The 72,089-nt window shown below is 43.6% G+C and overlaps 1 protein-coding gene across 2 annotated transcripts; it reads left to right on the forward strand.

Annotated features, from left to right (window-relative positions):
* The first annotated feature begins 10,410 nt into the window (after positions 1-10,410).
* Positions 10,411-42,384, forward strand: RGS10 (regulator of G protein signaling 10). 2 transcript variants are annotated; one of them, XM_032775589.2, is made up of 5 exons: positions 10,411-11,129; positions 19,226-19,344; positions 20,866-20,952; positions 31,600-31,743; positions 36,309-42,384. In XM_032775589.2, exons 1-5 carry the CDS (start codon positions 11,081-11,083, stop codon positions 36,453-36,455), a joined length of 546 nt encoding a protein of 181 aa, XP_032631480.1. In that variant the 5' UTR covers positions 10,411-11,080; the 3' UTR covers positions 36,456-42,384. The 2 variants fall into 2 exon arrangements, with proteins under 2 accessions (XP_032631480.1, XP_032631483.1); XM_032775592.2 differs by lacking the exon at positions 10,411-11,129 and adding an exon at positions 13,399-13,446 and having other exon boundaries at positions 36,309-36,546.
* Positions 42,385-72,089: the final 29,705 nt, after the last annotated feature.

Here is a 72,089-nt window from a genome sequence, read left to right on the forward strand (position 1 = left end):
TAGGCACTACATTAAGACAAGTAATAAATATGATTGTATTCAGTTTATGGAGACATGTATTAACCCCTCTTCACTCTTAGGGCTTGTCTTCACTATGGGGCTAAATTGGCACCGTTGTGATTGATGCAGCTGTGTTGATTTAGTGGGTCTGGTGAAGATGCGATAAGTCAGTGGGAGAGCGCTTTCCCATTGACTTCAGTACGCCACCTCAATGAGAGGCAGAAGCTATGTCGATAGGAGAACGTCTCCCACGGATAGAGCACAGTGTAGACGCTGTGTTAAATCAATGTAAGTTACATCGCTCAGGGGGGTGGGTTTTTTAACACCCCAGAGTGACGTCACTTATATTGACTTAAGTAGTAGTGTAGACAAGGCATTCATCTATAAAGCCAGTAGAAACCCTTGTTAAAACTACTGACCTTTCATACTGTTTGATGTAGTTAATGCTATGCATGCACAATTAACATGTACAACCCTCAAAATTAAACCTTCTTACGGTCCTGTTTGTCACATCGATTATAAGAATAATCCCTGGCTCTTATTCAGTTCTTCTCAAAAGTAGGTCTCAAAGTGCTTTACCAAGGAGGTCAGTATGATTATCAATAAAATGGGGAAACTGAGGCACAGAGGTGAAGTGATGAGATTCAATGTTACCAAAATGACATTTCTAATGATCCTCTTTCAACAGTCACAGATGCTATCCTTAGCTCTCTCATTTTTAATTATACTGCAATGTGGCAGAAGTATGTCTTCAAAACCATGTAGACGAAATCCTTTGTTCAAAATTAAAGCTATGTGAAAATTAGGCCCTCAAATCTGTGTTTAGGCACCTATATGGAAGGCCTGGTTTTCAAAAAGCTCCCACTGATTTCAGTGGGAACTGCAGATGCACTCTGCATTTAGAGTTGCAGAGGCACAAGTTCCAATCTTGCAAGATCAGCATATGGATTGTGAACATGTGCTAGAACCTGTGGAAGGTCTAAATTATCATTGTTTCCTTTGTTAAAAACTATAAATGTTAAAAATATTTTAAAATGAGCTTTATCTTTTTAACTACTCTTTTTTTATTACTGAAGCTTTAAAAAATTTCTGGACTATGTCTATTTCTGTACTGGCTCTTGCTCAATCACAAAAGATTGCACAATAACTAGTTGTGACATGGTACACCACTGACCTAGGGAAATAAAACACAAAAGGAGATTTCTCTAAACCATAAGATTTCTCTAAACCCATAAAGGGAAGATCTTGGAGGCAAGGTGGTCAACAAACGTGTTAGTACACAAGGCTTTCCGTTCCATAGACTTTAGTTCAATTTTGACATTAGACCATATCTAAAATATGTTTTACAGCCTCAAACTAGTTTCTAATGCATGCAGCACCAGTTCCATGCCATTGCCAGTCTCTATTTAGGAAAGATGTAGGGCTGGAAATTACAAGAGTTGCATGCTCAGTTTACAAGAAAACGATTTTTCCTAACTGCCCATCCTGCAAAACCCATCCGTGCTCTGGAAATCAAGCTATGTTCATTCTTAATCATCACAAAAAGAAAGTTTCTGCTGGCATAAAACTGCCATCAGTTACATCGGTGCAACCTGGTGCACCTCAGAGGGTTTGCAGAGTTGTCAAGGATGATGGAATTTGGACCTGCATTCTGATCAGAGGACCTAAGACTTCTTGACTATTGACTACAAAAGGAATGAGATTGTGTTCTTAGTTGATATTTCTGCTGAATCCAATGCCCAAATATCTCCATTGATTACAATGGACTTTGGATCTGGCCCTTGAGCAGGAACATAATCAAGCTTGCTCTTTGATAACTGTGTTGGCTCTGAATGCTCACAGGAGTAAAAAGTAGTAAGATACTCCCGCACCCTTGTGTGATGTGATGAGTAAGAAAGTGCTATTGATATATGGTCACTTTTCTAAGTAGAGTTTCACTTTATGGCTATGAATATCTTACAAGAGGAAAGGTTTTAGCTGATGCAAAGAGTGCTTCATTGTTGAGATGATGTGCCAGGCACGTCATTTGGGTTTTGCCATCTGAATTGTTTAGAAAGGTACCATCAGAGCTGATAGGTAGAAAGCAAGGCACTTGGTGTTTTGGACCATAGCTTATCAGGGTTAGAAGGGACCTCAGAAGTCATCTAGTCCAACCCCGTACTTAAAGCAGGATCAATCCCCAGATAGATTTTTATCCCAGTTCCCTAAATGGCCCCTTCTAGGATTGAACTCACAACCCCAGGTTTAGTAGGCCAATGCTCAAACCACTAAGCTGTCCTTCCCTCCATCTGGTACACTTTTAGGGATAGCTATAACTGGAAAATGCCCCAGGCTATGTCTCCAAATGGTGGGCTCCTAAACATTGGTACGATGCACATTTGCTCTTCCTTTTTTCTCTTCTGGATGTAACTCTACTCTGGGCCTCCAGGCACTGTTTGTACCTTATTGTTCTGGGTAAGTACCCATCTCATACATTAGGCTGACAGTTGCACAGAAGCTGCAATTATATTCTAATTATATGTGCCAGGGTCAATCTTACATCTGCTTGGAAATGCCACTGTGTAGCTCTTCTGCAGTTGTCCATAGCTGTTTGTTCATATTCCCCTCCCCTCCACAATTTGTTTTCAGTCCATGTTGAGGAGCTAAGAAATCACCAGTACTGCTGTTGGCCCTGGTACTCAAGGCAAAAGTCCAGTATTGTACAGGCAAATCACTGCAGATAACAGGCAAAGTGCTATGATTTGTGTGGCCAAAGAGAGACATAAAATATAATCTACTTACGGAGTCAGCATTCTGGTATTTCCAAACTCTCAGGGTGACATTGCTGCCCCAATCAAGTCGATGGAAAAACTGTCATTGATTTCAGTGGGACCAGGATTTCACCTCCAATGCTCATGCTGAATGGAAACTGTCCATTAATTATTACATTTTGGAGGTAGGGCTTGAAATTTGGCCGGGAGGCTGCCCTGGTACCAGCTTTTTGCCATTCCCATGAAAAATTGCTGAAATTTGGCCAAATCATAGTCCTCCAAAAAGTCTCAGCTTATACATGCTTAGTAGATACTTTAAGTAGAGTCTGGCAGGTGAATTCTCTGAAGAGTCTGGCCATGCTGAGCATGCTCCAGCCATGCACTCAGTGCTCCTCCTGCTCGTGCAGAGCGATGTCAAGGAGGAAGTTACCTGACTCAAATGCAGAGGGAACAAGAGCTGGACAGGGCTGGGGCTGGGGAGTAGAGTAGGACAAGGAGCCTAATGGACTGAGTCCAGTGAGAGGGAGATGGGGTCGGAGATAAATTGGATGAGGAGCCTGGGGGTGAGAGACTGGGACCTCTTGGGCAAGAAGACTGGGATGGAAGAGCAAGGGGGGAGACTGGGCAGAGACAGGCTGTAGAGGACAGGGGCAGAAGGGTTAGGTGTGGGAGGGAACAGGGACAGAAGGGGGATGACTAGATAAACTCTTCCAGAGCCTGACATGGAACCCAAGATTTTGGTGTCTTATCCATTTCTGTGCTGTCAGCAAATATCTGTAAAATCTGTGGGCAAACTGTGTGTCTCATTCCACTCTCTAGCTCCTGGTCTGCATAAAGGATGGCAAGATACTACTGCTATCAGTTACTCCATTAGCTAAAATGGCAGAGGTCTGTGCAGTGGATTTAAAGGTTCCAACTGTTGTGCCGATGCCCCTTGTAGGTATCCATATGGTTCCACATGTTGAATATGTTTTTTTCAGTTTGCTTTTTTAAAAACATAGGAAATTAAATGAATTTTAAACGTGCAAAGTCAAGCACTCAGAAGTTAGCCAATGCCAGAATTAAGGCTGCCTGTGCAACCTTAATTGGGCCCCTTTGCGTGTCTGCATTATGATAGTTTAATTACATGCTATTTTTCCCACAGAACCCTGCCTCATTCAGTGCCCAGGCTGGATGGTGCTCTGGGGTGAATCAGTGTATGAGGGAGGCTATTGGCTGTAGGACTCCGTCTATTTGTTGCTGAAGTTGGAATGTGTGTAGTGAATGAGGCGGGGGAAGGCAGGAAGACAAAGGAGGGTGTCACAGTTAAGGCAGTTAAATGCTATCCTGGGAAACTGGATTCTATCCTTGCTGCTGCCACATAGTCTCTGTGAGAGGTTTGGCAAAGTCATTTAAACCAAACCTTTCATAGGTGGACATTAGTTTCCCTATTTTCTGGGTACCTGATCTAAGACCCTAGCATCTGAGCTGCAGAAGTGCAGAGAACTCACAACTACGGTCAATGGGAACTGTGCTTTGAACATGTAAAGTGATCATAAGCTAAGTCCTCTGAAAAACCAGGTCCCGAGTGTCTCAAATTTGGCTCCCAAAATTAGTGGACACTTGTGACCTTAATGTCTCCGTGCCTCAATTTCCCACGTGTAAAATGGGGATAAAAATATCAACCGATTTCACAGGGCTGTTGTGTAAATAAAATCATTAATGTTTGTGAACCACTCAGGCATGATAGTGATGAACACCACAGAAAGGCCCATGAGAAAATTAATCATTCCAGCTTGGGGATAGCATGCTGTAACGAAGGCATGGGGCTGCACACTGAACAACAGGGACAACACAGAATACTGGAGCTGCTTGCTCAGTGAGCACCATCCAGTCTGTGCACTGAATGAGGGTGAGGTCCAGTGGAAAAAACAGTATGTGAGCATGTATTTAAAGACTGTCATCGTGCATACACAGAAGGGAGCTGGATTAAGGCTTCACAGGCAACCTTAATTATGGCATTTCCTAATTGACACATGCAAAACTTTGCAACCTGAACATTCTTTGAACATAGTTTTTGTGTGCAATTATAGTTAAGCCACTGGAGACTTTTTGTTCTTTTCTGCCCTATATCACACACAGAGGTAGTGAAGACTGAGTGCAGGCAGGGTGAAATCTGTCCTGAAAGTACTGCTGGTTAGCATGGGCTACAAAATGAATTTGTCTTGACTGTTTCTGCAACAGCAGCATGCACCATCAAGGAGGGTTTTCAGACTCCCCCCCTGCAGCCTGAGCCCAGACAACATACGAGTCAAGTCCAAACTGCCACAGACTGTGATCTAAAATGTGCGAGGGTGAAACAGCTTAGCAGTTCCAAAGTTTGCAGGGACAAGGAGACAACAAGAGAGAGGGGGAAAAAAGAGGAAGTGTGAGAGAGATGTGCAGAATGATTCAGTAACACGCGGTAAGCATCCCCGGCAGGCCTGGCGCTCAGAGAGCTGATGGGGGCAGGGGACGGTGGTTATAGCTTGGGATAGCGCTGTGATAAATGAAATGCTGTGACACAGGCATGTTTTCTGTGGGTTGTAAGTAATCGTGGCTGCAACTGTGCTGGATCCATCAGGGCTGAACATAGACGAGCTTTTCTCAGCCTCTTGCAGAATCGAGCCCATTTTATTAGATTTAACTCATGTTTTTAAATCATCACAAAATTAAAGTTGGCTACACAAGCCTACTATGAAGCACTATATCTACATTCTTCTTGGTTTCTTGTTGTAATTTTGCACAACTCTGTTAATGAACTTCTTGAATGCAGTATATAATTAATTTTTGGTGGTTTCTCATGTGTCTGGTACCTCCAGTCCTTCATGATATGCTCATGGTCACGCAGAAGACAACTTCCTTCAGAACTCAAAATTCTATTAAATGAGAAAAAAGAATGCTCAACTGTAGCTGTTGTGACTGGGACTAGAAAGAGATGAATTGCTACTTCTTTCATCCCAGGAAACATAGCACAAAAATTGGGTCGAACCTCCAGTAATGATAAAGAAGAATTTGAAGTTAAATCTTCATTTGTTCATAGTATGATATTCCACTCTGTGTTCTACTTCTCTATTCTGTCCTGACCACAAGGCAGCTCCATTGCAGGTAGTGCCTCACTCACTTTATAAGACAGCTATCTGTAAAAGCTATGTAGAGGTTGATAGAATCCAGAAGTTGGTGGTGTAGAGATGTAAATATCAAGGCCTTGTAAAAGCAGCAGAGAATCCTGTGGCACCTTATAGACTAACAGACATTTTGGAGCATGAGCTTTCCAGGGTGAATACCCACTTCGTCAGACATCCGACGAAGTGGGTATTCACCCACAAAAGCTCATGCTCCAAAACGTCTGTTAGGCCACGTCTATACGACGCGCCATTTCGGCGCGTTAAAATCGAATGCTCGGGGTTCGATATATCGCGTCTTGTCTAGACGGGGATATATCGAACCCAGAGCGCGCTTACATCGATTCCGGAACTCCACCAAAACAAACGGAGTTCCGGATTCGACATGGTAAGCCGCGCACATCGATTCCGCGCGGTGAAGACGGGTGAGTAAATCGATTTTAGATATTCGATTTCAGCTACGCTATTCTCGTAGCTGAAATTGCGTATCTAAAATCGATTTTTGCGCGTCGTGTAGACGGGGCCTTAGTCTATAAGGTGCCACAGGATTCGCTGCTACTTTTACAGATCCAGACTAACATGGCTACCCCTCTGATACTATCAAGGCCTTGTACTTTACTTTTTCAGCTGGCTTAACAAACACTTTTTGTCCTCTTAATTTAAAGAGTCAATATAAGTGCCCTGATTAGTCAGCTTCTGGACTGAAATCTTTGCTTCTTCTAGTATGTTTTCAGTTGATATCTCTCTGATTGATCCAAGTGTAGCTTCTCTTGCTGGACAAAGATCTACTACTGTTGTAGCAGATGCCTGGATGGCATTCTTTAATGACCCAAGTGGTTTCAAAGGTAGACTTACAAGAGAGAATGGCTATAGTCTTTTCTGAACTTAGTAATAAAAGTAGTCCACTAGCCTCACTACTTAGATCCATCCCATCTCAGTAGATACTTTCCAAAGCCAGTAATAACGGTTGCAGTAATTTTAAGACAACAGCCAAGGATCGCTCATAAGAAAGCCAGTGGGTTTTCCCAGGTTGGAATAATTTGAACTTCAGTCCCAGTGTATCTTCAATTTGTTGCCAAGACGTTCAGTCCCTTTGGACTCTTGCTGAAAAGAAAAAAGGGTATAATGAAGACATTAAATTTATAGCTTGTTAAATGGCTTTTGGAGATTCTGCAGCTCGTTCTAGTGCTAGTTGGAGTAGATGACATCTGCATTGTGTACAGGAGAGTTTAGAGTTAAACTTTTCTCTGAGAAAAGATTGTACTTCTCTATGTCTCCCAGAGAAGTTTGCAGTGCCATCAAATGCACAAGCAGCCATCCCTTTGGGGTTCAATTTACAAACATTTAATTCTTCTAAGATGCAGCCGATGTGTCTTCCATAAACTGAACATCTAGAAATGCATCTACTGGCCTTCCACTGACATCAAGGTAATGTATGAAGTGACTTAATACTTGACACCCATTTTCATCAGTGCATTCATCAGCCATGTATGCACATTTTCTGAATATGGTGCGAGAATTCTTCACTTTTTCAACTGCTGAGTTCACTGTTGCACTGCATGCTTCTAACCGGTCAGTTGAGTTTCTTGCAGAAAGACAGTGAGCATTTGCTGGTCTTAGTCAGAACCAGTGTCCAACTTTAGGATTAACAAATGACAATGCACTTAACACTGGCCTCCAGTTTGTAGTGTTGTAATGGTATCTCTTGCTTAAAGAGAAAGTATGATGTGACAGTCATGGTTGTTCGAATAAACTGTCTCCAGCATTTTTAACAGCCTTGGTTAGTACTTCTAAAATTGGCTTTGACAATGACTGGCTTATAAAGCTTTCTGCATATCGATGCAGTCCAGAGGATTGGTGTTTTGCAGCCTTTTCACATAGTTTGTCAGCTTTGGCTTTGCAGCTCAGTCTGGCAAACCAACCTTCTCCACTTTTATTATATAAATCCATAGTATGCTCACATCTTGTATACTGCATGCAGTTCTGATTGCCCTCTCTCAAAAAAGATATATTGGAACTGGAAAAGGTACAGAGTAGGGAAACTAAAATGTTTAAGGGTATGGAACAGTTTCCATATGAGGAGAGATTAAAAAGACTGGGACTTTTCAGCTTGGAAAAGAAAGGACTAAGGATATGACTCGACTGGTGTGGAGAAAGTAAACAATAGGCAGCAGGTTTAAAACAAACAGAAGGAAGTACTTCTTCACACAACACACAGTCAACCTGTGGAACTCCTTGCCAGAGGATGTTGTGAAGGCCAAACCTATAACATGGTTCAAAAAAGAACTAGAAAAGTTCATGTATACGGGGAAACTTTGGCAAACCAGTAAAGTGCCTGAAACCACTATAGCTTATTGTTAAAGACAGCCTAGTCAGCAAGCTGTTAAAAGCAAGTCTCAGCTTGACCAAGGCAGGAGGGGAGGGGGGGGGGGTTGGGTGCCACCGAAAGAGCAGCTTGACCCCCATCCTTCCTGATAAGAATTGAGTTAAAATTGTTGATACATGCGTTTTCAAAGAATAGGATATGCCCCAGGAATGTCTATTGAGGTCTCAAGGCTGCAAGTTCTGGAAAAACCCACACCTGGTTAATCAATAATCAGAAGGAACCTCTTACTTGAAACTGCTTACTTAACAAGGTTTCTTTAATTACTAATGTATAAATAAGAGGAAAAATCTTGAGATGGGGGGACTCATTTCGAGACTGGTCTCTCCCTCTGGATGCATCTTGTGTTCCCCAGCGGCAGACGGGCTGCCACTGTATCACTCGAGAGCCACACTCAGTTTTGGTAATTATCAAGGGTTGGGGGTGTTTTACTAACTTGTTGTGGATGTGTGTAAGTGCTTGAGGCTAAGTAAAGTTTAGCTTTAGGCAGAGCTCACATCACCAAGCATAACCCCTGTCCCCTCCTCTCCTCCACTGGGATCTGCCATCCAAACCCTTTGCTTAGCAAGTGAAGTTCAGTTGAGGGTGACCAGTGCTTAATTTATAATTAAGAGGTGTCAGGGCTCAAGCAAGTTTTTTACTTTCATAACTGATGTGGCAAGCCCAGGGCTATGAACTGCTAAGCCCTGGCAAAAATTAAGCATTGAGTGTCACCCGCTTAGGCAGGCTAAGCACAGTTCTGCTGCCCTTTACTGAGATAATAGACTCATAGACTCATAGACTCATAGGTCAGAAGGGACCAATATGATCATCTAGTCTGACCTCCTGTACAAGGCAGGCCACAAAACCCTACCCATACACATTTATAACAACCCCTAACCCATGACTGAGTTATTGAAATCCTCAAAATTGTGATTTGAAGACCTCAATCCAGTTTGTACCCATTCGTCCTCGTGCCTACATTAGTACTAAACTTAAATAATTCCTCTCCCTCCCTAACGTTAATCCCCCTGATATATTTATATAGAGCAAGCATATCCCCCCGGAGCCTTCTTTTGGCCAGGCTAAACAAGCCAAGCTCTTTGAGTCTCCTTTCATAAGGCAGATTTTCCATTCCTCGGATCATCCTAGTAGCCCGTCTCTGAACCTGTTCCAGTTTGAATTCATCCTTCTTAAACATGGGACACCAGAACTGCACACAATATTCCAGGTGGGGTCTCACCAGCGCCGTATATATAACGGCACTAACACCTCCTTATCCTTGCTGGAAATACCTCGCCTGATGCATCCTAAAACCGCATTTGCTTTTTTAACAGCCATATCACATTGGCGGCTCATAGTCATCCTGCTATCAACCAATACCCCAAGGTCCTTCTCCTCCTCCGTCGCTTCCAACTGATGCGTCCCCAACGTATATCTAAAATTCTTATTATTAATCCCTAAGTGCAGGTGACCTTGCACTTTTCACTATTAATATTTCATCCTATTTACTAACATTACTCCAGTTTACAAGGTGAGTGGTCCAGATCTTCCATTCCATGACCCCCACATTTTAATTACTAAAGTGATTTGTAACCCAGGACCAGCCAAAAGGAATCACTGGGCAGCACACTCTGGTCGTGCCCCGATACTAGGCAGAGTAGGTGAGTTCACTTGTTAATTACCATCTGGTCTAGCCTCCCCTCCCCTCCCAGGGCTCATTCACTAGCTGGCAGGGAGCGCTTCAATTCCCACCATTGCCTTACCAATCATAACTATAATATTATTCTGCCGGGCCAACTTGTTAGAAAAAACAACAGCTGTGCTGAAGACGTTTGTCTTTGTTTTCACTTTCATGATCAACTTTTCAAGTGTTACAAGTTATTTATCATACTCTGTGTATATGCCTTTTTAAAGTGTGTATTAATGTGGCAGGGGAATTTAAATGTAAAATTACAACGCAAAGTAAAATTGGGAAACCTTCAATGACTACTGTGCCCCTTGGGGGGGGGGGGAAAGGTGTTGGGGAAATTCGGGGGGGGGGTTTACACCCCCACTGGGAGGGGTGTAGCGAAACCCCTGATTGGTCCCCATCACCCAGCTCAGGCTCCTTGGAGGAAGAGGGGGGAGGCGTCTGGAGGGGTGCGTGTTCGCTGCACAGCAGGGGAACCGGGAAGGGGGCCCCGCTTGCAGACGCCCCTGGCGGCTCCTTGGTGCTTTACCTGCCCTTGCTCGCCCCTTTGCTGGGGTCGATTTTTTTTTTTTAAACTGGAGGAGGAAAAGGCGGCAGCCGCGCTTCGCATGCGGCTCCTAACCGCAGGGAGCCCGGCGGCAGCGGCTGTGCGCGGGCGGAGGAAGGAGGATGCGCCCAGCCCCTGAGTCAGCGCCCAAAGTCAGACTGGCAGCTGCAGAGCGCGGGCGCCTGGGCCGCGCGCGCCAGGGCGCCTCCTAGGGCAGCTGGAGGGAGCGCACAGGGGGCGCCTCTTGGGGGGCGCAGGAGCCTGGCAGCCCGAGGCGGAGGGCGCAGAGCTAACGCACCTCAGGCGCTTCCCCGGGATGGCCGCGCACAGGGAGCGCGCCCCGCCAGAGGTCTCCTAGGAGCAGCGGGGAGCGCCCACGTGGGGGCCTCCTAGGGGTGTCCCAGCCAAGGGAGGTCGCTCACGGCAGGCCCGTCTCATTTGGCTGGGGACGTGCCGGGAGCGCCCGGCCCTCGCTGCGGGACCAGAGGGCGCGCAACTGGAGGCGCCTCCTGGGGCGCAGGGAGCTGCCGTCGCGGGTACCTCCTCCTGCTCCTGGCCGGCCGGAGCTGGGCAGCTCCCCCGGCGATGTTCACCCGGGCTGTGAGCAGGCTCAGCAGGAAGCGGCCGCCGTCAGGTAAGGGGAGCTTTGCGCGGAGGACTCGGGGTCCGGAGCGGGACCGCGTGCTGGGGGCTCCGGCGCCAGGTTAGAGCGCTCGGGGCGAGCTAATCCCGGGACGTGAACCCACACCCCCAGCCCCCCCGGCCGGCACCAGCCTCCTGCCGCTGGGGCCAGGTTGGAGGTGAAGCTCCCCCGGCACCTTGTCTCGGTCCCGATTATAGGATTTGCCCTCGGGTGTTTTTTTAAACCAATGATTAACCCAAAGCAGGAGCCAGAGGTGCTGCTGCCTCTGCAGACTCTTCTGCTTTGCAGGCGCCTTTCGGCCCAGGAAGCTTTGGCTTTGTGTTGAGAAGATACAACAGCTTCTTGCTTGCGGCCGCAAGCGGGTTCACGACGAAGAGGAAGTTTAGCTGAAAGAGGAAGGATGGAGTTTTCTTTTTAGTATGTCTGAAAAATAAAGCACGCCGAAGTGGAATCCGGAGCCCAGCTTCCAGATGTGCTTTGGTTTGTTAACTGTCTTTTCTTTCTCTGCACATGAGTCATAGCTGCTGTGTGGCAGAGGGGAGGCTACATTAGAAGAAACTGTAACAAACACCAGTGAAAGTAATAATGCCAAATGGCATTAGGTTCAAATCAAGCCTGAGTCTCAGAAGTGCTGAACCCCCACAGCTCCACTGAGTTCAACTGGAGTTGTGGGTGCGCAGCACCTCTACAAATCAAGTAGATAAAGTCTCATTCGGGTGCTTTAAGTAGCTGGGTGATACAGAGGAGTAGAAAGAAGGTATGAATGTATGATTTCATTGTATCAACCTGCATATTTTACTGCTTTTCCTCTCAGTTGTGCATGTACTACAGCTTTTTATGAAGTTTGGTATGACTGTAAAAGTCTACTATAATTTCTCAAAGTATGCAATTGTGCAGGGCTGCCAGGAGGGTGGGGGGGGGGGGTGGAAGTGGGGCAATTTGCCCCAGGCCCCAGGTCCTGCAGGGGCTCTCACAAGAATATAGTATTGCAACTCTTTTTTATGGAAGGGGCCCCCGAAATTGCTTTGCCCCAGGCCCTCTGAATCCTCTGGGCTGCCCTGCAATTGTGCAGTTCTAAAATAGCAAATACATAGCTTTAGCTGTCTAATTCTCATGTAATGGACTTGGTAATACTTATAAAGTAAATCAAAATATGCAGTGGCCGAAAGCAGTGGTGGCAAGTTTCAGATCTGAAATGTCAGTGTATCTGGATTTTTTACAATATTCAGATATAATGATGTTAATTAGACTGAACTAACTGAGTACAGGGCATTATTGATCATTCATATGGCTGTAGAGCTGTCGATTGCTTTTAAGATGCTTAAAGTGAACTTTGGTGGGAGGGGGGCATACATACTTCTGACGTTTGTGTTTGCCCTCACTGTTACAGATGGACACAGTCCATGTAGCATTTTCTGTCTTTATGCACCTTGTTAATGCTTTGTATGCTTCTGGGGCTCTAATATAAAACTTATAGGTTATGTTTTAAGCACAAGATTCAGAAACTATAATTTAGCTGTAGTATAGTCTTTTCCATTGTAGAGGCTCTACAGGAGGGAGTTGGATTCTGTTGTAGCTCATACATCAACCAAAATTTTAATTAAATTCTGATTAGATAATCTGTGTTACTGGTGGTGACTTCCTAACCAGAAAGAACCTAGTTTGACTTTCAGATCCCAAGTTGACTTTGGAGAGCTGTCATCTAGAAAGACCATCTTCTTACATTTGATATGGAAGTCATTAACATGGAACCCCAAAGTGTCATTTTTACAGACACACTTTCAGAATATTACAGCACTTCAATACAGAACATTTTACAACAGAATTTCACTGACCCAGCAGGTTCAGTGGCTCAAGGAAACTAACATAACATATATTATTCTTTGTGAAATAATTTGGATAAAAATAACAAACTAAGAATCCTCGGTAGCAACGTTACTTCTGGAATGTACAATAAGATTACGAACTTGCAAGTTCCTCATTAAAGCCGTCCAAAGAAAAATTGAGTGTGGCTTTTAGTCTAGGTTTTTTTTGTTTTGTTTTGTTTTTAGCTATGTGCTTGGGTGAATGCTTCCAGAGATGCTACAAATGCAGAACATACTTTTAATTTCCTTCCGTATAGTTAAAACTAGAATCCCGTTGCCATCTGTTGTTGGAGACACTCAAAAGAGGATGTTAAGGCTTATGCTTTGAACAAACCAAAATGGCAAAGGACAACTCTTTGTAGCCCATAGGTCCTTTAAATACAGCAGCTACTAGAAAAAGTTGATCTATTGGACTCATCAAGTGGCACTTGGATACATGGAAAGTAAGGGGATTTTCCCTTGTTAAGGGGAACAGTTAAGAACAATTTCTTATTGTTTCATAACCTTGGTTTATTAATTCAGGACTGCTGCTTGTGAGTGGAATGGCATTCTTATGATCACAGAGAAATGCAATGGGCTAAGTGCACTTTTAAAAATAAAAAGCCCATATGTCAGTATTCACAGCTTTCTGAAGGACCCAGGCCTGATTCAGTGTGAAGAAGGAGCAAATGCATGTGGTGCAATCAAAGTTCTCTCAAGATAAGTTTATAGGAGAATGGGAAGGATTTTGTTAACTGTTCTGTGAATTGATGCTATTTGTTTAAACACTGGGAACAAAGGAAAAATGCTATTTATAAGGTGCTATAGCAGTACATATCTGGCTGATTAACTGGTCATGTCTGCTGTCTTTTGTTAATAACTTTGCAGAAAACATATATGGAAAAGGATAAGCAAAGAACAGGCAATAAATGGCTGATGTAACAAAGTTTTGTAAGATGCATGAATTTTTGCTGTGTGAGATGTTGCCGCAAGGCACAGTTTATTAAAAATTTGTTATATGTCTGTAGTTGCAACACTTCAGAATTATGGGCAAGGTTTTCCAAAGTGTCTATTTAACAGGTGCACAAGTTTCCACTGAAATTCAAAGCGGACTTGTGCTGCTAAATCACTTAGGACCGTGTGAACATCTCACCCCAGGTACTGAATTGCCTTATTATTTGAAACAGTAAGCATGTAATGCTAACGTTTGGTGATTTCTTCTGTTTTTTAACACTATCCTTTCAAAGCAAGGTCCGGAGCCCGGAGTTCTGATTTGCTAGTTAATATTAGCATGGAACTTCTTGTTTGTATAATATAGATATTTGCTGTTTCAGATACTGATAGTGTCAAGTGTGGTAGTTAGAACATTTAAAAAAATTACCGTTGCCTTTTCATTTATCACTTATAAAAATATTTATTTACAAGGTGTTTTTGTGTCTCGTGTAATAGTATTTTGTGATGGTCAAAAACAGATAATATAGGATTGCTCCCTAAAATAATGCTGCAACTAGTGTAAGTGCCAAACATTAGCGTTGTTTGTACAAGCAACTGGCCACTGCACATAATGTAAGAAAATGCACTGTGATCCTGTAGTCAGTGGAAGTTTTGTTGAAGTAAAGACTGTATGGTGGGGTCCCGTGTACAACTATGTTGTGAATGTTTATAATAGTATTTTCTCCACTTATTGGTTTCCTTGTCTGTTGAAAAGATAGTGAGTGTTTTTCCACCAAAACAAGAAGGATCTGAGTTATTTTACATCTTTATCTACTACTGTACATTTTTATCTTCTACAAAAGTTCATATAGAAAAGCTCCCTTTTTTTGTAGTTCCTTTGCATTCTTCTTATTGGTGCACATAATTATCTGCTGTGTAAAAAAGAAATGAATTACTCTATCATTTGGATATTAGGTATTGCTGGCACTGGCAAGCATGCAGTTTATATGTAAACTACGTGTCAGCATAATTGCAGGGCTTCTGATGGAATAAGATGATTTTATTAATGGCAAGAAGAGGGATAACTAAGGATCAGAGAGCATATTTCATATACTAAAATAAATTTCACCGTTACATTCTAAAAATAAATTAGTTGTGAAGAATTGTATATAAATTCCATTATAAGTGTGATTTTTCAAGAGAGTTCAGTAGCACTTTAATAGATAGAAATGTAGAGATTAATTCCTTGAGTAAGGTCCAGGCAAACCTTTTGGCTATTTTAGGACATAAAGAGGTATTCTCTGTGTGGAACACATGAACCTGTTGAATCAGACGGATTTAAGCAATTGTGTATAGAGTGGAGAGCTATGATCCTATTGGGGGCAATTCTTATACTAGAAATATGTATGTGAGTGCTCAGTAACTGAGATGAGGGGTGCCTTAGAACTGTATATAGTGAAAATGCAGAGCTACAATGATTCTAATATTATCAGAAGTATTTTGGGCCTGTTTCCCCACGGCTTTGTACCTTGTGTAGACATTTACACTTGTGCAGAAGGGGAAAGGGCCTATTATTTATTATGTGTATTATGGAAGTGACCATCTGAAAATGGGGCCCCATTGTGCTAAACTCTGTGCAGCACAGTATTGGATCGCTCCCGCCCCAAAGAGTTTCTGTGGAAGTAGACAGGAAAGACAAAGAGTCAGGGGAAAGGGAAGTAACATGCAAGCAGAGTGAACAGTGGTGGTCTGCAAACATCCTGTTAGTGCCACAGTATTTTTGGGAGAGGTGGGGGGAATCGAGAAGTGGGTATATCTCATTTACATTTTTAAAATTCTTTGGGTGTGGTTTAAGGAGAAGGAGAATAGCTAAATGAAAAGACAAGAGAGGGGATATTGAAGAGTAGGGCAGGGGAAAAGGAGGAGGGTAGGAAGCAGGTGAACTTAGAGGGTAAATGGAGTAAGACTGAAATGAAGAGACTGTGAAGGTGGGGTTGGAGTGAATGGCCAGTGAACACAGGGGAGAGAGATTGTAGAAAGCAGTCTGATGATATTGCCTGTGCGTGCTGCAGTTGCTCCTTCTGGGTAGAGAATTTCTCTGGCCCGGATGGGCAGGGTCCTTCCTTAAATTTCTTTTTGCCCACGCCCTCTAGGCTTGTTGGGGAAGGTGGCTGCCACATCGGACCATAGCCCCACCACTCCGTGACCACTTGGGGGAAGTTAGCATTGCCAGTGTCACCAGACTGGCATGATCCTTGTGCCCTGTCCTTGCAGAGAGGCATCAGGTGGGGAGGAAGCTCTTTACCTTTCCTCATCCCCAAGACAGGCCACAATATGGTCTGTCATCTAGTGTTCTAGAGATATCATGGAAAAAGAGAAGCACAGGTCTATCTTGGGATTCTAAAGTCAGTCTGCTTCAGAGTTCTCTCAGAAGTAAATATCCATATTGCCACTCATCTCTCAAGCTGTGTGCTTCTGCCATGCTTTTTAAAAAACAACGGATGAGTAACCATTACAGTCCATTTTGCTTGGTAGAGCAAAAGAAGACTAGACATAAAATCCAACTTCCATAAAGGGTATATCTAATAGGTCTGGTTCGCCACTGCTCTGCCCATGGGATAGTTATTTACACTTGTGGGTGGAAAACACCGCCATTCTGATTTGGTCACTGTGTACAGACAGTGGATGTTTGCAGAACATGAGAATCTGACTCTATACAAGAAACAATATTTTGCACATTCTACCCCAGGATCCCAACATGCCTTGTAGACACATTAATTAAACCTCACAACTCCCTTTTGAGGAGGGAAGTATTATTATTTCCATTTCCCAGAAGGGGAAACTGAGGCATGGAGAAGTTAAAGTGTCGTGTTCAAGTTCAACATCAAGTCAGTGGCAGCTGCCAGGAAACAATCTAAATGTTCGATTCCCAGTTCTGTGCTTTCACCATGAGACCACAGTTCATCTCATGGGAAACCTTTTGATCTTTTTATTTATATGTACAACATCATAGATGTTCCCGGTGCTTTACGGAAAAATAAATTACAGTTCTGGTCTGAAGAAGTTACAAGGTCTAGATCCTTCTTATGCATTGACTTCTGCATCTCTATGAAAGAAGTGCAGGATTGGGGGCTTACTTAGAGATGACAAAAAGAGAGATCACAACAGATGAAGGAGGGACATGCTAATGAAATGGCTTGTGTATTATAGTATACTTTTAGTATGTGTCCCACTTGCTTTGTTAATTTAAAATATCCTCCTTTTATTCTCTTTATATTTGATTGATTTGGTGCATGAGGGTGGGTCTCTCCTTCTCCTTACGCAGTGATACGTGAATGGAGTCTATGCAACTTTAGATGCTTTGACCCTCTTGCAGAGTTTTATTCCCTATGGAAAGAGAAACTCATATGAAAGATGTCCATCTGACTGTTATCAGAGAGAGAACTCATCAAAAGACTTCAAAAAAGCCTCCAACAACCAAAAGCCACTTAGCACAATAGGCTTTTCTGGAAGGCCAGTTTTCCATAGGTTTTCAGTCTTGGCATTTATCATTCTAACTATCTGCTGATGTTTGAATCTCTGCTCTGTATAATGCTTTTTCATTTTCTTCTTTTTTTCTTTTTGGTCAATTGCTATAATAGTTTTAGCTCCACACTTGAGGAAGAGCCCTAACCTGGGTCCAAATATGTATTGGGAAAATCCATATTTTTGAACAGTGGCTTTGTTAAGGTGAAATGAAGGACTTATAAAAATAAACATGCCAATAAATAGAAATGAGATACCAAACAGTTAATAGAATAGGTGTCTGATCCTGTTCAAATTCCTTACATGAATAGTCCCATTGACTTCAATGGACTACTTTTGTGAAAAAAGTGAGCAGGATTGGTCGCTACTTGTGTAGCTTTCAATTACAAATGCCCTTTTGTATTTATTATTAATAAGGTGACCTAAGTAAGAACGTTATGGATTACAGTGGGGTTTTGAGTGTGCAAGGAATGTGTAATTAGACTCCCAGTCTTATAATGTCTAGCAATCTTAGATAGGGTTTTAGGCCTGACCCTGAATTGCCAAGACTCCCACTGTCTTTACTGGACGTTTTGGGCATGCAGCGAATGGAAGATCACACTCGCTCTGTGTTTATTATAAAGCTTTTCAATTCAGCAGTAAAATACTCGGAGCCCTTCCAAGAAGAAGGACTGCAGAATGGTAGCCAATGAAGAATTTGTTTCTATCTGGCCTCAGCAGCCTGTGGTTTAATAAACCCATCTCTTGTTAGTCAGTCAGATGTAGATTCAGCAGTTAGACCATCTCTTCCTTCTCCTCAGACTTTGGAACATTTGTGAGAATGCTGTCTGGCATATTAGTCGGATACAACCCTGCACTCTTTATTCAGGCAAAACTCCAGTTGACTTTAGAAAATCAAAAGTAAACTGCCCGACAGTGTGTGTCTTCCAAGACTGTACGAGACCATTCCACTACCTGTCTAGCTGCCCTCCCAGTAAAATGATTTGATCTGTAGGCCTCATCACCTCCTAAACAAAGCATCACTTTTCTTTCTCCATCTGTAGCCCCCACTCTATCATGAGAGTGTTCATTTCTAAAAGAAATCTCATTTAGGCAGCTTACCAAGATTTGTCTCATAACTTCGGTGTGGGTGATCTAAACCAACCAATAGCACTGACAGTGCCAGAAACAAGCTCGCAGCCCTTTTACAGCTGAGGCCCTGGTACTAATGTTACATGTCCATAAGACAAATTAACTCAGATAAGACAATGACATTATCTGCTCTTGAGTTCCCTGATTGTAAAGCAGCTTTTACATTTCTTAGGCTTTGCCTTCACTGCAGGGTTAGCTTGAGGTTTTGCCCCCAGCCCGACCCCCATCCACACACAACAATTTGTATTCTAGCTCATTAACTGGGTTGTCAGGGTGGGCTGAACCTTGAGTGCTGCTGATGCTTGAACTTGTAAAGCTGTGGGGATGCCGCAGCAGGAGTTACAAGAGCGCATCAGCTGCTAATCAAATAGCTCTTTTTAGCCCGAGTGTTGTTTGCAGTGTGGTCGCTCCACTCGAATCAGGTTGGTGTGAGTGGAGTAACTGGATTATGCTAACTCTGAGCAAACTGTAGCAGCGAAGACAAGCTCTTCGAGACGATGCAGAATGGAAAAATACATGTTTCTTTTCAGTGCAATCACATCTCCTTTTAAGAAAGCAGCTATGACTTGAAGGGGTTGACGAAGGTAGTGATGGGATCAGAGAAATGCATGTGAGACTGTTCATTGTTTTAAAGCTGGTGTATTTATTTTTCAGAGATTAATGACAGTGATGGCAAACCAGGCAGCAGCCAACAAACCCTAAAAGGAACCTCAAGATGGACTGCGTCACTAGAGAACCTCCTAGAAGATCCAGAAGGAGTGAAACGATTTAGGGTTGCTATCTTAACTATTAATGTTTGCATAGACTTAAACAGCATTTGAAGCTTAATATGTATCCACATTAAATAATGATGATGTTCCAATGGCATAAGGGTATACATTTGTATATAACTAGATGTGTAAATTAAGCATTCGTGACAGAATAGTTGAGTTGGGGCATTTGCTATGCTTTTCACATGGTATCTTCTGCCAGCAGCCTATCCTTGGGCACAGGGAAAAAGATTGGTTGCACCTTTCTAACCAGAGAACAGATGACAGGCAATGTCATGGGTACAACAGGAGTAAGGGTTAGAAAGCCACAGTGGGCTAAGTAATGGAGCAGAAGAAAACTTGGTCTTTTCCGTACTCTGCTTTCTCTTCAGTTCGTATAAATCTTTCTCCTGTCATGTAATATCCACTACTGGGGCCTGATCCTGTAACCCTTATCCATATAAATTATTCCAATGACTGCAACTGAGCAAGAGTAACTGAGTACGGGCCCGATCCTGCATTGTGACCCGGGCAGGTGAACTGAGCAGAGCTCCTTTAATTTCTGTATGGCTCCATGTGGGAGCAGCAGTCTGCCCACACAGATCACAATGCAGGATTGTGACTCAAGTATGTTGGGGGTGGCCCATCAGCCCTCAGTCTTGCAAGCCTTTTATGACACTAGTAATCAGCGTAACTGTTTGCATAAACAAAAACGATTTGCTTGAGTAATGATTTGCACAATCAAACCCAGAGGCTGCGGTGAAATGATTTTATACAAGACCACTCTGGAAAGTGCTACTAGTATTGCTAGACTGATCCAAATGCTTTTAGAATTCCCGGTACCAGCAAATAATTTAATCTTTCTTTTTTCACATTTGACAGTGAAAATTGAACATCCCAGAACTATAAATATTTCAGTCGTTGTTTTTATACACATGTTAAATATATATATATTTTCCATTTTAAAAAATGCTTCGCTTTAGGAGGAATGTGGTTTGTGTAAACGCTGTCTGGAGAGTGCAAATACATCTTTTGATTTAATTTACTTTAAGGTAATTTATTGTTACTGATGATCATGTTTAGAAGCACTTTCATTTGCAGTTTTTGCCGGTAAAGAATGTCAAATGAAAATAGACTAGAATCACAAGTGATCTATGAAGGTCATTAAAACCGATCTTTATGCTTATCACTACTGAATTTGTGTATTTCCTGTGTTCTTTTTGAATAACAATTTTAAATTGATCAAGTTATTTAATGATGATAGATACATTCCTCTCATTAGCTGGTTGACAGAATTTAAGACTAGAATTTAGCTAGGCTAGTTTTATGGATTGTATTTTTTAAAACATTGAATATGTTATTTATTTATAGTCCAGTAGCACCTGTTGCTCCCTAGGTGGTGGCCTCATTTTGTGCTGTACATAAAATAATAAAAGACAATCCTAGGCCCAAAGAGCATCTAGTTTCTACAGACTAGTAGTAGGAGGGGAAATAAACATCTGAGAAATCAGACCCTAACATTTTACATTTTTTTTCTTTCCCCAGGAATTTTTAAAGAAAGAATTTAGTGAAGAAAATGTTTTATTCTGGTTAGCATGTGAAGAATTTAAGAAAACGCAAGACAAGAAACAGGTATTTCCTTCAAAATTAAACTTTACCTGTTAAAAAAAGATTCCATGGCAGCATTAGGGGTTATAAACTTACGTAGTTAGTTAGCTATATTTCATGTACGTGCAAACAAATATATTGAAGGAATGTATCAGAAATCATCAAAACTAGAGCTCATTGTAGCTAGCTAGTAAAACAAATTTTATTCTGAATCAGAATGAAAAGCCAAAATTGATATTTCCTGTGAAACCAAAATTCCAAAAGAACTCAGTTTGGAACCACTGAAATGTTTTGTTTTGATAATGTCTAATCATTGTTCTTTGATAAAGCTAAACATGTTTTGTTTCAATAATGGTGTAACTTTACAATATAGACTGTATTATAATATATTTAATATTTGATATATAATACATATAATTAATTATTTTACCATATACAAATTTAAATAAAATGAATAAAAACAAGAAAGTTGAAACATATTTTTACTGTATCAAAATGAGATGTTTTGACATTATGGAACCAAAACAGTAGAAATCATTTATTTAGACTTTTCCCCCTCTCAAAAATTTCTTCAAAATTACTATATTCCTGTGATTTATTTAGATTTTGACTGAATTACATTTTCAACAGAAAACTGTTCTGTTGAATATTTTTTGGTCAGCTCTAATCATGACCTCTTTATGCTGCATAAGTGCCAATCCTGCAATTGGATTCACATAAGCACAGGGGTCTAATTGCATTTTCTGATTGTGGGATCAGAAGCATATTATGTGGAATCAGGCCTGAAATGTTTACTGGTTTTCTGTTTGTTTGCTCCTGCAAATACTGGAGAATGTTTCGACAATAAACACATGTAATTTGATTAATGTTTTAGGCTGAGATGTCCAAAGGAAGTTAGATGCCAAAATGCTGTTGAATGTCAGTGGGAGCTGGGTGACTAATTCCCTAGGCCTCTGAGAATCCCAGCTTTAGATTTTCTGTCTTGCCATCAAGGGCTAAATTATGGCCTTTGTTGCTGGACTAGCACTTTGCAGCTGGATAGTCCAAGTGACGGTACTCTGCAGGGAGATAGCGCTAGGGGGTTTGCTGAGCAGAACTCTTTACACCTGATCTAGAAGGGTGCATTGTACACTCCCCAGTGTGCCGGCAACCATCAGAAATAGGAGGGAATGGGGACATAGGTCTCATCCCCATGGTACCCTTAGTACCATGAAATTGTTAGCCTTCAGAGGGAGTCTTGCAGGTGTAAGTCAAGGTTGGATCTAGACAATGATGTTTGCTCCCACAAGACACAAGAATGACTATGGATCAAGGCTGGTTGAAAATTTTCGCGTAGAACTGTTTTTTAGTGGAAAATTGGGTTATCAGCAAAATTAAGTTTTTTGTGCAAAGTTTTTCTGTTTGCCAGAAGCTGTGAATGGGTGACAGGGGATGGATCACTGGATGATTACCTGTTCTGTTAATTCCCTCTGGGGCACTGGCCACTGTTGGAAGACAGGGTACTGCACTAGACGGACCTTTGGTCTGACCCAGTATGGCTGTTCTTATGTCTGCTTTCCACAGGAAATTTTGATTTGTCATAAAAAGAAAAAATTTACAACTGAAAACCAAAATATTTTTCAGTATTCAAATTTCTGCCAAAAGAATTTCTGCAGCAAAGGAAACACATTTTTCAACCAACTCAACAACAGACCTCACTATGCTTAGAACTACACAGAAGTAATGTTTTGGGCTTGGTTTTCCCTCAGTAAGGTCTATGCATACACATATAGATGGACATACTCAAAACGGAAACAACTAATCAGGTTGTTTTTCCTATAGTCTGGAAAGGAGAGAGATTGGGATGAGGGGGGAATGATTTTTGTTTCTATTTTAAACATTTCTGTTCTGCATTTGGGGAAAAACAGAGGATATAGTCTCATCATATAGTGATGATAACACTCTTTCCATTCTGCTAGTATCTCTGCAGGATGTGAAACAAGCTACTAAAGTTTGACGTTGTAAAATCAGAAGGTCCCAAAAACTTGCATCCAAGAGCTTGCTGGATCGTTAATGTTGATCTTCAATAAGTCTTGGAGCACTGGGAAGTTCCAGAAGACTGGGAAAAAACTAATATTGTGCTAAATTTTAAAAAGAGTCAGTGGGATGACCGTGGTAATTATATGCCTGTTAGTCTGACCAAGATAACGGAGTGGTAGATATGGGACTGATTAATAAAGAATTAAAGGAGGGCAATGTAATTAATGCAAATCAACATGGGTTTATGGAAAATATATCCTACCAAACTAACTTGATATCTTTCTTTGATGAGATTATAAGTTTGTTAAAGTAATAGTGTTGATGTTATATTTAGACTTCTGCAAAGGATTTGACCTAATACTGCACGACATTTTGATTAAAAAACTACACTAATATAAAATTAACATGGTACGTGTTAAATGGATTAAAAACTGACTGATAGGACTAAAATTTAACTGTAAAAAGAGACTCGTCATCACGTGGGTGTGTTTCCAGTGGGGTCCACGGGTATTGGTTTTTGGCCCTATGCTATTTAACATTTTTATCAATGACCTGGAAGAAAACATAAAATAATCATTGATAAAGTTTGCAGATGATACAAAAATAGGGGGAGAGGCAAATAATGAAGAGGACAGGTCACTTAGCAAACTAGTTGCAACCAAACAATATGCAGTTTAATATGGCTAAATATATACATCTAGGAACAAAGAATGTATGTCAGACTTACAGGATGGGGGACACTATCCTGGGAAGCAGTGACCCTGAAAAAGATTTGGAGGTGGTGGTGGATAATGAACCAAACGTGAGCTCTCAATGTGACACTGTGATGAAAAGAGCTAATGTTGTCCCAGGAAGGATGCATAAACAGGAAAATCTCAAGAAGAAGTAGAAAGGTTATTTTACCTCTTCATTTGGCACTGGTGCAACTGCTGCTGTTTTACCATGTCCAGTTCCAGGATCCACAATTCAAGAAGGATGTTGATAAATTGGAGAGGGTTCAGAGAAGGGCAATCAGAATGATTAAAGGATAAGAAAACATACCTAGCCATAGACTCAAAGAGCTCCATCTATTTAGCTTAACAAAGAAAAAGTTAAGGAGTGATTTGATTATAGTTTATAAGTACTTACATGGAGAACAAATATTGAATAATGGACTCTTCAGTCTTTCGGAAAGATATACAGGTGAGTCTCATCTTACACCCATTTAACGTGCGCAAATTTAGCTTTGTGCGGTCAGCAAAAGCAAAAAAAAAAAAAAGGAAAAATAACAATTTTAATACTGTACCTGTAGTGCGGGCAATTCCGCCCACCATTATACTCAATGTAATTTTGACTATAAGTGATTTTCGCTTTACGCGCTGACAGCGGAACGTAGCCCCAGTGTAAGATGAGACTCACCTGTAACACCATACAATGGCTGTAAGCTGAAACTAGACAAATTCAGAATGGAAATAAGGTGTACATTTTTGATAGAATAATTAACCATTGGAACAATTTAGCAGGGGTCATGGTGGAGTCTCCATTACTGACAATTTTGAAATAATGATTGGTTGTGTTTCTAACAGATCTGCTCTAGGAATTATTTTGGGGAAGTTCTCTGTGTTATACAGGAGACCAGACTAGATGATCACAATGATCCCTTCAGGGCTTGGAAGCTATGAATATGTGGGAGCTGCTCAGATATTACCATGATGGCAGCTGTTTAAGTTAGATAGACTGGCACTGGGTACATTAATTAGCTCTCACTTCAAGCCCTCCTAACACAAGTGGCAGCATTATGGCTGGCTGTTGTCCACATGGTTGAGAAGCTGTCTGTGCCCTGTCTTCTCCTCAGCATGCTAATTGCAAGACAAGATTCACGGGGCCTAATTTAGCCTTGGCACAAAAGCCATTACACATAGCACCTGTTCAGTCCTTGTTATTACAAATCAGTGCTGAAAGTAACCCACTGTGCACAATATCACCTTGGTATGGTATGTGCAGTATGTAAGGCTTGGTGTCTAGATATGCTGGTTCCCTTCCCTCTTCTTCCAAGAGAACTTACTTTCTTCACCGGTGGATGTGGATCTGGCATTGCAGCTGGTTCACAAATAGGGAATATCTTTTTCTTCACACAGGCTAGATGTTTTCTGTCTGTATGATGCACAGTGGCTCAGGCCCTGCTCAGGAGTTAGGTAGCCTCCACTGTTGCTTAAACAGGTACCAAACTGTATTCTAAGACGGATACTGCATGAAGAGTCCTTCTGTAGGATTTTGCAGTGGGATGATGACACTTTTTTCCTTTATAAAATAATCTGCATAGTTTTTTCATTGTTTCTATTTTAGGACTGTGCACACAGACACAGGAAATGGTAAACCGAGATATAGAGATAATAGTGCAATGAATCCTCAGATCAATTGCCATATTGAATGGACAATGATTAACTAGTTCCCATTTACCTTCAATTATTCAGTACCAGTTTTTATGCAATATATGCAGTCAACAGTCTAACACTAATAAAGCTTCTGGAGGCTAGAAGAATTATAATACATTATGGATTTTCAGTAGGGTTTAAAAGTTATTGCAGATTGATCAATCTATCTATCTATCTGCTTTACAGAATTAAACAGAAACTTTAAAGATAGAAATCATTCTGTACAGTATTTATTATAGCATGAAACACTCATTTGTCTCCTGAAAGTTATTTCTGCAGCAGTCACTGTAATACTACATCAGTGAGGGAGTTAATTTGTATATTATGCTAATGTGATGCTTCCCAGGGATACTCAGAGTTGTGAGGCACTTGCCACAATGTGCCCTTAGTGTGAGGAGGCCTTATCTGTCTCTGCTGGGGCCTTCACTGTCACTCTGCAGGTTAGCAATAGGCCCACTCCAACATTGAGCCCTCCGAATGCCTCTGTGGAGTGTCAAGGCCTTGGTATTCACAGATTTGCTGCTTCCAAGAAGCAGTACACCCAGCTTACCAGTTCCCCTCAGATCACCACTCCGCTTAACACACAACACTTAGGGTATGTGGACACATTCAGTGCTGTAGGGCCACAGCTGTGCCATTACAGCGTGTCTAGTGAAGACGCTCTAAGCTGATCGGAGAGAGGGCAGAAACTATGTTGGTGGGAGAAGCTCTCTCGCCGACATAGCACTGTGCACACAAGTGATTATGTCGGTGTAACATATGTCACTATGAGGTGGTTTATTCACACCCCTGTGTGACATAAGTTACGCCAACATAGGCTGTAGGTTAGCCGTAGGCTGTGGCATGTTTACAGTGAAATCAAACATAGGGTTATTTAACAAGGCATACAGATTCAAGTAATAGTAAGTGGAATTATTGGAAATAAATTGTTACATATGAAATAAAATCATAACATGTATTCTAGAGCTTAGGTTTAATTAACAAGAAACTGTCATGTCTAATAAAATATTGCAGACCAGTGCTTTACTGTTGGGCTGTGAGCCTCTTTTCCTGAGACAGCCACTCCATCAGCTTGCGTCCTCAGTGGAGGATAAAATCTTGTCCCTTCTGCTGTGGTTTTTTTTTTTAACACAGTTGCAGACTATTGTCCCTTACCCAAGGAGGTCTCCTCTTCACAGAATTATTTTGGGTTTCTTTTTAATTTGTAAATCCTTAGGCCAACACCTGGCCCATACAGTAAACACACCCGGTTTCCATGGATGTCCATTATTCTATATGCTGATTGAGGTGGCTCTGAGTCCTAGCCTTTTGGACCTATTTTCTTGTTAAATGAGGCCTGTCCTGCGGTACTAGGGGTCAGAGGCAGGTTTGAGGAGGTATACTGCCTTACTAGCAACAGCTACTGGAGACATTATGCCTGCAGAGACCAGGAGCCAGCACGGTATCTCCAGGCATACTGTGGAAAGTATATTCACAAGCAACAGTTACTACCATCTATAACAAATACTACATATGCTCCTGCATCATAATCTTGCCTATTCTTATCAGTGTGTCTAGTGGGCGAGGACAGTGTGTCTAGCTGGCACCACTGGAGCCTCCTGCCCTCTACCAGAAGGATACCAGCTGCTAAATTAGTGCTCAGCAGTGTCTTTTGCCTTCCTCTTTTAGTAACCTGTCACAGACACTGGAGCAGCCATAATTTGGCCCTATATAATTTGCAGTGTTTTCTCTCACAACAAATACTATTCACAGGCAAAAACGTTTAGGACAGAATGAGAGTGGCAAATAAGTGCCACTGGCTTACAATGTTAAAATTCGAAGAGAACACAACAAGCTGGTGGCAGAACCAGAAACAGGACTCCTGGCACTCAGCCTAGAGCTTTAACTGATAGCCTGATCTGCTCCTTCATGTGGATTGAAACGCCTGATGTGGCATCAGGATTGAATCGCCTGATATGGCATTCTCTACCCCTTGGGCAGTAGTTTTCACTCTAAATTAAGAAGTCCAGTTCACACTCTTATAGGGCCGTATCCAAAGCCCATTAGTGAGAAGGGGAAATACTCCCATGGACTTTGGATCAGTCCCATATCTGTTAAAAAAAAATTCAAAGAATGAGACTTTCCTGCTCTTTCCTTCCTTAGCCACCTAAGTCTTTTGTCCCTATTTTTCTACATCTGTGTATTCAAAATTTATTAAAGTCATCTCCTACCACATTTTACATATTTGTCTTTTCCGACGGCTTCTCTACACACACCTGCACTGATTTAACTTATGGTGTCATTTTTAAACCAGTTTAAACTGTCATGGAAGGCTGTGTGGACACTCTTATTTTGGTTTAAACCAGACTTATTTCGATTTAGATAGACCCATTCTTTGTCAAATTAAGCTAAAGTGGAATAATGGTTGGTTTTTTTGTTTGGTTAAAGAGTTCACACACACAGGCTGGTTAACCAAACTGTTGCAAATTCGTGCACAGACACCCTCCAGGTGAGTTCAGACCCCCTTAGTAGCCTAAATGGCTTAAAAGCATCTCTCTATGACACAATATTATTATGACCTCTTGTGTCAATCTGTAGCATAATTTGGCTTTGCACAAGTCTGAATAACGTCAGGATGATGATTACATAAACGTGCTGGTAAAGTTTTTGAAATACCTTTACTGCTTATATTCATTAATTGAGGGTCATGCTACCTCTCCCTAGCTTGTCACCATCAGTGCCCTCCACAGTTGGACTGATGACTCATGCAGTGTCATTTTCAGTACCTCTTCCACATTAACTCTTTTTTTTTTTTATAGTCACCCCTCTGTTAATTAGTTAATGTCAGTAAAGCTGATCACCAGATGTGCTATGTAAATGCTGATTGGTGTTCTTAAGTAGAAGTATTGTTATGTTCAGTGGCCAGCTTTCAAACAACTCAACAGTTTTAAAAATATGTTAAAAACAATAACAAAAAGCCCCACACTAGTGCCTGGTACACTTCTTCTAGCACCCGGACACTATTATTTTATAGAGCAAAACTGATTCTTGTTTAATTAACAACATGTTTTTTTTTAATTAAAAATAATGGTGAGCATTTCATTAGAATTGGTTGTGTGCAGTTGCTGCGTGTTCATGATTTAAAAGCAAACAAACATCAAGACCTTTTGTATCTGCTCATAATGTTAAAATATTTCTTCCTTTTCAAATGCACTTTAAAACTAAACACAGATAGGGACTAAGAACTATCCAATCATATGGAATCTTTTTTACTTTTCAGTCATGGGAAAAATTTAGCAAAATGCTACGGTGAAGATTCTCCTGTTGCATATAGTAGCAGAAATATATATAGCACCTTTCATTTCAATATAGCACCTTTCATTTCAAAGGGTCTCAAAGCACCTTGCAAACTTCATATGTTCAGGAATCTCTGCTGCCACTTCTAGGCTGGAACGTGCCAATGGTTAAACAGAGCTCAGCAATGCTAAATAACAGTTTAAATACCAGAGTCTAGCTTCTGATGAACTTCTGGGGTTCCCCAGTTATTTCTTCTGGGAACTGTTCATGTGTCTGAGAGCAGAACTTGACTCTGGGAAAGGAAGTAAAGAGGAATATTATGTCCATTTGAAACAGCAAGGGGGATTTCTGTAGACAGAACCTTATTGTCCAAATTGGAATTTGGCCAGGACAGTGGGGCGAGCACATGTATACTAATGAAAAGTTCCAAGCGATCTTTAATGGCCACACATGAGTAAGATCTCAGTTTTAAATCTTATTTATAAGAAAACACAGTTCTTTTTTATCACCCAGCTGACACAGAAGGAAGGAAGAGTGCCATCTACTGAATCACTGACATCGCTTCCTTACTTCCTGCTCAGCAGTGGGTTTTCCTGGAAGGTCTCTGAGGGCATGTCTGCAGCTGGGTGCTGTGATTCTCAGCCTGGATAGACAGACTCACAGTAACTTTACTCAAGTTTGCATGCTAAAAATAGCAGTGTAGGTGTTGCAGTTGGGCTTGCCACCTAAGCTGAGATCCAGGGAGTCAGGTCAGCTTGGACTTGGGTGACTAGCCTGGAATGCTACCTGTGCCACAACATCCACACTGCCATTTTAGTACACTAGCTGAAGTGAAGGTAGCATGAATCTGTCTACTCGCACTGGGAATCATACCTCCCAGCTGCAGCGTAGGTATACCCTGAAGCAGGAGGTCATCAATAGGCGGACCGTGGGTCAAATCCGGATCACCAGACACTTCTCAGTGGACTCTGAAATCTTTTTATTTACTTATTATCACCATTATTGTTATTTTTTATTATTATTTTCTCCGGAGTCTGGACCTTGACTATACCTTGACTAAGAAATTTGGACTTTGATAAAAAATAATTGACTGCCCCTGCCTCAGAGTCTCCTCTACATTAGAAAATGTTGCTGTTTTAACTCTATGGATGTAATTAAAGTTATCTACCTTCGCTGCGCTAGTGTGAATGAGGTTTTACTGATATAAAAGTGTTTATATTGGTATAGCTTATTCTGGTTGAGGAAGTAAAATAAGTTATCCTTGTAAAAGGCACCTTTATACCAGTATAATTGCATTTCCAGTAGGGTTTATATCAACATAATTGTATTGGTTAAAAAACCACATCTAATGGACATAGTTATATCAGTGAAAGCAACAAGGAGTCTGACGGCACCTTAAAACTAACAGATTTATTTGGGCATAAGCTTTCGTGAGTAAAAAACCCACTTCTTCAGATGCATGGAGAGCAGGCCTGAGTGACCCTACCCTCTTTAGTGTGAAATTGACAAAGATCACAGCCCTGGGCAGTATGGCTCCCAAAAATACTCCTTCAGTATGAGCTACTGTATCTGTTACATCCTAATGTTTCATGCTCCTGAATGAATATTCTCTTAAAAAAAAAGCTGCTGCACAATGTGTGCGTGCTATCAGCTGTGAGAGGGTTAATTCTTTAGACCTTAGGAACACGCTAAGATAGTCAGACATGTATAGGTTGTTTTTTTTTAATTATCCCCACATGTCTATTCTGAACTGTAAAACATAAAAGTATTTCTGTGATTTGTTCCTGGCCAAGGGTTTAAGTGCTTTCCTCTTCAGTCTCACTTCTCATCACAGATGCAGTGTTCTGGCTTCTGCTGCTCTATGAATACTGTTCCTCATTAAATATACAATACAGAATATTTATGGTTACCCATTGCTAATTATCTTCTAGTGTCTGCTGGCATTCAGCTCTAAGCATGAAAAATTTAGAACACCAGTTTGAGATTTACATCTCAGGTGGCTTTAAAATAAATATAGTCTCCCACTGTGCTCATTCTTTTATCTGCTTCCATGAACTTCCTAAGCAAGGAGAGTTTTGTAATTGATTTCAGTGGGAGCAGGATTAGGGTCCTTATAAAGTGCTTTGAAGTTGAAGAGTGCTGTATGAGTGCTAAGCATTATCTTTATTATTCCTGCTTTATGAAGAGAAAGGCCACTGAATCAGAACATACGTTGCAGTCAGAGCAAATGATGAAAAATAAATTACCTCAAATAAGCCACACCTAACCTCTTCAGCTATAGTGGTAAGCCCTCTCTGTGCAGTTACATAATTGCATGATCAGGGCTTCACCATTACAAGGTTTTGACATCTTGAATGAAGTGCTGAGCTCTGTCAGCTCCCATTAAAGTCAATGAATACTCAGCATGTTGCAGGACTGGGCCTTTCATGAAGGAGTATCTCTTTCCTCAGTGATGAATGAAATGATGTATATGTCAGTGTTAGATATAGTGTGGCCACAAGTATATGATTTCTGTTTGGTTGCTCTCTTTGCTGTTTCTTTCTACAGTACAAAAGAGGAAAGAGAATTTACTGCATGATGTAGCATTCTGGGGCCTGATTATCCTCTCCTGCCAGTTTTATTCCTGATTTTCACCTGTGTAAGTGAGAGGAGAATCAAGTCCTTTGTATTTAATCATAAATGTTTCAGAACAGACGTCAGGAGCTGGAATAGTCAAAGGCACCTAAAGGAGTTAGGTCCCCAAATACAATCTGGGTAACTAACTCCCTTGTGATCTTTTGGAAATGCCAGCCAGAATGTACATGAAAAGACTGACTTACTGCACACTTCCTTTCTTTTGACTAAATACCTTATTTCTAAGATGTTGCCCCTGTTAGAGGTATCTCCCATGCTGTTAGCATATCTTGAAGGAAGACTCTGGCAAAGTTATTTGTTCCCATTGTAAATATTTGACCTTTCACAGATGCAAGAAAAAGCTAAAGAAATTTACATGACTTTCCTGTCCAGTAAAGCTTCCTGCCAAGTCAATGTTGAAGGGCAATCCCGTTTGAATGAGACAATGTTGGAAGAACCTCACCCACTAATGTTTCAAAAGCTGCAAGACCAGGTAAAGTTATTACATTTACCCTGCTCACTTGAGGACATATTTTATGGTTGGTGTGGAAGGATGCAATGAAGGTGGCAGGGATAGGGAGGTGCGGGATTATAGGGCTTGGGCTGTTGTTATATATAGTGTCGGTTCTGCCAGAGCATGCACATTGCCAGCTGACTGGTAAAGTGAGCTCCCATGTATGTATGAAAGCAAATGATCTTACAAGATACACAGTGATGCATGCTCACTGGACTCAGGGCAGAATGAAGAGTTGGATGCCATGTGCTGTACTCTGTGGTGGCTTGCTGAGCTGGGCGCTTCAAAGGACAGAATTTAATCTGAGGGAAGGTGAATTAGGCAAAGTGGGGCAGAGGAGTCCTGCTCTGGCAGCCTATCAATGTGATGGAGAGGACACTGCCCGCATACTGGCTAGCACAGAAGAGCCCGGGCTCCAGGTCAGTCTATTCTGACCTAGTTAGCTTTTAAAAAATGACAGTGAAAAGCTCTAAGAATAAAACAGCTTGCTAAATTCTTTGTTCTTCTCAACCACACTCCATACCCTAAAGGGAACATTATACATTGTGCACTCTCTACAGAGTTCTTCCTGCTGCAACCCTTGCTCAGGGAAAACTCATAAGCCTTCTGTGATAGCGTAAGGTTCCTTAATAAAGTTGGGAGCTGGTGACTGCATGCCACTCTGCATTTGTTATGGATCAAATCCTCAGTCCAGCTCCTGGGCTGGGCACTTAGCAGATGCATGGAAGGTGGAAGTGGAGGAGTCCCATCCCCATCAGGCATGGAGAGGTGCTTCTGTGGAGGTTACTTCTGCTGAAATAATTATCATGCAGGAGTGAGTATCTGAGGATGTGTGAAGGGTCACATCCTTTCTCCCCACTTCTGCCACAGACCCGTCATGTGATGCCCCTACCTGTTCCGGGAAGCACGGTAGGATTTGCCTCTGTGTTTTTTGTCAGAATCTGGAGAACCCATCAGCTGACTGATTTCATGCCCATGTTTTGCTGTCCACTCACTTGGCCTGAGACACTAGTGATGCTGATTTCAGTAACACTGAATTCTGTTACTGGCTGCCTTGTGGTCACTCGAGTTTGCTTCAGGACTTTTCTCCTTGGTTGATTTCATCTGCTCATTGACTCAAAATGGGACAGATGTCCTGGAATACCCCCTCTCATCTCCTTGTGCTTTAGAGAGGGGGGCCGAGCTGAGAAGTGAGCTTCTATATCCCAATCCAAAAATCTGTATAGCTCGAGGAAGGGTTTGGATCTGCTAATGCGGATCTGAACTCCTCAGAGCTTGAGAGGGCTTGTTCCTAGGATTCCAATCCCAGCTCATCTGGCAATGCAAAACTTTGGGCAGAATTTTGTAATGTCCACCTTGGAGACAGGTTCTCTTCATTTTTTATCCTACTTTGCCATAGACTGTGGAGCCACTGACTCTCATCTGCAGCTTCCAAAGAGTATGGCCATTACCACTTCCAGTTGCACCCTCCTCAGGACTTTTGAGTATTTGTATTTTCCCCTTGGCTCATGTCTTTTACAGCAAAGCAGTTCTTTGATTTAAACAGCATATTTAACAGAGTTAACATCACATGCTGAATGCATCTGTCAGCTATTGAAGTAGGCTGAAGAGCAGAGGTTCAGCTCCCTTTGAAGTGGATTCCAAATGATTAACAGTGGAAATGTCTAAAGCCCAATTTCAATGTGACAAAGCAAAATCTTTCATGGAAGAATCTGGTTGATTTGGGGGAGATAGGAAAGGAAGTGTCCTTGTAAACCCCGACGTTACTGTACATAATAGGTGATTACATGACTGTAACAATGAAATTGGAGAGAGTTCAAAAAGACTTTAACTGTTCTCCATTTCAGCAGAGGGATCCATGTATAGATGGGAACAGCCAAAGAAGTATGAATTAGAGACATATACTAAACCAGGTTCGAGGGGAGTCCCGTTAATGTGCTACTCAAGAATGTCTGTAAATGTTTTAAAACTAAACACAGGACATCTGGGGATTGCTGCAGATTTCCACTGTATGGAATGCAGCCTTTGTCTGATCCTGCTACACAGTATTCCAGCAGCAATTATGCTCTTCTGTGGCTTGAATCCTTATTAAGTCACAAGGAGTGGTATAATTTGCTCCCACAAGGACAATCTGAGATATGACTGTGTTTATAAAGTATAAAAGGGCATAGCTTGAAGGCCAGACTCTGACCTTGTTCGTGGCAAGTTGCAATTTACTTCTCAAGTAGATCAACTGATTTCACTGGGACTTCTTGTGGGGGTAAGTTCTATTAAATATTAGTAAGAGTATCAGTATTTGGCCCTGTGTATGTAGTTATTTGGATACAGCTTCAGCACAAAGGCTGCTATTCAGTATGGGGAAGTGGGACTTCGGTGGTTCATAGAACCCTTGTGAATTTTAAACTCTTTGCCTAGGTACATGCACCTGTACTGTGCAGAGATGCCAACGAATCTCATTCATTCAGTTTAAAGAGAGAGAAAACTCTCTTTCTGCACGTCTATAAAAAAACCTGAGCAATCTGTGGTGTTGTCACACTCCAGGCCTGTTACCAACTTGGTTTTGATCTTTACTGTATTTGCCCACCATGAGAAGTGGGTGCCCTGTTGTCACCATGAAAAGGAGGGGTCTGTTAATGTAAGTCCCAAACTCTGGCTCATGAACCTCTGATGGGCTGTGTCTCCACCACATTAAAAAAAGATGTATTTTACATTCAGATCGCTCTCTCGATCTAGAATGCTAGTGGACACACAACACAGGTAATTTTTATCTTGATGTAGCTAGTCAAGGTCAACTGCAGGTGGGAGGTATAGGGTTAACCTCAACTAGCCACATCAAAATAAAAACTACCTGCACCTTGTCACTGCTAGCATTCTACCTTGAAGTAGCTAACTTGAGTTAAAATTCATTTTAAATCCATTTAGCATTTAAATTAAAGCAGAGAGGTTTCATATGGTTTACATATAAAAATGAACAACAGTTAGTATGAAAGCCCCTGTGTCTTTTATTTTACAAGCAGGATATTGCAGCTCATACACACACGTTTTATGTGATTGATGGTTTTCAGTAGCTAAGATTACTGCAGAGGTGAAAAGAACAAGCTTTCTCTCTACAAGGCAGTAAGCTACAGTTGCATTAACAGTTTGAAACATTTTAGAAATGAGACCCATAAAGCTACAGTTTCAATTATCCACTCATGGAATTTGTAACCCTATGTATTGAAGCAGTTGAGAATCCAAAAATTCTTCTTGGAAGCTTAGCTTAGTGACGTTGGGCACCATAAAATGTAATCAGTCATGAAGCGTGACTCAGAGCGGCTACTCTGGTGCACCCATTGCCAGAGGGTGATGTATGCTTTTGTTTTGTTTCAATTATGGTTTGCAGTATTTGTTTTCTCCCCTAGCTTTTCTAGCCCAAGCAAAATAGTCGCAACCTAGACAATTGAGAACACTAGAGACTTTTTGGTGGTGGTAGTAAAAATCCAAGTAAGTTGTAGGAGTTTGCTTAGAAATAGATGGAAGTAGGAAGGGAGAAAACAACGGAGTTGGAGGATGAAGCTGAGTTCAAGAATGGCAGGGAACTAGAAGTCCTGGAAGAGAAAAGACAATGTGACTAGCTCCCAAAAATACCTAAAAAAGGGTAGTGGGGAAATAGGGATAAAATACTTATTTTGAAACAAAAAGCATGAAGAATTTTCAGGTGAAATATTTATTATTATATAGTGCCCTGTGCCCCTGAACACAGTGTGGGTCAAATCTTGGTCTCCCTGAAGTCAATGGCAAAATTCCATTGTCTTGAATGGAACCAGGGAATCATCCCTCGTGAGTAACAAGTGTTGGCTAAGCCAGTTATAAATATGCACTAAGCTACAGGAGTGTTGGACAAACCAGCTATTTCAATCAGTGACACATTTGCACCTGCAACCTTTTGTCTGCTTAAATTATTTAGAGGCTCTTTTGTTAATATCTCAGTGCTGTGTGTGTGCACTCAAGCTCTACTGTGATATTCAAGTGTGGTTATGATCAGAAAGGTGAATGTATCCAGTTCTGCTGCCTCTGTGCATTCTGAGCCACATCTTTTTACTGTGCTGACCGAATGCCATCTTCATTATGTTTTTTCTCCTGGGGGCCCTGCAGAACCGACCTTGCTATGGGTGGGAGCTGGGTTATGTCCTCACTTGTACATAATATACAATTAGTAACTAAGTGCCAGCTGCAGACCCTTTACTACAGGTGGTGATGTAAGAGTCCAGCTTTCAAACGTCAGGTTACATTTGCTGTGTTCTCAGGCAGGAAAACCATCATTTGGCTATAGGCTGATCAAAGTTGATACAGACATTAATGAACATGGAACCTCATAATACTGTTTGTTATACACAATCACTTTTAGAGTATATAAAATTTATTTTAATGTCTTGCTTTCTGGCCAATACATTTTAGTGTATGCATTTGCTGACAGAACAAAACTGTAGAACATTCCTATTATCTTTCTGGTTTAGGATCTATTTTATTTGAGTCACTGTTTTTGTTTCATTTCCCTCTCCCAGATATTCAATCTCATGAAGTATGACAGCTACAGCCGTTTCTTAAAGTCAGACATATTTTTAAAACATAAGAGGGCCGAGGAACAAGAAGAGAATTCATCGGAAGCTCAATCCGTAGCTAAAAGAGCTTCAAGGATTTACAACACATGATCCAAAGAAACCCATTTCAGACAAGCAACAAAAAATAACCTAACTCTCAGGAACAGTCTTTGGGTCTATAACTGTTGCATTTAAGGCTTGAAAAGCACAAAACCCTTTTAGGGGATATTTACCTTCTTAACTGCTTGAGCAACTAATTGTTTTTGCATGATGGCTAATACCAAACACTCTTGAAAAGACCATTTCCTAGGCTAAAATGCTGAGGTATCCATATGTGGCATGAATTACATCCCATGTTTCACAAATTAAAATGTTTTCCAATCACTGTATTTGTGAGGCATCACATATATGAGAAATGGAAGATAGGGTTGCTTTTGCCTTCTGTTTTTATAGCTATCCTGTATGTACGTTTGTGAATTGTTGTGAGCCAATGCAGAGTAGCATTTCTGATACCCATGGATGAGTCATACATTGATTACCATTAGGGGGCAGTATCATGTAGGGTTAATCCTAATAAAACCCAGTTTCAGTCCTGCCAAACCTAAATCTCTTCTTTGAAACTAATCTATCTGTGAGACTTTGAAAGGCAATTTCAATTTTGACTTTGAGAAGTGTGGGTTTGCCTTTATTATTGAAGCATAAGGCTGGGTTTTTTTAGTCAGAATTTTCATTACCGTGTTTCTTTGATTTCACGATGTTTCCCACAACAGCCAATCAGCTTCTTCAGATGACAGAGGCTAATCGCCAGCTTTGAAAGAGACAACATGTCAACTTTAAAAACGCAATAAAACCTCTTGTGTTTTCATAGCACCTAAACTATAATGGAACAAAAGCACCAAGATAGGAAGGATCCCTTCAAAGCACTCAAAAAGCCATAGGAGAACTGATACCTGTTGCCCACTTCTGAGCATCACATCTTCAGGTGGGCTCAGCACTTCAGGCAGCTAGCACACTTATTCTGAAGTCACATGCAAGTACTAGTAAGCATTAGGTCTTCCCCATTCTTCGTGAGGAATTGTGCCCTGGCTGCCTGGATTCCTTCTGCAGAGGCACAAAACAACAGTTTTCATTTTCAGTCTGGTTTTGCTAAAATCGATTGGTCGCATACTACCTGATTTTGTTTTCCCCCAAGAAGTGTTTCAGGGTTTCCTATGCACAGATGTTGGAAAGTCCAACAGAACTGTGAATTCGCATTGTGATTTTAGCCATTCCCACTCCATGCTTGAGATGAATGGCAGTTTATGTCTGCCCTGAGAAGATCAATGTGCAGTGATGAAATGTTAGGATAATAAAGGAACATGCTGGTGGAAATCTCCACCAAAGAGTTCTCTTTGTCTATCTGGAATGGTTTGGGAACTGAAAAGCATTTTTGGCATAAATGTTTAATGTGTTTATATTTTTTGAATTCATTAATTCAATGCCAAACTACGATACTAAATTGCTGTTTAGAATTGGGAGAACATATTGGCTGGCATGTTTTATTTACAAGCTTCACCATGTGTAGTCTAGCTGTGACTCACATTCACTCACTATTTACTCTTTTTTTGTGTTAGTGCAGGCTTTTCTTGAGTTTGTATTTATGGGGTGTCTAGTCAGATTGCACAATTAGCTTTTGATTATTTTAAAATTCTCTTTCTCAGGAAGGTCAGTTATATTTTATACATTACTGTTGCTATCAACATCTTAAAAGCTAGGGCTAGGTTATAATTTTCTAGGAGGAAAACTCTCTATATAGCCATATGACATATGATGACATATGAGTCTGTCTTTTTCTAAGCCACCTTTACAGCCTATGTCTAAAGAAAATGGCTGCTGTGGTCTCTGCTCCCACTTAATCCATTCATATAATGGTAGTGGGAGTTCTGAAAACTTATCAAGGGATAAAGAGATTTGTTAATTTTTAGGGAATTGAGCAGGAGGGTAGTCTTTCAATTTGCACTTTCTGAGCTGTAGGTTGGATGCACCGAATACATTTTCCCATCATATTTAGAAAGGAGTAAATGGCAGAACCAAGGGTTTAGGACCATGATTCATCAGTTTTCAGTGGGACGTGGGCACATGCTGAAAGTAAAGCACGTATTTAAATGCTTTGTTGAATAAGAATGTACTTAAGCACATGCTTAAATGCTTGGCTGCATTGGGGATTGGGCGAACAGTTATTATCCCCCTCTGCAGCCAGTTGTTATCATACTAGGTCTTTTAATTAGAATAACTTTGGTCATGTAACCACCACATCCTATCAAATCTTTTGAATGATGGGCCCAAACTAAGCCCCTGGAACTCAGGAAAGATGAAATCTGCCAACATTTACAGTTTGGACTTTGGTTTATAATTCTCATTATTATTATTATTTACGTTAGAGTAGTGCTGAAAGGTCTCAAGTTGGGGGGAACCCATCCCATCAAGCTAAGTGGTACACAGTCCCTGCCCCAAGACCTTGCAGTCTAAAAGACAAGACAGATAAGTAATAATAGACAACAAACAAGCAAAACATTAAACGTGATGTTAGATACACCTCTTGGGAATAGCTAAGTTAGGCCCTGATCCTACAAAGACTTATGCACAGCTGTAACTTTAGTCATGCAAAATTTGCACCAATAGAACTTTTCACATGGGACATCCAGGCTACCCCGGCTACATTGCTATATTTAGCACACTAGCTCAAGCATTGCAGAGTGGGTGTCTGTCTTCCCACACTTGTGGGGACTTGTCTTCATTACGGGGTAAGTCGATCTAAGTTACGCTACTCCAGCTATGTGAATAACATAGCTGGAATCAACAGCTTAGGTTGACTTACCCAGCATCTTCACTGTGCTGCATCGATAGGAGATGCTCTCCAGTCAACTTCCCTTACTCTTCTTGGGGAGCTGGAGTACTGGGGTTGATGGGAGAGCGCTCTGCCATCGATTTAGCGGGTCTTCACTAGACCCCTGCTGGTGCTGGGAGGGGGGTTGGCGAGGCCAGCAGGTTCCCTACCTGGCCCCGTGCCTCCCTGGACATCCCCCTCGCTCAGCTCCTAGGCGGAGATATGGCCAGGCAGCTCTGCATGCTGCTTTTGCCCACAATGCTGGCTTCACAGCTCCCATTGGCTGGGAACTGTGGCCAATGGGAGCTGCGAGGGTGATGCCTGCGGGCAGAGGCAGCGCGCAAAGCTGCCTGGCTATGCCTTTACCGAGGAGCTGAGAAAGGGGGATGTCGCTGCTTCCAGCGTGCCCCCCGAGATAAGCACCCCTCAGAGCTCACCTCATCCTGTCCAGTGCCCCAACTCCTTGCCCCCTCCCACACCCAAACTCCTGCTGCTGCTTGGGAGAGTGTGCAGTGGCCTGAGAGGTGCAACTGGCGCAGGGGCTGCCTGAGGTGCCCTGAGCCAGGCACAATGGCCACTGCAGAAGTCATGGAGGTCATGGAAAGTCATGGACAAACTCACAACCCTCATATTTACACATATGTGATATATTTATGATTACTCATATAGTTTTCAGATAGATGGGCAAGGTAGAGAAGTCTTCAACTACAGTTTTTCTTAAAATGAAAGAAAAAAATTAAAGTAAAGTAGAAAACTTAAATATGAGTCTAGGCATTATGAGAAGAAGTCAGAGTAGTAGAAATGTATTTATTTGTGTCTAATTTTTTTTAAAGGTAACATATCTAAAACTTCACAGTTCTATTATCTTAAAAATATCTTTCTCCATTCTACCTTTGAAGTTTGTGGTCTTGTTCTCTTTCTCATCAAGGTCTGAAAGATTCCAAAATCTTTGCAAGATTCAAAACTCGAACTTTTTCACCTCTAAGACAACCTGTAATTTGCCCAGGAGTAATCAAAATGCAGCATTGCAAACAGGTGAATATTAGGAGGGATGTGGATTCAGGAGGGGTTGTCTTGTTTGGGTTAGTGCTGCATATTACTTACCGTATTAATTTTGTAACATGTCCAGATCCCTTCTATACAGTAAGAGGCTGATACAAATTGCATGGATCTAAAACAATGTAAATTTCTAGTTGCATAAAACCTTAATTCTGACTGACTGCAAGCTTCACATCTCCATCCCAATTCTCTAAGTGACACAGTTTGAAATACATGGGAATCATAAGGGCTAACTCTTTCCAACCCGCCCAATGGCTACCCTCACATATGTTTCTGAACTAAAAATGAGACTCATTTACAAATAAGCAAGAGCTGTGTGTTGAAACTTGTTTGATGTTTTAAATACCAGTTGAGAGGATGCTGCAGTGTATGATGTGCCCCTCCGCCCATTTTCTAGATTCAGGCCTTCAGAGCCTGTGTCCTCTCACTTTCCCATCACCAACATTTCTGTGATGGAGGAGGACTGGGGACAAGATACTACTGTGATGGGGACATTTTAGATTTGCAAATAGCTAGACTGGGACTCCCTTCAGAGGTAGCGAACACTTTTCATTAAATAGCAATAGGGGTCACTGATGAACCCCATGAGGCACTTCTTGCACCTCACTTTCTTTTTCTCTGTTCCTTTCCTTGATTCCACTGCATTCCGCCTGCATCCTTTTGTTTCAAACACACTACCTGGCCACCACATTAAACTGGGGAATTGGGGGTGAGAGGCAGGGACCATTTTGTTTATGTGCTTGTAAAGCAACTAGCATGATGGGACCTTGTCCATTACTGGGACTCCTCTGTGCTACAGTAATACTAACAATAATTAATACAATGTCTTGACAGCAGGTTCAGGAATTTTCATTGCTGCAGCATAGAAACTATAACTATTTTATTAAGATAAAGTCTAAGAGTCTTTAAATCAGAGGTGGGCAAACTACGTCCTGCGGGCACATCCAGCCCATAGGACCATCCTGCTGGCCCCCGAGCGCCTAGCCCAAACTAGCCCCTAGCCCCTCCCCTGATTTCCCCCCTCCCCTGCAGCCTAAGCTCTCTCACTCTGCCGCCGTCACAATGCTCTGGGCAGTGGGGCTGTGAGCTCCTGGGCAGTGCAGCTGCAGAGCCAGACCTGACCTGGTGCTCTGAGCTGCGTGATGGTGGCGTGGCTGGCTCCAGCTGGGTGGCACGGCTGTAGCGCTGCTAGCCACTGGTGCTCCAGGCAGTGCGGTAAGGGGGTGGGAAGGGGTTGGATAGATGGCAGGGAAGTTCGGGGTGGTGGTCAGGGAGTGGGGGTGTGGATAGGGATTGAGGCGGTCGGGGTGGGAACAAGGGGTTGAATGAGGGAAGGAGTTCCAGGGGGCCGTCAGGAATGAGAGGAGAGGTTGGATGGGGCAGCGAGGGTCTGGGGCAGTCAGGAGACAGGGAGCGGGGGTGTGTGGAAAGGGCAGAGGTCCCGGGGAGGCCATCAGGGAACAGCAGGGGTTGGATGGGGCAGGAGTCCTGGGGGGGCAGATAGGAGGGTGGGGGCCAGGCCATGACCCCCTCCCCTAACTGGCCTTCCATACAATGTATGAAACCCGATGCGGCCCTCAGGCCAAAAAGTTTGCCCGCCCCTGCTTTAAATCAATAGTAGATAATACTTTTGTTTCCGCTGACCTCGCAGATGAGCAGCTGCCATGTCAAAGCCAGAAGTTGCAGATTAGCTCAAATCCCATGCCCTTTAGGGTATGAGGGAAGAAATAGAGAGAGGTATATTGAAGGGTTTGTTTGGCCTCTGGGAAAGGAAATCATTGCCAAATTTACCACCACCCTCTACTCGCTGCTGAAAGAATAAAATAGATAACTTTGGGGAAATATTGATAAGATTATATAGTAAGGCAGCACATGAAGAGAGATCATAGCTGTGTTTTGTTTGTTTCTTAAAGTTGGTGAAAATATCAATATATTTGTTGCTTAGTTAGAATTCACCTTGTCCAGGTACAATAAGGCTGCTCAGTTTGTTATTGAAAGGTAATGAATAATAATAATAATAATAATAATGACGTACATTGGGTTGACATTTTTCTGTACTTTGCTATTTCCTGAGTGTCTCCTAATATATGAAAACTGAAATAAAAACTTTTTTTTTGAAGCTGACAATGTAACGTGTATAATTTAGACCTACATAGAATACTATAGAACAAATCCCAACCCAAGTCTAAGGTTGGCATTTGTTTTTCCACTGTTGTTCTCTCCTTGCCTGTGTTTGTGTGTGTTTATGTTTGACATTATCTATGAATGACAGTACATTTCCTAAAGTAAAGAGTGACTGGCATGCTGATTTCTGTTAACCATAGAAATTATACAATTAACCCGTTAAATGCTTTTAAATTCTTATTTCTCCTAGCTGCACTTTTTCATTGCTTTCTCTGTTTTGGATGTAAAATATTTAAGAGCAAAAATATAGTTATCTGCATGTTTGTGATCCAATCTGGTCTCTGGAGGCTTTTTTAAATGGCTGTCTAATCATGATAATCAGAATTTTATGTTATAAAAATCTAGCTGAGAAATGTAACTCCATGTTGGTTAGAAATATGGAAGTATTACCCAGTAATGTGTACTGAATTGAATCCATTTCAAAGAGAATCTATTATGGAAATTTATGTGACCAAAAGGGATGTACCAGGGCCACAAAACTTCTGCTCTGAATATGCATGATCCTGATGCTCTGTACGCTGAAGGTATAAATTGAATGTCATAAGATCAGATGTCCCTTTATTTAAAAAAAGACACCTGTTCATTTCTGGAATAAATTTCCTGCAGCATCAGGATGGTCATTTACTCCAGCATTACTTGCAGAACTGTAGCGATCTCTCTGCACGTGTGACCCAGCGTTAAGACTACAGTCTAAAGATGTTTCTGCAATAGCAAATGGAATCCCCACTTTTCACCACGAGTGCCGCTGGAGTGAATTACCAGCCTATAGACTGTAGGAGTGTGCTATGCAATCCATGGAATGTAGGGATGTTCTGATGAATAAGGTTTTAACTTTTACTTTTTGCAAGGTGTGAATACTGTGTTTAGACAATCGACAGACAATGGTCAGCATTACATATACCAGCTATTTTTGGTCAGCAAAATTCGAGGAATTAGTTTTGTGTATTTCTGAAATGCTTTCGAGGTATGCAAGATAATAAATGGGGTAACTGAGAAGGGAAATTGGGTGCTCCTATTTTCCCTCTCACTTAATACACAAACAAGGGGACATTAAATGAAATCGAAAAGCAGCATATTTAGAAGTGCAAAAGGAAATGGTTTGTACACAGCATAGATTAACCTATGGAACTCATTGCCACAAGATATCATTGAGACCAAGAGCTCAGCAGGATAAACCCTTATGCCTTAAAGTATGAACAACCCATTTAGTGACAGGGCTAGGAAGAAACTTCCCCTGTTGGCAAGTCATTCCATAATGGTCCACTACAGCATTTCTTGCACCCTTCTCTGATACTTTTCATTACTGGCCACTGTCAAGAAACAGCATACTGGACTAGCTAGACCACTGGTCTGTCTGATCAAACATGGCAAATCCTACATTCTTATCTCTAAAGTCACTTTTTACCTATAAAGGCAATCAGCAGCTGTCTCACTCTGAAAGGAAGTGCAATTCTTTCACCCCTGAAACTGAAACAGCATGCATTGTATGTTTCTTTCTTCCTTTCTTTCTCTTCCCCATCCCCCTTCCCACTTCCTCTTCTACTAGAGAGAAATCAATGAACTGTCTGTGATCTGTGCTTTCATAGAATTGCATCTCCCAAGTTAGCCATAGATTATCAGTGAAGTCTCAACAAAGAGCTGCCTGGAAATGACAGCAGCACTGCAAAGAATTAAGTAAATTATTTCCATCTTAGTGTTGGTCTTGTTCACTACCTCATGTTTAAACCTTTTAAGCATTTTCCATTCACTTGGATGAATATTTGTGTATCATTTACAAAAACGCGAACAAAATCCCTCTGAACTGAAGTTTCCAGCCTCAGGGAGTTTTGTTATTTTTGGAGTCAGCGTTAGGCCCTGGGCAAATGCTTAAGGGAAAGTTTATCCTTTGTAGTTGGGCCAATAATGCTTTAAACTTAAAGATGTCTTTCTCTGAGTCCAAGATTAGGCAATGAACCAAGGTCTCACTAGGCCATACACACGAGTCACATAAACTACTGAGTGTGCCAGAATTTTTTATTGTTTGTGTTTGTTATTTTGACTCTGCTCTGGATTGCTAAAAATGTGAAAGCGAGGAATGCTATTCTGTGAGAGGAGAGATGCTTATGAGTAAATCAGTCTTTTTTCTAGTTTGGAAGGAAAGCAAATAGCTGGAAAAATGGAAATTGGAAGTGGTGAGCTTTTTAAGGTCTCAACATTCTAGAACAGGGATGCCTGTGGCGTACTTGCATCCCATCACGCAGAAGTGGAATGCCAGGGAAGGGGATTCTGAGTGAATGACCACCGCTGAACCCTGCCAACAATAGAGTTTGTTTAAAGTGTTTTACTGTTAAGCGCTCAATTGCCTTTGCACTGCTTCATGGGGTGGGGAGGGAAAAAATCAGCCGATATATAAAAAGTTTCAAGATCCATCACATGGTACTGAGACAGCTATTGCAGTGGGGTATGTGACTCAAAAAGTTGATCTTTTACTTCCTGCAGTTCTGAGTTCAAATGTTATGAGTGAAATAAAAATTGGTGGGATTCCACTGGGATCTGTGACTTCAGTGTAAAAGCCGCTACTCAATTGGGCATTGTTGGTGGCTTTGGCTGATGATGCAGGTGATTTGGGAACTGAAGCCTCATTGCAAAGGGGAGCTTTAAAATAAAATAAGAGACCCTTTCTAGCTAGTGTCGTCAGTACTGTTGGGACCATGGCTGTCATGCTTAGCTCTGAGGCCAAGGACTGAATAGGCATGGAGACTGCACCTAATCCTAGAGCTGGCTTGCCCAAGCCAGGCTTGATGCATGTCAGTAAGGCCACGTGGAGGAGGCTTGCACCACTATAGCTCATAACTTGCCAAGGCCCGGGAACCGGTTGCAATGTGTGACAGAGACACACACTGAGGAGGCTCAAAACTGATTCAGGTAAGAGACTAATGCTGTGGGCTTCATTCCTTTAGTGTAAATAACTCAGTACACTCGTTATATGAGTGCAATTTGGAGGTAAATCATTTTCATCGATCAAAGTGCTGGGAACTTTGTGATTAGAATGAGTGAGGTGCCACCAGATGGTTGAGAGGTATGTGTCCTGCTGGGTCCCATGCTATTCCTTTTCTGGGGAGAGGGCTTTGGTCTCCAGGGCTGTCAAGAAGGTACCGTTCATTAGCAGTAGAGTCATGAAAAAATCCTACATTTAGAAAGCTGCTTTTCTGTGCTCTTCAAAGACATGAGAGAAGGATAAGGTGTGATCAACCCTGAGGACTTGAAGGTGTCCCCCCTTCCCCATAATTTCAGGGCCAAATTTTTTCCCTAGTAGTAACTCCCTCCTTCCTGCCTCACAGAGACCATGTTCCATCAAACTGGGCCATGCTGAACCTTAGTCATCCCTGAGAGAATCACTAAAACAGAGGGAGGGCACCAAGCTGCCTCCAGGTTAAGCCCACCCCAGGGAGACAGAGGCACCCTTAAACAGCCTTCTGGTCAATCTCCAGCTTCACATCACAACACAAGAGGAACACTGTCTGTTCTACAGAGCAGAAGACACTAGTCACAGTTTCAACAACAAGGGAGGTTTTACAGAGTATGTGTGATTCATTATTTGTGTTGGTGAACTTCTCTGGAACATTAAGGGAGTGAGGACAGAGCAGACGCTGGGGACTGATAAATCGACTTGCCTCTGAGAAGAGAGTTTCTCTGAATAAGAGAGGCTTTTGCTTGTGCTTTTTTTTTATTTTCTAGGGTGTTTGGAGACTGAAGGTTGAATTTACTCCTGGCATAACTGTGTTGACTTTGATGGAATTACAGCAGAGATACATTTTCCCTTAGCTTGCACGTCAGTTATCCTGCTGTGAATCATGCATGCAGAAGACTGATCTGCACACTGATAAACACTGCCATTACTAAATTCACTATGAATGGATTCTAAATAGCTTCTCTACTGAAGTGAGTACTATATTTAGTCTCATAAACAACTGCCCGGATTTTAATTTGATTTTTGAGTAGTTAATGGGCTTTTTTCAGTTGTTGTGTGTTTTATTACATTAACACTTATACCACCCATTGCCCTATGGAAACAAAACGATCCAGATTTACATTCCAGTGGCTTGAGAAGCCCTTGTCATGATGCAGTGGGTTTGAATTTCCAGGGCCCAGGTATACAATTTCCATCATTACACTGAAGCTGGGATTTTCAGAGGTGTCTAAGGGACAGATTTTCAAAGGTATTTAGGAGCCTAATGATTCAGATAGGCACCTAGTAAGATTTTCAAAAGCCCTTAGGTCCCTAATACCATTAACTTTGGTGGGAGTTACGCACTGCAGTGCTTTTCAAAACCACATGAGGTGCCTATCTATATCTATAGGTGCCTAAAAATCTTTGAAAATCTGGTCTTACGGGACAAAAAGACAAGTAGGTGCCCTCATCTCATCCAAATTCAATGGGAGCTGGGTGCCTAACTCTCTTCAGCTCCTTTGACAATCCAACCTGGTTGACAGGCAATGAAAGAAAGTAACAAATCACTCACTTTTTAATGTCCTTCCTACAAGTCCCTAGGGCTGACAGATGAAACCAGTGGAGTATTGGATTTCCTTGCTGCTGTTTCTTCACTGAATCCTGCTTCAACTATTAATAACTGCAACAAAGTTCAAAGCTGGAAGCAGCCACTGGAAGGAGATTAAAAAGCTGGAGTAGACTCATAGACTTTAAAGCTAGAAGGGTCCACCAGAACATCTAGTCTGACTTCCTGTTTATCACAGGCCTCCACCACCACCCAGCATCCCCACACTAAACCCAGCAACTGAAATTAGACTGAAGTGTCACAGCCTACAGAGACTAGACTATTATGTATCATAGGCAGAGAGTAGGAAGGCCTGAGGTGCACCAATGCCTGATGACAGGGGAATGATTAAGTGAGAAATATCCAGATAATCCCAGCAAGTGACCTAAACCCACATGCTGCAGAAGAAGGTAAAAATCCGCCAAGGTCACTGCCAATCTGACCTGGGGAAAAATTCCTTCCTGACCTCACATGTGGGAATCTATTAGACCCTGAGGAAGAACCAGCCAGCCAAGCACTTGAGAGAGAGAATGCTCAGTGCCACCTCAGAGCCCACTCAATGTTGGCTCACTGCTCAGGCTCCAGCTCTGGCCCTTGCTCATGCTTCAGAGGAAGGAGAGGGGAAAAAAACCTACTCATCTCAGAATACAGTGGGGTAGGGGGAGGGGAATCTCTTCCTGAGCCCTGCCGGTGGCTGGCTGAAATCCTGAAGCATGAGCTTTCAGAACATCAGATATAAACTAGAAGTGAGTCCAGATCTGTGGGGTTCTGCTCCCCCTCCCTTGCCATCATAAGCAATACGGTCATGCAACTGAGATTATGGTTAAACTGTCCGAAAGTGCCCTGTAGGAGAAAATCTTCACACCTAAAAGGTCTAGTCAAAAAGACAAGTGAAACAACATTTTACAAGTACCATCCGATTTTTAATTAAGTAACTAAATAAAACTTCTCTACTTAGGTTAAACACTAGTTTGAAAGTTTAGTCTTTTCGGTATGGAGTGAAATGTCTAAGACTTGAGAAGAAGGATGAAGCACTCTGGAGAATTGGGTTCTATTTTTGGCTCTGACAATTTACCTTGTGACCTTTGGCAAGTCACTTGGACTGGACGTTTCAGAGCTTAAGGAAACTAAGTACCCAAATCTTAATGCTATTAAATGGGAGTTGGGTGTCAAACTCCCTTACACCTCTTTGGAAATGCCAGACTTAGTATCTTTGTGCCTCAATTCCCCATCTGTAAAATGGGCATAATACTACTTCCTGCCAGCCTGGTCTGTCCTGTCTATTTAGACTGTGAGCTCTTCAAGGCAAAGGCTGTCTATCAGTATTTGTTTGTACAATGCTTAATAAAATGTGGCCCCAATCTTTGCTGGCACCTGTAGACACCACTGCAATCCAAATAACAACATGCCTGGCCAGTGTCTAGGATGGAGCAGCTGTGTATGAGACTATGCTTTCATAAGCAGAACTTGTAGTTTTATATTACAGCACAAACTGCATTAAGAGAGGGCATTTAGGCTGGGTAATAGCAGTAGATATTGGTTTCCAGATGGTCCGCTAGTCTAAGAAGGAGTGTTGATAAATCCATTAGTCACCAGTAATGTCAAAGGCAGCCGGTAAAGTTTATTCATTTAACTGGGCTAAATTAATTTACTCTATCTTGGATCTTATGCAGTTTCTGTTGCATGAGGACCGATGATAAAATGCTAGGCTTGGGCAGAAGAAAGGTTTGAAGGGAGATGCAGACTTTATTAGGGCCATGAGTAGGGGAAGCACAGGTACCATTTTTGTTAAAGATGCCAGATTGATTGTGAGATTCCTGTTAAGCAAAATGAAGTAGTTTTTCACAAGCCTTAGTCACTGTCTCTGATTCAACCTCCAGCACAGAAAAGGTTTATTCATGGCAGTCTCTTGGCGCCTCGTATAGTTTTTGCTCCATCTGCTTTGTTTTTCTCCTGTTCTATTACTCAGCACCTCAGAGGGATGAGTCTCCTGATCCTGCCTCACAAGTTCAGGCTCCTGCTCCCCTCCCCGATCCTCCCCAGTTCCCACCCTCAGACTATAGTAGCACTTGGTAGCACTAAGGTGTTATCTTGTTTCCTTTTCCTTATGAAAGTGCTCTTGCCTTGAAGTTGCTCCCTGCATCATCCTGAGGGCATTGTATTGGAAAGGCAGAGTGAAGGACAACTAGCCAGTAGCAAAAGTTAGCAAAGGCCTGAGGTGAGGATTTGCTGGGAGCTGATAGCCAGGAGTTTCAGGTGCTCCAAAGTGCAATTGGAATCATTTCCTTGGCTCTTTTACTGCCCTGACAAACGTGAACTGGTTTGGCCATTTTTACGAAATCCTTCTCCAAGCTCCCATAAAATACATTTAGCACAAAGAGCTTCACTATCAGCTCAGACTTTTACAGGTACTTACCTGGTGTCTCTTGTCTTAGACTGTAACCTTTCAGGGGCAGGGGCTGTCTTTTTGTTTTGTATTTGTACCATGCTGAGCACAACGGGGTCCTGGCCCATAACTTGGGCTTCTAGGCAGTTACTGCAATACAAATAAAATAATAGACTTATGTTATTATATAGATTTAAAAAAAACCCCAATACCCCAAGCATACATAGGATGGGAGCATGGTCCAACAGATATAACCAACTGGACGGGGGTCAGGAGACCTGAACTATGTCCTGGTCTCTTCCACTGATCTACCACGTAACCATGGGCAAATAATTTCACCACTCTGGGATTCTCTTCCCCTTTATCTCCCTTGTCTAATACTGGACCTTTTTCAGGGTGGGGGTCTGTCTGTTACTATGTGTTTATGCAGTGCCTAGCACAACAGGGTCTTGGTCTTGGTAGGGGCCAAGCACTAGGGGATGATAATACACAAACGAGAATTTGGATTGCATCTATCGAAGCTACTGCCATGCTTTAGCAGAGGCGGCACTGCAGTCAGCAGGTGGCACTCTAGTCTCGTACAGTCAGCAAAGATTTGCAGTACTACTCATGATGTACTGTCAACTGACCTTGGAAAAAGGGGGTACTTGACTATATTTGGATCTCTGCAACTTGTGTTGCCTTGACATGTTCTTAGTCAACAGTCAATGCAGGGTGTGATATAGAGCTGTTTGGTTACTAGTTGTGTATTAAATTCACTCTGGGAATTGTAAGTGCATTTCTTAGCAGCTGAAAGTTCTTGGATTTTTTTTTCAGGGTAATCCTGGGTTTATTTCAAGGGGACTACATCATAGGCACACATGTTGAGTCAAATACCACATTAGTTATCCTTCCCTGCACTCAAAATTGCATAGCCTGGTGTCAGCTGGATCACTGCTAGCCCTACGTGCTCGTAACAGGATGGCATTCTGATTAAGGCACTGCGCTAGGTTTCAAGTCCTGGGCAGTATGGTGGATGACTGCCTGCCTGCCTACCTGGAGGAAGACCTGGCTTGAATTCCTGCTACAAACTCCCTTTGTGACCTTGGACAAGTCATTTAATGTGCTTCACTTCCTCCTCTGTAAAACGGGGTCTAGTCAAAATAATAAATAATACTAAACTGAGGCAGGTAACACTTCCAGAGCCCAATGTTAGGTAACTAGCATTAGATGCAAGAAGCTCTACTAATAACTAACATTAGGGGCTTGGAGTGTTTCCAGCATTAGATCTCTAACACATGTACTGGGAACAATTATCCAGATAGGACAGTGTACTGTGCAATTCAAAGGGGAGAGGGATAAACATCATGTGATAGCTGCTTGACCTTGTGCACCCATCATGCAGTCTCGTGGCCAGTATCTGCCCCTACACTGATGCCATGTCTAGTATCAGAGAGTAGCTCATTTGCTATCATCTAATGTTAGAAGCTCAGCCAGAGGAAGGCTCAGAGCATTTTAGTGGCTCAGACCTGTTCAGACTGGTGCTCAGCAAGCCAGCTGCAGTGCATAACAGCTATATCAAACCTACAAACTTATGAGCAATGCTACATATTTGTATAAGGCAGCAGATGATCTTTGTTATCTATCAACATACACATACATTCAGAGATACATATCCTTCATATCGACCTCATGTAATAAACATGCTATTTATTCTGTGATGTTGTGGCAGGGCCCTCTTGCTCCTGCCTCTGCTCAAGTTCACAAACAGCTCAGAGACCTTTATGTTGGTAAAACACCCAATGCAGTTTATTTACAACGTTGGTTGCCACCAATACAGCCTGAGTCCTATAGTCTTGGGAGCTCTCAGCTCCTGAGGCAAGAGCAATCAAGCGAGTTAGCGTGCTTGCTTCCTTGCTTTCTTGCTCACTCACTCGCTCTGCCCCTGCTTCCTCCCCCAACCTCCTTCCTGTGCCTTTTAATATTCTCTGCCTAATGGCTTACTTAGCCTTTCAGTTCGCCTCCATTCACCAATTAGGCACAGATCTTCTGTTCTGCAGTGCTGAATTGGCGCTGCAGTAACCACAGTGCTAGTTCAGCTGGTGTTGCCCAGCACTCTGTCACAGATGTATTACTTACTTTGCCTCTCATGTGGAGTGTCCTGAAATCCCAGTGCATGATCCATCACATTCAGTCCCACAAGATTCCTGAGCCACCTGATCAGAAAAACCCCTGTACAACCAGAAGCAGAGCCATACTGCGGGTCACCCATTCATTCTGTTTCGTAGGTCTGCCGTGCATTTTTGTCATAGACACCAGAGGCCTGATGTTTCAGACATGCTGGACACCCATGACTCCAGTTGAAGTTAATGGGCATGGCAAGTGCTCACTCAGCACCTCTGAAAACTGGGCCCTGTGATCATAAATTAGTGCCTGCAGTGCCACAGTGCTTGGGGACCAAAGAGTCCAGAAGGAACCATTGGCTAGCAGTGAGAAATAGTTCTAAATGAGTCTCCAGCCAGTGTCCACCCCTGCCTCTGTCTGTCCTGTGGGGAGGTGGGGCTACGCAGGCTGTTGGTCAGGACAGGAGCAGAATGGTATGAATTTAGTAGCTCCATTGCCACCGAAGCAGAGAAGTATGTCACTTGCTCCTGACCTCCAGCTGTTCCCTGGGAACTGACTGTGGGAGCCAGGCCTGACAGCAGCATGGGTCATGGCTGGATGAGGCAAAACAAGAAAGCAGATGCCTCATGTAGTGGAGCAGTAGGGTGGATGACTGCCTGCCTTGAGGAAGAGCGAGACAGAGGTGCTGCAACTAGGGGTTCTGGGGGTGCTGCTGCAGCCCCTGGTTTGAAGTGGCTTCCATTATATACAGGTTTTGCAGTTAAGTTCAATGGCTCTCAGCACTCCTACTATAAAAATTGTACCCGCATCCCTGGAGCGAGGTGCTAAAGCCGACTATTTTTGATAGCTCCTCTGCATTAAAATGCTACTAACACAGCCTCACAGGCTTCTCAGTAGAGATGTGCGGCCCTGTAAAGCCACTTGACTTTAATGGTAATGACTTACAAACTTCAACTCAGTGTGCTCAGTACTACTGACACCTCTGCCCTAGGTAAAGGGTCTGGTGGCACTGAAGACAATAGGAATTTGCCTGCAGTAGTCATGGAAGACTGCACCCATCATGAAAAGGGAGAGAGCTAACAATTCTGTTGCCTTTTCTCCTACCTCTTCTGAGCCACACCAGCCAGAGGAAGCAAACTTTTTTAATGTCCTTTCAGGATGATTGTGAGGCTCCTACATCTAGTTCTATAAGGCCAGTGATGGAATTGTTCTGAATGCAGAGAGCAATGTCCCAGGGAACAAGAACTTGGGCTTTACCTCTCTGCTAATCCTCTCTGTGGTGTGAAGATGATTGGAATCCCAGTCACTCACTGGGCTTGGCATTGGCAGGCCTGCTGAGAGCAATTCCGGGCCCCAGGGCAGAACAGTCAATGGTCTGTCTGACATTTGGGGGGTGCTGCACCTCTGCTGGGATGGAGTTTGGGTGGAGGGAGTGCAGGGTGCAGGCTCTGGGATGGAGTTTGGGTGTGGGAGGGGGTGAGAGAGTGCAGGGTGCAGGCTTTGGGAGGGAGTTTGGGTGGAGGGAGGGATCAGGCTCTGGAAGGGAGTTTGGGTGGAGAAAGTGCAGGGTGCAGGCTCTAGGAGGGAGTTTGGGTGGAGGGAGTGCAGGGTGCAGGCTTTGGGAGAGAGTTTGGGTGCAGGGTGGGGGTGGGAGGCAAGCCCTGGGAGTAAGGTTGGGTGCGGGATCTAGACTGGGGAAAGGGGTGAGGGATGCAGGAGGGTGTGCACGGGGGGTGGTGCAATGCTTATGTCGGGCAGCTCCCAAAAGCGACCAGCACACCCCTCTGGCAGCAGCTCCTAGGTGGAGGGCCTGGGGAGATGTCTCCGCACACTGCTGCCCACAGGTATTGCTGCCGCAGCTCCTGTTGGCTGCAGTTGCTGACCAATGTGAGCTGCGGAGTTAGCGCTCAGGGTGGGGCCAGCACCGCATGCAGGGACATGCCAGTCATTTCCAGGAGTGGCGCAGAGCGAGGGCTGGCAGGAAGCCTGCCTTAGTCCTGCTGTGATGGCAGCAGGAGCCGGGGACCCTTGGGCAATTGCCCCCTTCCCACCCCCCCCGCATCAGTGGGCCTGGGTGTTGAAGCAGAGAACAGTCTATTATCATGGAGATAACCAAAAATCCACGCGTGGTTCCATTGGTTTCCCCTCTCTACAAGCAACTTCTGGTGAAAGTCACTCAAGCAGCAGTTCACCAGTTGTGGCCACAGGGAGCTGGCCAGCCCCATGTTGTTGCCTCCTTTTTCCTGGGAACGACTTCTACAGGTGTCTGGACTCCTCAGTGCAAGGAAAAGCATGGACGGTTGCAAAAGCAGCTGGCAACAAGGAAGAGCAGCCAGCCCTGCTGCCTCCACTCAGGGCTATTACTGCATAACAGGAGAGGGAAAAAGGGCCACCTGCAAGGACCAGCAGGGGAGGAGCCAGGAGCAGCAGAACTGCAAGTGGGAAGAGAATGTCTCGCCTAGCAGGGGAGAAGAGAACCTGTCACCAGGGGAACAGGTGCAGGGCAACAGGTGAGAAGGGAACTGGGTGACACCCCCAAAAGAAAAAGCAGAGAGAGCAACAGAACTGATGTGAGAGAACAACCAAAGAGCAAAAGTAAGCTGTGTAATCCCGGGTTTCTGGTTTCAAGAGAAAAAATACAGCTAAGAATACATAGATACTTGCAAGTAGATTTTGCTTGTCTCCTTTATAGTTCACTTGGCTCAGTTTATATACACACTGTTCCCCCCCCCCCCCACCCCCACCTTGATTGTACACTGCTGACAGCTGCTCTTTGAAGGGCCAATAAGTTTGTCAAGGCAACATTGCTTTTCAATGTTACCGTCAGCTTCTTTTGTCCCTGTGAAGCAGCATAGTCTATGAGTGAGTGCAAGGGATTGGAAGTCAGGGGACTTGATTCTGCTACTGTTTTTTGTATGGCTGTGGGAAAGTCACTTGGCAGTTCTATGCTGCAGTTACTGTGGTGGAGCAGGAGGGAAACGCTGGGGTGGCTTTATTTCAATTAGATCCTAGAGGTTTTAATTAATATAATTTAATTAAATAGAAACATGTATACTACAATCAGTACAGTAGCCCCATGTTAGCTATTTTGAGAGAAAATGAATTTTCTCTACATTTCATTTTTAATATGCCACAGAGTTCCCAACACCTAACTTCATCCTAGAAGTTGTTGGAATAGTTGGGGGCAGCTGACGATGGGTGGGAGGCAATTTGGGACTGTGGAATAAGCATATTATCTGGCTGCTTCTGTTAAACTGACCAGCAGTCAAAGCATTGACTTTTCAATTGTCACCTTTTAGTTTTCAGGGTTAAAACCCTATTGAGTGAATAGGGCCACTTGTACCTTTCAGTGACATTTGCCTGCTGAGTCAGGGGCCAGCAGTAAAACAGCCGCTGCTATGGACAGGTGCAGCTGAACTAGTTCTGAGCACAGGTTAGCAGCAAACACAGACAAGGACAATCCATGTCCAGCACCATTGCAGAAGCCACAGTCCAGCTGCACCTGTTGTCAGCAAGGGGTAATTTTATGCAGAATAGAAAAGAGGAAATACATGTCAGTGCATGCTCGCGTCATGTTTTTCAGGGGCCTCTTTGCATATATTAAAACATATATTAAAAAAAAACCATATATTAAAAAAAAAACAAAAAAAACAAATCCGAGCATCATTCTGGCACAAAAGTCAGATTCTGTGGCAAATGTCACAGCTGTGGAATCCCAGGATAGCTAGATCCCAGCTAAGCCTACTCACCTCGTCATTTGACATGCTTAGAGGGCAGGTTCTATAGATGTATTAATAACTAATATTCATAGACTGGAGACAAACAGGCTCATAGCATGGTGAAAATGTCACTTGTCTCTTTACAGGGATTGTATCACTCACAGCACCTTTGAGTACAGAGGACTGTGGCTTGAAGAGGCTTCTCTCAGTGTAAAGAAATTCCATATAAAAGTATAAACCTGCGATGGGTCCTGTTTTTAAAGGCAGCAAAGGCAAGTACCATCCGTACCAAGAGATGCATCTCTTCTCCCCTGGTAACGCTAGTGCTCCTGTGGTGTAGCTCCTTTCCCAGGAAAGCAGAGATTAAGGGTGGGATCCATGAAAGTACCTAGGCACCTAAATCCCAGTTATGGCTCCACTGTGAGCCACAAAACGCCAGCTGTAGGTACCTAAACTCACTTGGCTGCTAAGATTTTAGGGTAAAAGTTCCCTTTTTGCCAAAATTTCTGCCTCTAGGCATCAGGCTCGGCTGCCTATCTCCCTGCCTAAGCCCCAGAAAGATTCACAACCTGGGCCAAGAGAGGCATCTGGATGCTTATCTTGCAGGTGGGACCCACTGCTGAAGGTGGCCCTGGCGCATGCCCTCCAGATCGGGTGCCATTCACAATGTGGCTGAAGAAGGAGGAAGTGGTAATGGTAGTGATTTCCACCTTATAACTTTTGGCTTAATCGTTAGCTCACTTATCTGGGATGTGGGAGATGCAGCTTCAATTCCCCCTTCTCTGCCTGTGGTGCTTTAGCCACTGGACTACAGAGTCATTCCTATTCTTTTTCTCTCTTGCCCAATGACTATTTAGTGTTGTCTCCACCTTGGACCTGCTTCCCCAGGAGAGGCTTGAGGGAGCCCCACACCAGAAAGTCCCTAGCTCAGTGATTTGATCATGCTCCTGAGAGGTGGGGATGGAGCCCTGTTCAAAAATCCTTTCTCCTCCTCTGGCAGTAAGGGGAGAATTGAACTTTAGCTGAAAGTTATAAGGTGTGGGGCTCACTCTCCCCTGTTTTGTAGGGAGCAAGGCAGACACCTAACTGTGTGGTAGGTGGCTTAGCCTCCCCCGCACCCCGACATTTTAGGCAGCTCCCCATCTAGAGTGCTGGCTTTTGTGAATCAGAGTCTTAGGTACCTATTTCTCCCCATGTGTTGTAGAAGGAGCCTAGGCACCAAACTCAGGCTTTGGGGATTGCAGTGTTGTTCCTATGATTTTCTAGGAGCCTAAAAAAGTTAGACGCCATGACATTCAGCATTGCAATGCCTAAGTCTCTTTGTGGCTCCCACCCCACATTCCTCTTCCTCGCTGGTGCTTTATTTAACATCCTAGCCGAATACATCACTTACTGGACTGTAAGCATCTCTAATCCCTTTCCTGTACTCCAGTGTACGAGCTTTTTGAAACACACGAACACTGAGAAATATAAGCGATAGTGTGGCTCATTGTGATCAGTGAATGTTTGCTTCAGTTTTTAAGCAGGTGATTACAGCAGCAGTATAACCATCTAGGCTCAGACTCTCCAGTGGAAATCCAGTGGTAAACATGCCACGTGAGATGTGTTCTCGACATTGGCAAATAAGTGCCATCTGTTTCTCCCCGTAAGACTATTAGCAGTCTAATAAAGGCAAAGCGATGCGTGAAAGTTGGTATGAGGTGAAAAAGAGTCTGAGATTAAAGGTTTGATTGCAAAGTGAGATGCTGGGGAGTGAGTGTGTGTGTGTGTGTGTGTATGTAAGTAAATCCCTTTCCCTAAAAGCACGCTCTCATGCACAGGAGAAAGGACAATTCCACTGGAGAGAGGAATGAAGCAAAAGTGCCCCAGACTTTTCAGAAGTTTGGACACAGATCCCACGGATGTAAAATACATACAACTAGATCAAAACCTCACAATCTGCCCTGAATGAGGGGCAGCATAAAGCTACACAGGACCAGGAGCAGACCAGAGGATGACTTTTGACTCAGAGTCATTCCTCCCATGCTTCCCTCATTGCTTTGGATAGGGAATAAATTACAGCGCCACTTTGAGTTCCTGTTCCGTTACTGTGGCTGGTAAGTGGGGGAGGGAACTGGATCCAGGGGTCTTATTACTCCCAGCCTCTCTTCACCGGTGTGCCCACTTGCTTGAAAGGGAAGTTTCACATGAGTAGCACTTCGTCATCCTCTTGCAGCCGGAGCAAGGCCCAGCATGGAAGTGAGGGAGAAGCCTTGCTTCCTTTCATGGCCAAGTAAGCTGTGACAGTAACAGCTGTGACAGAGAAAAGCTCAGCCAGTTTTTGATACTTTGTCACTCTTCCTGCACTCCCAAACGACTGCAGCTTAGCTCCATTATATAGCATTCAAAGCCCAATTATGGGTTTCTCATCACATATTGTAGAAGATTGTAAATCATTATCTCACTTCTCCATGGAAAGAGGAAAACATCCAACTTAAAAAGCTATCTAGCCAAGCGAAGGGTTTTATATGGCCACCTGTCGCCAAGGTGTTCGATCACCTTCCATGTAAAATCAGTAGCAATAGCAGAGGCCCTAGTAGGCTTCTTGGAGTATCTGGGATTTCTCCCTTTTCAGGGCAAAAACTGTTTGGGGTAAGTTGTTTGGTTTTGAGGTTTATATTTTATTAATTTCCTCTTCTCCTCCCCTCCTTTTTTTTTTGGTTAGTTAGGGTTTATTGGGTAGCAGGGGGTACCAGTGCTATGTGTGTCACTCTGAGCATGGACAGGCTTTTCCAAAGAGAGAGAGGTTTTGCAGCGTTTCCTACAGATGATCAGCCTCTGGCTTTGCCTGCTCTCCTCTGGGAGTTTGGGCCATAGTCGGATCACCTCGACAGCGAATACTTTGTGCCCGCAGCCCGCCTCTCCCATGCGTCACCCGAGCTTTGTGCTCTGGACTGTCCCAGGGGGGCGCAGCTGTCATGGAGGTTCATAGACTGAAATTCTGTCGTTGATGTAGCTGAGGCTTGGTCTGTTAAAATTAGGACCAAGGGCTTAAAAGAGCATCAGCAGCTATCTGGAGCCAGAAGAAGGACTTGAGCTCTGACTTGGTGTGCTCAGGGTAGCTTAAGTCATGGAGAAGGCAGGCAGCCACATTCTGTACCAGCTGGAGCCTATGCATCAGCTTCAGATACAGCAATTTACAGAAATCCAGTCCAGAGGCAATGGATCAGCGTGCCTCAGTCCTCAGCATAGAGGAAAGGACAACATTTCCTAGCAAACTGGAGGTAAAACAAGGTAGTTTTAGATACTGATGCTACCTGGTCAGCCAAGCTTAGTGAAGGATCGAACAGGACCCCAAGGCTTTGCATCATTTCTGAATGCAGGCTGTATGCCTTTGATGGAAGGTAGGGATGTCTTCAGAGCAGTTCCTCTTTCCACCAGCATCACCTGGGTTTAGCATGAGCAGCTTAAAAATACAAGCAGCCTGATTTTCCCAGGTGATGAGCAGCTTCTTCCCCTGAGCCGCCCATTGAAATCATTGACACCTGTGGCAGCTGCAAAGCGCTGAAAATCAGGCCACTTATTTAGGTGGATGTAGAGGCCTAACCTGAAGCATCCAAGTTTGAACATTTTGGCCTAAAAAAAAGGACATATACTTCTTCTCAAGTCTCAAGCTTTATCTTACCCCCTCGGTACACTTCCCTTCCCCCTCAATAACAGATTCCTTTAAAGGTGCGATGACAAAAGGGACCAGCAGAACATCCTTCAGCGCTACTGAGGCCAGGGCACATTTGTCTCAAGGCATGTTCCACAGTTCTGCAGCAAGCAGAAGTGGTGTCAGTTTCCTAGCCACAAGTGAGCTAGGGAAGAATACTATACCATCGTACGAGGATATGGCAGAGCCCTAGCTGGAGTACTGGTTAGGGCTCCTTAGCGCTACAGGGCTATATATTCTGGATATGACACAGAGAGAAGCACTCAAATGCTCAGAGATATAAAGGGGCTTCACTATGGGCTTGAAAAGCTTCTGTCACATTGATCATGGGCTTGATCCTAGGCAGGGAAAAAGGGTTCGGTCTGAAGGGCAAAGTATGAAGTAGTGAGGGGACTGCAGGGGACTGTGGCCTGGCATTAGTGAGTACCATTACTCTTCCTATAGATTACTTTTGCCTAGTATCAGGAATAAGGCCGGAGGAAGAGGCATAGCTGTGCATTTCGTTGTCATGATGATGATTGCAGTTAAGCTGCTATTTCCTCAGACTTGCACTTTGTCTGCCCACATCAAACCCTAGCGTCTTTTCTAGCTAGTCCATCTCTAATTTTTTTGCCAGAGGCACCTACCACTATGTTGTTTTGAAAGTAAGAGAACTGACACGGAAGGTGCTTGACACTTAGTACCTCTCAGTCATGTTGCTTGTGCCCACTTGTTAAGTTAACTTGTGCTCACAAATTCGCTGCAGAGCAACAACAGTATTGATCACTCTCATGATTTCATTGCAAGTCTAACAATATTTGGTGTTTTTCCTTAAAGCCCCAGGTCCAGGATTCACAGGATTAGGAGACCCTCAACTTTCATTAAAAAAAAAAAAGTATATTGCTGATCCTCATGGTTGCTGAAAGAAGCAGGAAAATGTGAACCATAAGGGCTGCAACACCAAAATGTATTAATTTTAAAATCTCAAGATGTTTTAGGACCTGACATGATTTTTGAACCTTTGGGGGTTGGCAACACACAATCACCCTTTGTTTTAAGAGACATTTGGGGCCCCAAACTCCCTATGTTCCACACTCCCTGCTGTCCCTTTGCTTTTGTTGTTGGAAATGATTTACATTGGACATACAGAATCATGAAATGGAGGTTACAGAAAGATGTTAAGGAAGGAAGCCCATAGCCTTTAACACTGCTGCATGAAAAATATTTTGCTGCCCCTTAGTCTGGGTTTTTGTCACACTCCACAGCCCACATTCAGGTATGGCAAAGTGAATGATGTGGCAACAACCTTGTCCTCCCTGCAGTGTGCCATGCAAAGAGGAGCAGAAGTCTAAGCCAGATGTTGAATGTGGTGTGCTGTTGAGCATTGTGTCCTCTCCTGTTGTTACATAGACTTGACTCTCCCACACTGTCAGTGCAGTGCCTGTCACAACCACTAAATTAACTTAAAGAGTTTAAAACACCCCCCAAAGACCCCTACTAGTAAAAGGTCACCTTTCCCAGCACTGTAACACAAATGTCTAGGAACAGCAGGATAGCCTGATATACAAGGTTTTCTCAATGTCACATTGTGCCTGACATTGGGAACTATTTGGATTTCCTTGCTTCAGTACCGCTTTACCATTCTCTATGCTCCCCAAGACTAGGTTCTGTCATTATAGGCTCCTGATGAATTAATTCACCTCAGCATTGCAACATCTGGTTTGAGAAACAAACATCTGGGATAAGCAGATAGTGGTTGTGACTGATGGTTTCAGCCTAAGACACAGGAGAAAGCATGCAGGAACAGTTCAGTCTTATAGGGAGCTCATCCCTCTAGTGCTGTCAAGGACAATGTCAAGTCAGGATACTGGCTGCATTAATGTTGGGTGTATGGGCAAAAGGTGCATTGAAGCATCTCAGATTCACACACAATCTGCAGGTTGAAATGGAAAGAGGAAAAACTCACAATTGTTACTATAAGTTGTTAAGCACAAGAGAGGTGCTTGGTGCTGCGCAAGATGCAAAAGGACTGCAGGCTCTGCTCAATCTTACAATCTAACAGCTAGAAACAGAAAAGAAAGTGCAACGGGAAACCCAAAGACATGAGTAAAAGGTTGGGAAAGGCAGAAAGGAGTTGCCCTCATACTTCCCTCTCCTCCCCATGCCCTGTTGCCCCAGAATTTAACACATGAAATTGATCATGCTTCATTTCCAAGGCCTATTTTCCATGCCAGCAGAATAGTATGATAATCTCTTTGTAGCCACACATTGTTACCTCCGCTACTATCGAGAACACTTGCTCTTGGGTGACATGAGGCCCTCTTTGTACAGTAAGAGCCGAGTGCTGTGTGCTGTCTTTGTGAAATATGTTTTTAAATGTTGATCCAGCTTTAGATACACATTGCTCATTTACACCCCTTTTTCTAGACTTGCACCATTTCCTGTCTCCTGTGTCCTGGCGACAAGTTCTACGGCATGGTTCATTGCATCTACAATAGAGTGGTGACCACCGGAGATGCCTACATTGTCTAGGATGGCCATGTCGTCTTGATTTTGTGTGCAAACTGCATAAATACTGACCTGTATTTGATGTAGGTCTGCTCTGAATCTAGTCCCTAGCCCAGGTGCCTTTAGCCTGTAAAGGGAGACATGTCTTATTCTGCTCAGCATCAGCTGAGAGTGGTATGAGAGGAAGCCAGGAACCCCTCCCTATGTTCTCATGCTGGTTCTGCCATAGACCCCTGTGGGTTTTAGGCAAGTCATTTGCCATTTCTGGACACTAGTTTCTCGATCTTCAAAATAGGGAAGTTGCAAATGTTACCTAATGGGTTAGATGAGTGGTAGGATGGTCCACTGGTTAGGAAGCTATCCAGGGTCCTAAGAAACTCAGGTCAAGTCTCTCTTTAGCCATAGATTTCCTGTGTGACCTTGGGCAAGTCATTTAGTCTCTCTGAGCCTTAGTTCTCCCTCTGTAAAATGAGGAAAATAGCCCTTACTTTGCAGGCCTATTGGGAAGATAAATACATTAGAGGTTGTGCTGAGGTACTCAGATACTGTGGTAATGGTGGATAGGAAAGCACCTGAGAGAGAGAGTCACCTCTGGGTTGCTGATGGTGGAAGCCAAATGGCAGAAAGTCTGCCAGAAGTTGGGTAAAGTGCCTTCAGTCTCTACTTTTCCAGACCTAGAGCTGGCTAGTGCAGCTAACAAATTACAACCTCTTGCATATGTGGGAGTTAATCCGGCCCTTTGTTTCCAGTGCTTTGAAGATGAAAAATGCGGTATAAACTAAGCACGTGCTACTTAGCGATGTGACAAACACCTTACCTGGATTTGATTTGTACATGCATCTGCCTCCATGTCAAAAATGGACTGTTTACTGTGCCCTGAGAGCCTGATTCTGCTCACACTTACACTGGTGTAAATCAGGCATAATTCTACTGAAGTTATGGGAGCTACACTGGTGTAAATGATAAAAAAAATCAGACTTTTCCTGGTTTATTGCACTACTAGACTAAAATAATTAGTCTTGATAACAACACTGCTGGCATTTAAAAAAATGAAATGGTACCTTCATAATACTGTATAGAAATATCTAACCAGTAAATATTTATCACAGCTGTGCTGTGCAATGGTCTGTTAAATAAATATTGCTTTGAGTTTGCTTTTCTTATCACTAATCTTAGCTTTTATACAAATTACGTGACATGGTTTACCTGTTTCAGATTTGGTACTGAAACATTTTTTATTAACATATTTGGCATCCAGGGATTCCATAAAAAGTAAATAACTCACTGCTCTAGTGCAGAGTATGATTTATTATTAATTATAATCACGGTTATTACAGTCCTTCTCTCTGATTGAGTGATGATATCAAAAAGCTCCAACATGAATTTATCCAGTTCTTATGGATCAGAAGGATAGTGGAGGTAACACAGACTTTTAAAGGGATGGGAACCTGAAATGTTTTGTTTATTTCTTTATATTGCTTTTTACTGCTGTTTAAAAGGCAAAAATAAGGAGACAGGTCAAATCTTGCTTGCCTCATTCCTGGTCATAGGGCTATTGACAATTAAGTGCAACTCATACAAGTAAGGAAATAAGAACATGGTGCTCTGTTTGGGGGGAAAAAAACCCTTTCTTGTTAATGAAGTGCAGAAGTTGAAATATAAGTAAACTAACTAATGAGGCCTACACATTGCAGAAATCCATGTGTCTTTTCACCTGAGGACAAAAGAATAATAGAAAACTTCATATTAAATAGGATTGAGAGCTGCTGTAGAGGGAGGTACATTGGCCCCTCTGTATGCAGTAATGATACGGTACAGGAAAGAGCATGAGATTAAAGGAGAACAGTTAGTGTGGGCTTGGGTTTTAAACTACAGGGAGCAGAATCAGAACTCAGATTAAAATGGGAACTTGTAATTTTTTTTAAGCCCCAAGCAAGTGACACAGTGTGTGTGGCTCAATCATGTTCATTAAGTACAGTGAGCAATTACAGATAAAAGCTGCTGGTGTCTCACTAACAGCCAGGCAAATGCTTTTGGTGAAGGATGGGAAATGAATTTTGATGATAAAAGGCTTTCAGGCTGCAGGTTGAAATGGAAAGAGGAAAAACTCTTTTCTATGTCTACAGTAACTGTTGCATTTGTGGAGGCTCCTTTGAAGCCTCTAGACTTACAATAGGACACCATTCATAAAGCATCTCTGTCAACTACCGCTATTTTGTATAGCAATTAATTATTCCTGTGAAACAGATGACAACTGTGAGCAGTATCATTAGTATCACAAGCTCCTGCTTTACAATGGAGAAATAACAACTCCCCGTGTCACTTGTGAAAGTAGCTCCTGCTGCTGCTCTTTTTTTTCACCTTTGCTGCATAAAGCACCTTCTGTCACGAAAGTGATTTCACTCGACTTGTCCCTAGTGGCTGAGGCAATTCAGATGTGTTTGTTGTGACCTAGCACGAAGTCTCCTGCCCACCCACATAGATATGGTCAATCCTGGTCTGGCTGGAACATATTTAGAGAATTACATAGTGTGGCAAATTGCCGGTACTGTTCTCTGGGTCTCGCGCTTTCTCTTCTCTGGGGTAGTCAGGGCGATATTGCTTGCCTCTGAACCAGTTCTTAATCACTCCCCTAGTGTCCTTGGAGGAGGGGAGTGGAGAGGGAGGGACCTGGGCCCGCCCTCTACTCCAGGTCCCAACCCAGGGCCCTGGGGTTTTGTGGTGACCACTTGACTAGCGGTTTCTTCCCCTGGGTTACTTCCCTCTCTCATACCCGTCAGCTTGTGAAGGCTTCTCGCCTTTCTTCTATACAAGCCTGGTGCCCTTACCTAGGGTTTCTGTTGGGCTTCCCATCCACCGCAGCACTCCTCCAAACCTTCTATTTCTCTCTGGACAAACTCTTCTCTTCTGCAATCTGCACTCTGCTCCAATCCAACCTTTCTCCTTCAACTACCACACCCTGTCTGACTGAAGCAGGGGTTTATATCCCATGACTGGAGTCAGGTGCTCTAAGTGAAGTCAGGGGCTCTAATTGGAGTCAGGTGCTCTAACTGAAGTCAGGTGCTCTAATTGGCCACAGCTGTTCTAGTTAATCTAAAGCAAACCTTCCTCCCTTGGCAGGGAATAAGGCCCCTGCTAACACTCTTATGCCACCCTCTGGCCATGCTGTATCACATATCCCCCACCCCTGCTCAACACCAAGGGTTGGGCTACTCGGGACGAGAGGCAGTGTTGGCGTGAGAGGCCATCAGCGTTGCCGTGTGGCTTCCAGCCCTATGCTGGACCCGAAAATGGAAAGGTTGCAAAGAGAGGAACCACCTCGTCACTCTGGCGTTTCTTTCCTTGTTCCTATGCATCCACTGGAGCGGGCGTGATCAGTCACAAGGGTAAACCGCCACCCAGGAGATAGTAGCGGAGAGTTTCCATAGCCCATTTTATCGCCAGACATTCCTTTTCAACAACAGCGTATTTTTGTTCCCTGGGGAGGAGCTTCCGGCTGAGGTACAAGATGGGTGCTCCTCCTCCCCTACCATCTGGGAAAGGACGGCACCGAGTCCCACCTCCGAGGTGTCCGTCTGCAGGATGAATTCCTTCTCGAAGTCTGGGGCCATGAGTACCAGATGGCAGCATAGGGCTGTCCGCAAATCTGCAAATGCTGCTTCCGCCGCATCTGTCCACTTCACTATCTCGGGGCCCGAGCTTTTATCAGATCCGTCAATGGCCCCGCTCTTGTGGCAAAAATGAGGGATGAATCTCCGATAGTATCCAACTATACCCAAAAATGCTCTGACCTGCTTCTTGCGGATTGGTCGAGGCCAATCTTGTATTGCCTCCACCTTGTTCCATTGGGGCTTCACCACCCCTCTCCCTACGACATGCCCGAGGTATTTGGCCTCAGCTAGTCCTATCACGCATTTCAGAGGATTAGCGGTGAGACCAGCTTTCGCAAAGCATCCAGCACTGCTTCCACTTTGTCCAGGTGTGTCTCCCAATCAGGGCTATGTATAACTATGTCGTCTAGATAGGCGGCAGCATAGTTGGCATGGGGTCGTAATAAACTTATCCATCAGTCTTTGGAATGTGCAGGGCCCCATGGAGTCCGAAAGGGAGGACAGTGTACTGGAACAGGCCATCGGGTGTAGAAAAAGCAGTCTTTTCCCTGGCATCCTTGGCCAGGGTATTTGCCAATATCCTTTGGTCAGATCTAGGGTGGTTAGGTATTTGGCCTTGCCTAACTGATCAACCAGCTCGTCAATGCGTGGTATTGGGTAGGCATCGAAGTGGATACTTCATTTAATTTCCAGAAGTCGTTACAAAACCTCAGGGTGCCATCAGGCTTGGGGGACTAGTACGATCGGACTGGACCACTGGCTGTGGGATTCTTCAATGACCCCGAGTTCCAGCATCTTTCGCACTTCCATCCTAATTTCTTCCCTTTTAGCTTCCGGTATTCGATATGGTCTTATCGTCACCCTACTCCGGGGCTTGGTGACAATATGATGTTGGACTAGTGCCGTTCGACCTGGTTGGGTACAAAATACGTCCTGGTTCCGGTGGATCATTTCAATGACTTCCATCCGTTGTTCTGGGGTTAAGTCAGGAGATATCTCTTTACCTGCTCCTGCGGGCCGTCTGCCTGAGGTAGAGCTCCTCGAGTGACCAGACACGTCTCTCTGTCATGCCAGGGCTTCAGTAAGTTGATGTGGTATATTTGCTCTGGTTTCCGGCGGTCTGGTTGTCTAACCTTATAATTCACTTCTCCAATGGCTTCCACTATCTCATATAGTCCGTGCAACTGGCTAGGAGTTTGCTTTCTGTGGTCGGCACTAACACCATCACCCGTTCCCCTGGCTGAAATCTTCGCATTTTCGCCCGACGGTTGTAGTATGTCCGCTGTGCCTCTTGTGCTTTTTCTAAATGCTCCCGTACTATCGGGGTTACTCGAGTTATCCGCTCTCGCATCTGTGTCACATGCTCAATAATATTCTTTCCTGGTTGGGTTGTTCCTCCAATCCTCCTTGGCGATATCTAATATCCCCGTGGCGTGGGTGGCGTCCATATAAGAGTTCAAAGGGAGAAAAACCCGTGGACGCCTGGGGAACTTCCGTATAGCGAACATTAGATACGGCAAAAGAGTGTCCAGTCCTTTCCATCCTGTGCTACCACCTTCCGGATCATACTTTTGAGGGTTCGATTGAATCTTTCGACTAGTCCGTCTGTTTGTGGATGGTAGACGGAGGTCCGAATGGCTTGTATACGGAGCAGGGCACATAAGTCTTTCATTAGTTTTGACATAAACGGGGTTCCCTGGTCTGTCAGGATCTCCTTAGGGATGCCCACTCTGGCGAAAACCTGTAGTAGTTCTTTAGCTATTGCCTTAGACGTGGGGTTTCTTAAAGGGATGGCCTCTGGATATCGTGTGGCATAGTCAAGGATGACTAGTACGTTTCGGTGGCCCCGTGCCGACTTTTCTAGTGGGCCCACTATGTCCATAGCTATCCTCTCGAACGGGACATCAATAATAGGTAAAGGTACTAGTGGGGCCCGCAAGTGAGGTCGGGGGCTATGCAGCTGGCATTCAGGGCAGGAGGCACAATAACGCTGGACTTCTGCTCGTATTCCTGGCCAATATAAAACCTTCTTAGTATTCTATCCAGCGTCTTGTCTACCCCTAGATGTCCCCCAAATAAATGACTGTGAGCTAACTCTAGTACGGCCCTTATGTGTTTCCGTGGGACTAGGAGTTGCTCTACTTCTTCCCCTCGTATTTGCTCTATTCTGTACAACAGATCACGTCTTGAGCACGTAATATGGCCTTGGGCCTTTGACTTTTCTTCTACAGGCACTCCATTTACTTCCACTACCTCCTCCCTCACGTTTGCGTATAATGGATCTTCGGCCTGGTCCTGCCCAAAGGTCTCACGTGCAGTGCTGAACTGACCTAATTCCAGGGGGCCTATTTCAACTCTTCCCCTGGGTGCTCCCACTTGGCCAGGAACCTCCTCTGAGTCCTCCGTGACCCGAACCTTCTCCTTGTCTCCTGGCGGGTTCGCCTACCCACAAGGGAAGTCTTTTTGATTAGCTGCCAGAATCCTGGTCCCTAACTTTTTAGCCGCCCTTCGTTCTCGCCTAGCCCTGCGGGGTTTTCCAGGGGATGAGAACAATTCTGGAGCAAATTCAGCAAACATTGGGGCGAGGCTATCTTTAGTTGCCTCTGTCTCAACCTGGGGGTTGCTACCCTCTCCTGCCTCTATCGGGGTCAGTAAGTTCTCAAACCAGGGAAGTCTCTCCCAATCAAAACAGGATAAGGGAGCTTGGGGACTACTCCTGCAGAAACTCTGGTGGTATTCCCCTGGATTTCAATCCGTACCAGAATTGTAGGGTAAAAATTCACGGTGCCATGTACGCATGTTACCCCTGTGCTTTTGGCCCGAGTTAGTTGGTCTGTCCCACCAACTTTCCCGAGACCAACGTGACAGCACTCCCCGAATCTATTAATGCTATGGTTTTTATATACCATTCAGTTTTTACTGGTCTGGTAAATCCATGTGAGGTCAATGTAACCCCTACCAGGTTGATCAGGCCACATTGCTCCCCATAACTCCCCAGATTACACTGCATAGGCACCTCCTTGTTGGGACATTGGGCTGCTATATGCCCCAATTCCCCACATTCATAACACCGTCCCCTCATTCCGGTTATCACCCCCTGCCTGGGGCTAGTTGGCCGGCCCCCCACCACTCTTCCAAACCCCCAGGTCCCTTTCTGGCCTCGAGCCATTCCTCACTGTCGTTCCTGCCCGGTTATAGTTTTTCTAGAGTTCTCGACAGTCCGGGGCCTTGGGTTTGGGGTGTCTTCCTGGGTTGCCGTGTCTCCCCGCTTGAGTCTGGAACAGTTCGCGGGCTGCCAGTTGTCTTTCCACGAGGGAGACCAACTCATCATAGGTAGAGGGGTCATTCTGACCCACCCAAGTCCTGAGTCTCCTGGTGGTAACCCCCGCATATACCGGTCCAATATTAGTACCTCCATCATCTCCTCAGAGCTATGGGCTTCAGGGCACAGCCATTTCCGGGTCAGGTGGATCAAGTCAAACAACTGCGTTCGGGTGTCTTGTCCTCCATATATCGCCATTCATGGAACCTCTGGGCTTGTAGTGCCGTTGTCACTCCGAACCTGGCCAGGATCTCTGCCTTTAGCTGGGAATAGTTTGCTGCAGCTTCTGCAGACATATCGTAATAGACCTTCTGGGCTTCCCCACATAGGAATGGGGCAAGGATACCAGACCATTGTTCTCGGGGCCAGGCCTCCCGCAGGGCTGTTCTCTCAAAAGCCAGGAGGTATGCTTCCACATCATCCTCCCTGGTCATTTTTTGTAAGTAATGGCTAGCCCGTATGGTCCGGGTCCTTCCCCGTGGTGATTCTGTTCCATAAGGGTCTTCATCTGGCTTATTAGGTCTCTCAGCAGGGCTCGGTCCTGAGCAGCCTGACTCAGCAGCAGCTGATTAGTCTCTTGCTGCAATCTAGTCGCCTCTTGTTGGGCGGTTGCCTGGACCCTGGTAGCCTCCTGCTGGGCCGCGGTGCATGTATAAGGGCCTTGACCACGTCGTCCATCTTAAGGGTGGGAGGGTTATGTCTCCCCCTGGACTATGTCCCCAGCGCGCAGATCCCAACCCTGACACCACTGTGTGGCAAATTGCCGGTACTGTTCTCTGGGTCTCGCGCTTTCTCTTCTCTGGGGTAGGTTCAGGGCGATATTGCTTGCCTCTGAACCAGTTCTTAATCACTCCCCTAGTGTCTTGGAGGAGGGGAGTGGAGAGGAGGGACCTGGGCCCGCCCTCTACTCCAGGTCCCAACCCAGGGGCCCTGGGGTTGTGGTGAACCACTTGACTAGTGGTTTCTTCCCTGGGTTACTTCCCTCTCATACCCGTCAGCTTGTGAAGGGCTTCTCGCCTCTCTTCTATACAAGCCTGGTGCCCCTTACCTAGGGTTTCTGTTGGGCTTCCCAATCCACCGCAGCACTCCTCCAAACCTTCTATTTCTCTCTGGACAAACTCTTCTCTTCTGCAATCTGCACTCTGCTCCAATCCAACCTTTCTCCTTCAACTACCACACCCTGTCTGACTGAAGCAGGGGGTTTATATCCTATGACTGGAGTCAGGTGCTCTAAGTGAAGTCAGGGGCTCTAATTGGAGTCAGGTGCTCTAACTGAAGTCAGGTGCTCTAATTGGCCACAGCTGTTCTAGTTAATCTAAAGCAAGCCTTCCTCCCTTGGCAGGGAATAAGGCCCCCTGCTAACACTCTTATGCCGCCCTCTGGCCATGCTGTATCACAATAGGCTCTGAAAGTATATAAATACAAAGCTTAGAGTAGATATGGGGAGGCGAGGAGACAAATAAGGACACATTTCGTAAGTGAGTTGAACTAGGAGAGACTTATGCAAGGCTAGTAGTCCAAGAAATCCAGTGCTAGGAGGCCTTCATTAATGCACTCTTAAGGGTCCAACTGTAATTCACAGTGTATTTATATATGAAGGCACACCTTGCAGCACATAACAATAATACAGAATACTAGATATTCACCAAGATGAGTCATGATTATATCACTTTCTTTGAACATCCTGGGGACATCTGCACAGTGATAAAAGACTCCTTGCATGGCCACAGCTGGTCGAGGTCAGCTGACTCAGGCTTGGGCTGCAGGGCTCTACAATTGCAATGAAGGTGTTCAGGCTTGAGCTGGAGCCTGACTCTGACACCCCACGAGGGGGAGAGGGGTCTCCAATCCCAGGCTCCAGCCAGAGCCCAAACGTCTACCTGCAGTTTTTAGCCCTAGAACCCAAACCCTGGGATCCTGAGTAAGCACAAGCTCTGAGACTCAGTACTGCTGGTCTTTTTAATCACAGTGTAGATGTATGTACCCCCCACTTCTGTAAATGTAAATTGTTAATTCATATAGTCTTTGCCAGAGATTTCCTGTGTGCCTCATACAAAGATACAGAGCCAGACCCTCAGCTGGACTAAACCAGACCATGTTGATTTACCCCAGCTGAGGACCTATCTCATCTTTTTTCTCTATATTAAATGTACATTTCTAACAAGCCTTAAGTCCATGAACTTATTTAAAATACCAACCCTAAATACACACCCAACCTGAGGTAGCTAGGTAATCACATTCCCCCAAAGCAAAAACCTGAGGGCTAGAAACCTTAGCTGGCATAAAACAGTGTCGCTTCACCGACTTGACATTGAGGTGCTGGCCACAAGCATTCAGAGGAGACTGGAAGGTCTGACATGGACTCTGACCAACAGTGAGATTGAATTTCATTGTTCAGGAATCTGCAAGGAGACTGCTGAGCCTTGAGTTACCAAATGCAAGCTGAACTCAACTAGCGCCTGTGCCATGGGAGAAAGACGTTTTTCAGGGGGTTTATTATAGAGCAATATCAACACCTTGCTTTGAACAGGTGCATATACATATACACAGCTACAGTGTACGTAGCCACACACACACATATAGACACAGTTCTACAGGAGGCTATTAACATGCGAACTTGTTGGGGGGTTTAATCAAACTGAAATCCCAGATCTGTTTCCTCTCCTGCTTTTTGTTTATTTAGATTGTAAGTGCTTCAGGGAAAGGACTATCGCTTACTATGAGTATGGACAGGGCCTGGCTTAATGGGCTTCCTTCTTGCTTGAGGGCTCTAGCTACTAGTGTAATAATGCTAAATTATTGGCTTTCTTTCCCTCCATGCACGCACAGTGATCCAGCCCCACAAACAATGTTTGGATTCAGATCAGAATTCTAGGACCTACGTCTACTCTTAATGAGGAGCCCCAATGGCCCTTGATTTCTTTACATTACAACTATTTATACTCTACTTCTTGACCTCTTGGTTAATAGGACTCCCATTCTTGCATTATCTCTCTTAGCAAAAGCTCTTAATGTTTTGCTAATCTGGAGGTAAAGAGTCCAGAAGGCAGTGATCTGTCTGCAGTGATGTCATGCAAGTGCATCAGCACCCTCCTTGCGCGTGCTGTCTGTTGAGTTCCTCTAATTGCTCTCACGTCTGCAGTCACATCAGGTTATATGATGTGACAGCAAGGGGACTTTAATGCCAGAAGGCAGAGCTTTCATAATCCCTGCAAATTCCCCAACACCTAAACCCCTCCTGCATTGGTTTTACTGACCCACTAAGGACAGCTTTCAGCTGATAAATACAGCATCTGCCGCTGGGGTGGGTTTCAAAGCTCCGAGAGCACCAAAGACACCGCTTGTCTGTGACCTCTAAGAGTTCAGTCCAGCGAATGCTCTACCACTTCACTTTAGCCATTCACTGGAGCTCAGCATTACAGCTTGTCAGGGACTTATCAGTGCTTTAAAATGATTGCGAGTTAGGTGAAAGCTAGGGAAATAATTTATTTCAGAATACAAACCACGTCTAAGCTGAAATGGAGCTGTCTGATTCAGGAACATGCCTGAGATCTTGTCCAGTTAAAGACTGTAGAGTATTACATTTCAGTGAAAAGCCAGCCGACCCAGGACATTTCCATCTGTCCAGGAGCCGCTCTCGAAGGATGATGGCACGGAGACGGTCTAATAGCATCAGCATGTGCACCTTACCCAGTATTCCAGAGTACCCCGGCTTCCAGGACACTAAGGTCTGTATGCAACAAGTCTTTTTGCAATATACAGTACCTATTGTTAAGAAG

Source organism: Chelonoidis abingdonii, chromosome 15 (genome assembly GCF_003597395.2).
Source record: "Chelonoidis abingdonii isolate Lonesome George chromosome 15, CheloAbing_2.0, whole genome shotgun sequence".
Classification (NCBI taxonomy): Eukaryota; Metazoa; Chordata; order Testudines; family Testudinidae; genus Chelonoidis; species Chelonoidis abingdonii.

Bases quoted from the DNA above. Each gene is read 5' to 3' on its own strand.
- RGS10 (XM_032775589.2), top strand. From the start codon at position 11,081: ATGTTCACCCGGGCTGTGAGCAGGCTCAGCAGGAAGCGGCCGCCGTCA. The intron at 20,953-31,599 runs GTATTTCCTTCA...GACCTTTCACAG, and splicing joins AAACGCAAGACAAGAAACAG to ATGCAAGAAAAAGCTAAAGA. The intron at 31,744-36,308 runs GTAAAGTTATTA...TCCCTCTCCCAG, and splicing joins TTCAAAAGCTGCAAGACCAG to ATATTCAATCTCATGAAGTA.